Below are 72089 nucleotides of genomic sequence, written 5' to 3' on the forward strand. Positions count from 1 at the left end.
TTCACAGACCTTGAGAGTAATATTCTTCAAAGGGGAACCATCCACAGAAACCACAGCAATGGGGGATGATAAAGGTTCAGGTTTTAAATTGAGTCTTTCCACGAATCCCCCATCAATTACATTCAGAGTAGACCCGCAATCAACAAACACCCGAAATTCCATTAATTTTTTCTGAGCAATCGTGGAAGCAGCTAAAAATATACCCTTGGAATTTAAACAGGCAATACGGGCGTGACTGACCATTTTTTTTTCTTTCTTCATACGAAGCTCACAACCTTTAATCAAATGACCAGATTTTCCGCAATAGAAACACAAGCCTTCAGAAAATCGACGGTCTTTTTCTTGAGAGCGAGGTGCCACCGATCCAATCTCAATTGGTTCACCACTGTTAGTACACACATTCTCATAACCAGAAACTGACATAGCAGAGGATTTGCTCTCATTAACCCTTGCACGCAGTCTTCTATCCACCCGTATAGCTAATTGCATAGCCTGTTGCAAATCTTCAGGTGTAGGATAAGCAATTAGCAGGTCTTTAACCCTTTCACTGAGCCCAGCAAGAAATAGACTTTTCAGAGCAGAATCGTTCCACCCTGTTTGAGTAGACCAACGACGGAAATGAGTACAATATTTTTCCACATTACCTGATCCCTGTTTTAAACGTCTCAACTCAGTCTCAGCTGATGCGACACGGTCAGGATCATCATATAATAGTCCCAAAGCAGAAAAAAAACTATCCACTGATCTGAAGCATGTATCACTAGGTTGCAAAGAAAAGGCCCACTCCTGAGGCTCTTTGCGCAAAAGTGACATTATGAACCCTACGCGCTGGGATTCATCCCCAGAGGACTTAGGTCTCAAACGAAAATACAATAAGCAAGCATTTTTAAATGAAAAAAATTCTCGGTGTTCACCAAAAAATAAATCCGGCAAACATACCTTAGGCTCCAAGAAATGTGCTCCAGGACAGTTACTCACGTGCTGACGGAGCTCGGCCACCTCCAGAGAGAGTCCCTGCAGGCGATGAACCAAATCCTGAACCGACACCATGATGGAACAGAAAAATCTTTCCTTAGAGAATTTGCTGGCTGGACTTACTGTTATGTTCTACTACCAGAGCTAAGGAAAGAGAGGAGATCTGTCCCTACGATAGAACTCAGCTTAATCCCTACGATGTAACAGGGGACCTGATCCTGCGATCAGACCTGCTAAAGTCCTAAGCTAGTCTGTACGGAGACCTATAGATGTGGGGAAGGAATCCCTACAAGTACTAAGGACTGGGAGGAATATGGGACACCTCCTAACAGAAATAGTAGCAGACAGACGAACAAACAAAATATATAGAACATAGAGGTCAGTAGACCAAGCAAACTAACAGAGCAAGACACAGAGCACAGGCTAGCTAGAAAGTAGATATACAATGAAGTCCAGCAAAGCCAGAAGGGCGGAGCAGGCTTAAATAGGCCAACAAGGTCATGTGACCAGCAAAGGAAAAAAAAAACCTAAGAGCAAGGTTCTAACACACCCTGTGTGTTATCACACCCGTCGTCCTCAAAGCCAACCTCTTCCTGCCCTGACCGAAAAGTCAAGTTGTCGCTCCAATCAGGTATTTGAGTCTCATCATCGTCTTCATCATTGTCTTCACCAACAGGAGTGACAGTTTGGGAACGAGGGTCTACATTATGCTCAGAACCTTCTTCATCTGGTCCTGGATCCGACTTATAAAGATTCTGGGCATCAGTGCAGATCATTTCCTCGTCTGGATTAACAGAAGCTCTGGAGCAGACTTACGTTTCCCAGGCTATAGTATGAGTAAACAGCTCTGCAGACTCAACCATCTGTGTTACCCCATACTCAGACGGGCAGCTGGAGACTTGGGAGCTGTGAGGAAGCAAGTGCGATTGGGGTGACACCTCTGAGGACTGGAATATTTGTGATGTTGAAATTGAGGTGGAGGAGAGCCCACTTGAAGGAGCACTTGATATCCGCTGAAGCACCTGCTGTTTTTGTGCCTCATCTGGAATTTGTAGCGATGGGCGTGTCCGTAAGAAAGGGATCGTATCACATTGTCCACGAAAAGAAGTAGACATCTTAGCTTGGCTGGAAGATGGTCTTTCTTCTGCAGATGTTACCCCCCCCCCCACTGTGGGGGGGCTCGACCCACCAGCGGACAGGCACCAGTATTGGGAGAGGGGGGCTGGCCGTCAGGGTCCACCGTGGCTCTGGCACAAACCCGGCGACACGGAGGTGGCACGGGCAGGAACGAACTGGCCGTGTCGGCTTCTCACTTTTTGGATTTTAGAAGGGCATGACATGCCTATATCTGTGTCTCCCCCTCCTTTTACTCCTCCACCTCTTTTCTTTTCGCATGACTATATGTACTTGTCACTTTTCCATGTGTTAGTTATGTTTTCTGAGCAGTTTATCAGCTTTTGGACACCTTTGAAGGTGTTTTCTATGTGTTTCTATGTGTTTTTGTTTGCCTGCCATTGGTTTTAACGGTGTTCGAAGGTGTTCGACGAACAGTTCGGCGAACACACGGATGTTCGACGAACCGAACCGAACTCGAACACTACGGGGGTGGCTCAACACTAATTGTGACCTGCTGAGTGCTTTTCTACCTGTTTAGATTTATTGGGCTTTTTAAAACCTATTTTCTCACTACAGTTTTAGTTTCTTAGTTTACTACCTGTGTATTTAAGGGTTAACTACATTGCAAAAAATCCTGAGGTGTAGATTTACTCACAAGGGGTTAATTAAGGGGAAGGGGTCATAATTAAGGGTTTATAAGGGGCAGCTGGTTGGACATCAAGTCCTTTGGAAGTGCATTGAGGTGAAGGGTACATTGCTGGAAAAGGAAGAAAAAAAACAAAAACAAACTCTTTAAATCTCTTAGTTTGCGAGTGTGAACGAGCTGCGTGTGTCCGGAGCGTAAGTGCGAACGAAAGTAAGTGTGTGACTTGTTTTTCAGTGACTTTGGATTCAGGGAGTTTGGATTGCTGACTGTATTTCATTCTTTCTTTACTTTACTTTTTACTTAATTAATCCACCTGACCTACTTTTCTGATTCCCCCGTCCATACTTGATACTTAACTGATCCCCCGCCGATATCTAATTGATACACTTGCACATCCCTAATTGATCCCCGTCCATACACCTATATATAAATAATTGTGTTTTGTACTTGTATATATATACTGACTGTATCCCCATATTTAGAATGACGTCCATGTTGGCCGGAGCCGTGCAGTGTACATCTTGCGCAATGTATGCATTCCGTGAGCAACCGCTCGAGGATCCATACTGCTGCGAGAGATGTGAGCATATCGTGCACTTGGAAGCCCAAATTCTGGATCTAAGTGCTCAGATAGCGGTACTGAGGAGCATCGACAACATGGAACGGAGTTTGCTGCTCACCGAGCAGACACTCAGTGGGTCATTACTGGGGGTGGAGCATAGAGGGGAAGTACAGGCTGAACAGGCAGGGAGCTGGATAACAGTTAGGAGGGATAGAGGGAAGAAGTATAGGAAGGCTGGTTCAGAACCGGCATTATTGGAGCATGACAGATCCTCTGACCGCCGGGGGATTGTATGCTCCAGTAATGAGGGGGAGGGGGGAAGTGTAGGGCAGGCAAGACAGGTTCTGGTAGTGGGTGACTCTATTATTAGGGGGACAGACAGGGCAATCTGTCACAAAGACCGGGATCGCCGAACGGTGTGCTGCCTCCCTGGCGCTCGAGTCCGGCACATCGCGGATCGGGTTGACAGGTTACTGGGTGGGGCTGGCGAAGACCCAGCGGTCATGGTCCACATCGGCACCAATGACAAAGTGAGTGGTAGATGGAGGGTCCTTAAAAATGATTTCAGGGACCTAGGTAGGAAGCTTAGGGCAAGGACCTCCAAGGTAGTTTTCTCAGAAATACTACCAATCCCACGAGCCACACAGGAGCGCCAACGGGAAGTTAGGGAGGTGAATAAGTGGCTAAAGAGTTGGTGCAAGGCAGAAGGGTTTGGGTTCATGGAGAACTGGGCTGACTTCGCGGTCGGCTACAGGCTCTACCGTAGGGACGGGCTGCACCTCAATGGGGAGGGTGCAGCGGTGCTGGGGAAGAAGATGGCTAATAGGTCGGAGGAGTTTTTAAACTAGAGACGGGGGGGAAACCAAGGAAATAGGTGGGATGTGAGGCAAGCAAGGGGGAAGGGGAGAAGTGAATATAATGAGGGTGGAGAGGGGGGTGGGGATAGTACAGTTAGATCGTTAGAGAAGAATAGGATGCTAAATAACCCAAAAGTTTTATCTTGCATGCTGACCAACGCAAGAAGCCTGACCAATAAGGCGGATGAGCTGCAGGCGCTTATATCGGAGGAGAGGTATGACATCGTAGGTATAACAGAGACTTGGCTAGACGATAGCTACGACTGGGCGGTAAATTTATTAGATTATAGTTTATTTAGAAGGGACCGGAAACAGGGGAAAGGCGGAGGAGTCTGCTTATATGTAAAGTCATGTCTAAAACCCAGACTAAGGGAAGATATAGGAGAGGGAGAAGAGGGGGTCGAGTCCATAGAGAGGGAACTAAAAATAATAATAAAATATTACTGGGGGTCTGCTATAAGCCACCAAATATAACAGAGGAGAATGAGAATCTGCTATTAGGACAAATAGACAAAGTAGCAAAAAGTAATGAAGTGATTGTAATAGGGGATTTCAACTACCCGGATATTGACTGGGAAACAGAAACCTGTAGATCTCAGAAAGGTAAAAGGTCTTGACAAATATTAAGGATAATTATCTCTCCCAACTAGTGCAGGAACCAACGAGAAGGAAGGCCGTGTTGGACTTAATATTGACTAATAGGCCTGATAGAATAACTGAGGTACAGATAGGGGGGCACCTAGGTAATAGCGACCATAATATTATCGACTTCAAAATGCCCTTCAGTAGGGTTATCAATAAGGGAACAACAAAAACATTAAGCTTTAGGAGGGCGAAGTTTGATCAGCTGAAAGAAAGCCTTCAACTTATTGACTGGGACAAAGTTCTTAACCAAAGGAATACGAATAGTAAATGGGAAACCTTCAAAAGATTTCTGAATACTCAGTGCGAGAGATATATACCGTATGGGAATAAAAGGGCCAGAAATAAGAGGAAACCAATATGGTTGAACAAGAACGTAAAAGGGGCGTTAAATAGCAAAAAACAGGCATTCAAGAGATTAAAACAGGAAAACAATAAGGAAGCACTAATGTGTTACAAGGAAAAAACGAGAACCTGTAAAAAACAAATAAAAATAGCGAAGGAGGAAACAGAGAAGACGTATTGCTAGGGAAAGTAGATCAAATCCCAAACTGTTATTTACGTATATAAATAGTAAAAGGATTAAATCGGATAATATTGGACCGATAAAAAGTGAGGAAGGCAAAATCATAGAGAAAGATGAGGATAAAGCTAATCTATTAAATAATTTTTTTTTCGACAACTTTCACAAAGGAAATCGAACTAACAGGAGAAATGAGAAGTGACAAACTTAATCCTCCACTAAGTATGACAAATCTAACCCAAGCTGGGGTACAGAATCGCCTCAGTAACATTAAAATAAACAAATCACCAGGACCTGATGGCATACACCCACGGGTACTAAGGGAACTAAGTAATGTGATAGACAGACCTTTATATCTTATATTTAAGGACTCTGTTGAGACTGGGTCTGTGCCACTTGATTGACGACAGGCGAATGTAGTGCCAATATTCAAAAAGGGAGCGAAAAGTGACGCCGGAAACTATCGGCCGGTAAGTCTGACGTCCGTTGTGGGCAAAATTTTTGAAAGCTTCATTAAAGAGGCAATTACGGAGCATCTTGATGCTAATAATCTTTTAATCCCGAACCAACATGGATTCATGAGGAATCGCTCCTGCCAAACAAACCTGATTGACTTCTACGAGGAGGTTAGCTCTCGAGTAGATCAGGGGGAACCAGTGGATGTCGTGTATCTCGACTTCTCAAAAGCGTTCGATAGCGTGCCACATAATAGGTTGGTATACAAAATGAGAATGATGGGGCTGGGGGAAAATGTCTGCAAGTGGGTAGCTAACTGGCTAAAGGATAGAAGGCAGAGGGTGGTTATAAATGGAATATACTCAGATTGGGTAAGCGTCACTAGTGGGGTACCACAGGGGTCTGTACTAGGCCCAATGTTATTTAATATCTTTATTAACGACATAGTCAATGGGATAAATAGTAAAATATCAATATTTGCAGATGACACAAAGTTATGTAAAACAATTAATACAAAAGAGGACAGTGCAGACCTACAAAGGGATTTGGATAAGCTGGGTAGGTGGAGCATTAAATGGCACATGAGGTTTAACGAGGAGAAATGTAAGGTCATACATATAGGAAGGAAAAATGGAAGTCACCAGTACTCACTGAATGAGAAATCATTGGGGAATTCAGAGATGGAGAAGGACTTGGGCATCTTGATTGATAGCAAACTAAATTGGAGTGCCCAAAGTCAGGCCGCTGCTGTAAGGGCAAACAGGGTAATGGGATGTATCAGAAGAGGTATAGCTGCAAAGGATGAGAACATTGTTCTTCCACTGTACAAAGCACTGGTCAGACCACACTTGGAATACTGTGCTCAGTTATGGGCCCCAATATATAGAAAGGATATAAATGAGCTTGAAAAGGTACAAAGGAGGGCAACAAAATTAATAAAGGGAATGGAGGGACTACAATACCCAGAGAGGTTGGCAAAACTAGGACTATTCAGCTTGGAAAAGAGAAGGTTGAGGGGGGACATAATAAATGTGTACAAATATGTTAGGGGACAGTATAGAGATCTTGCCCGAGATTTGTTCAAAAGGAGGGATATTACGGTAACAAGAGGGCACTCACTAAGACTGGAAGAGAAAAGGTTTCAGCACCAGCATAGGAAGGGGTTCTTTACGGTAAGAGCAGTGAGAATATGGAATTCACTGAGTGAGGAGACGGTAATGTCGGATTCACTACACCAGTTCAAGCGGGGACTGGATGCATTTCTAGATACCAGGCAGATTTCAGCATATACTTAAAAATAAAATAAAATAGTAGGTTGATACAGGGATTTATTCTTACTGCTGGTTACAGAGTCGGGAGGGAATTTTTCCTCAGGTGAAGATTGGCCAAATCATTTGGGGTTTTTGCCCTCCTCTGGATCAACTTTAGCAATTACAGAACTAACAGGTCGAACTTGATGGACGCAAGTCTTTATTCGGTTTTACAAACTATGTTACTATATATGTTACAGGTCAAATGGGGCCACGGTCATTACTCTGGAGGGTTTGATGATAAGCAGAGGCTCCTCCTCTTGGTCAAAGGACAGGAATGAGCGGGATAGAGCATCGGCTTTAATGTTCTTGTCCGCAGGGCGGTAATGTAGAGTAAAGAACAGAGACAACCGTGCTTGACGTGGATTGAGTCTCTGGGCGTTTTGTAAATAGGCCAGGTTTTTGTGGTCTGTGTAAATGAAAACCAGGTGCAGAGCCCCTTCCAGCAGGTAGCGCCACTCCTCCAGTGCAAGTTTGATGGCAAACAACTCACGATCTCCTATGGAGTAGTTGCGCTCGGATGAGGAGAAGGGCTTGGAGAAGAAGCAGCAGGTTACCATTCTTCCGCACAGGGATTTCTGGGTGAGCACTGCTCCGGCTCCGGAGGAGGAAGCATCAACCTCCAGGAAGTACTGCTAGTTGCAATCCGGATGATGCAGCACAGGGGCGGAGGAGAAGGCTTGTTTTAGGGAGACGAAGGCCTCCTCCGCTTTAGAAGTCCATTCCTTGGGATTTGCTACCTTACGAGTGAGCGCGGAGATGGGAGCGGTCCGGAAGGAGAAATGAGGGATGAAGAGGCGGTAATAATTTGTGAAGCCCAGGAATCACTGATTCGCCTTCAACCCCTCCCGTCAGGGCCATTTTAAGATGGCAGAAACCTTCTCGGGATCCATCCGAAGACCAGTCTCGGAGACAATATATCCCAGGAACAGAAGGGAAGTCTGCTCGAAGAGATATTTCTCAAATTTTGCGTAGAGATGATTCTGCCGGAGCCTTAGCAGAACCTGACATACATTCCTCCTGTGTGTGAGCAGATGTGGAAAGAAGACCAAGATATCGTCCAGGTACACCACTACGCAAGAATACAAGAGATCTCGGAAGATGTCGTTAACCAGCTCTTGGAAGACGGCTGGAGCATTATAGAGACCAAAGAACATTATGCGGTATTCATAGTGACCGTCCCGGGTGTTGAATGCCACTTGTCTCCCTGGCGGATCCGGACCAAATTGTACGCCCCATGAAGATCGAGCTTTGTGAAGATCCTCGCGCCCTTAAGGCAGTCGAACAGCTCTGAGATGAGAGGCAGGGGGTACTTATTCTTGATGGTAATCTGGTTTAGGCCCCTGTAGTCGATACACGGTCGTAGTGAGCCACCTTTCTTCAAAACGAAGAAGAATCCTGCTCTGGCCGGGGAAGTAGATTTCTGAATGAATCCCCTAGCAAGATTCTCCTCAATGTACTCAGACATGGCCCGGGTCTCAGCCAGAGACAAAGGGTAGATACGCCCGCGGGGAGGAGATGCACTGGGTACCAGGTCGATTGGGCAATCATACGGCCTATGGGGTGGAAGAGTCTCAGCCTCCTTCTTGTCAAAGATGTCCACATAGGACCAGTAGGGTGCCGGCAGACCAGGTAGATTAGCGGGAGAAGACGGAGGTCGAGCTGGACGAACCAGAACCAGGCAGGTCTCATGGCAATCCTGCCCCCAACGGAGCACCTCACCAGAACGCCAATTCAGGACGGGTTCATGTCTCTATAGCCAGGGTAGACCTAGCAATAGGGAGTGAGAGTGTCCGGATAGCACATGAAAGGAGATCCTCTCCGAGTGCAGCATTCCCACCTGTAGGGTTACTGGCTCTGTGACGAGCAAGATGGTCTCCGGAAGGAGTCTCCCATCCACGGAAGCGACTGCCAATGGTTCGGCCAGAAGTTTGGTAGGAATCTGATACCGCTCAACAAGGGCCTGAGAAATGAGATTCCCAGTGGCTCCGGAATCCAGGTGGGCAGTCTCAAAGAAGTGGGTCTCACCACTGGAAATAGAAACGGATAGAGTCAAGGACAGAGAGGATTTACTCTTGCCTAGGACGACCTCTCCGAGCGGTCCTAGACACTGGAGTTTCCCGGCTTCACCGGACAGGAATGGATCAGATGCTCCTTACTGCCACAGTAGAAGCAACTCCCCTCGGCTCGGCGTGTCTCTTGGCGAGACTTGACCATCTTGGTCTGGTCAATTTGCATGTGTTCGGGTGAGCGTGACCGGGGATTTGCAGGTTGGGAGGCAGGTTTCTGGAATACAGGAGCGAGACAAGGAAATCTTCTCTCCCCGATAGTCTCCTTAACTCGCTCCAGGAAACGAATGTCAATCCGGGTAGCTAGTGATACCAGGTCGTCCAGGGTGGAAAGGATGTCACGACCGGCTAGCTCATCCTTGATCCGACAGGAAAGGCCCTCCCAGAAGGTGGACACCAGGGCCTCGTTGTATTAGGCAAGATCAGATGCGAGGGTACGGAACTGTATGGCATACTGGCCCACGGTGAGACTCCCCTGGCAGAGACGGAGAAGAGAGGAGGCAGTAGAAGTCTTTCGTCCGGGCTCATCGAAGACCTTCCGGAAGGCAGTGAGGAAAGTCGGAAGATCGGACACCAGGGGATCCCCTCTCTCCCATAGAGTATTCCAATGAGCTCGACCCGAGCATCGAGCACCCGAGCTATTTAGTGCTCGCTCATCACTACATAGCAGTATAGCTAAATTCATGATCTCTTATTAATGCCAGCTAAATTCTGGCTTTCACAGGAGTATCTTAATGACTGGTACAAGGGTCTTCAGCGGACTCCTGGCTGTCATGGCAACCCATCGGTGCCCCACACGCAATCACATCACGATGGGTGCAAGGAATTACGCACCCCCCCTACCGATGCATGTTAAATGCAGATTGACAGCGGCATTTAACATGTTAACAGCCGCGGGCTGACTCCGCTCCATCTACGCCTGTTAGAGGCACATGATAAATGAATAAATCAGCCATCGTCAGCCAGGAAAGATGTGGTTTCAGCTTGTGAGCCCGCATCAATGGCAGGCACACAGCATTTGATGTAACTGTATGTCATATGTCGTGAAGGGGTTAATATGTTGATTATTGATGAGCTAGCGTGCTCGCTACTGCTCGGAACTTGCCAAAGCATGTCACTGCTCGAGATGCTTGACGCTCTGAGAGTTTTTCCAAGATACTTGGGTAGGAACTTGGGACCCGCCCCACATGTTTTGCACACTTTAGACAGCCAATTAACATGCAGGGATTGCCTTCCTCTAACTGTAATGCCGTAGCCATGTTGGTTGTGGCACTACAGTGATTGGTTGACCACATAGCATCATCAGGTCGCTGACCAACACCACATCTATGAGGCCACTTCCTAAAACCATGGTCATCGGACGTGATCCCATATTACTCTGGTAATAATTGTGAAATTTTTTGAAGCAGGCCAAATATTACCCTCCATTTAAATTCAGTCAGCTGTGTTTTGTTGAACCTATTCACACTTGATGATTGACCAATATTATACTACAAGGCCACTGCCTAAAACAGTGGTGGTCAAACGTGATGCCATATTACTGCAGTAATAATACAGATAGTTTGTGGATTGGACCAAATATTACACTCCTTTTAAGATGGTAAAGGTGTGTGGCAAGGGACGGGGAAGTTTTTGTGATGGTGATGGTGCACGCAGAAGTTGAGGCCATGGGCAAGATGAAACTGTGCCTGCTGAGGGAGCACAACAAACACCCACAACATTTCAAACTACCTTCCTGTACCAATTACTAGGTGGCCATGAAGCACTACTCTTGAAGCCAAGCCAGAGCAGTGTGAAAAGGTTGTGGGTTGGATAGCAGATAATGGTTCCAGTCACTTTGACACCACCACCAACCTCTCTATCACATGGTCAAGTCTCAGTAGCCGTGAGTTTGCACCACTAATTCCTCATCCTGATCCTCCTTCCTCCCACCATGCTGAGTGCCCGGAGACAACTGATCCCACACTTGGACACTCCAAAGAGCTGTTCACCTTTGCATTTATAGATTCGGGTCTCTCCCCCTGCCAGCTTCAAGCGGGGCACGAGGAGATCGCATGTAGCGATGCCCAAATATTTGAGCAGCCACGGTCACATGAACGCAACGGTGGGAAACTGTTGCAAGAGGTGAATGATGATGATGAGACACAATTGCCACCAAGTTAGGAGGCCCAGTGTGTGTACATGGAAGATGAGGTGGTGGACAAGGAAGTCACTGACCCAACCTTGCAAGGTGACATGCAAAGTGAGGACAGCATCACAGATGGGGAGGGATGTGTAGCACCACAACAGGCAGGAACAAGCAGTGGGGTGGCCACAGATACAAGGCGGGCAAGTGTTGCCCGGAACACCAACACGAGGGAAGTTGCCAGTTCAACTATTAGGTCTTCCAGAGTCTGACTCTTTTTTAAAGACTGTCCAGATAACCCCAAAAAGGCCATTTGCACCCTCTGCCATGCCAGCATCAGCAGGGGCAGCAAAACTACCAGCCTGACTGCCACCAGCATGCTCAGGCACATGACAGCAAAACACCCAACTAGTTGGGCCAATTGCCAGGATCCAGAAAAAATGTTTGCGGGTGACACCACTGCCTTTTCTGCTGTTGTGTGTGCACGCCAATCCTCTGTCCATGGTGCAGGCAAAGATGCATCCCGCCCTGCACCTGTCATTGCACACTTGCAGCCATCACTGTCAGCGTCCAGGTCCTTGTCCCAGTGCAGCGTTCAGTTGTCCTTACGCCAGTCCTTTGAACACAAGCACAAATATGCAGCCAACGCCCCACAGTCCAAGCTACTAAACTCACACATTTCTCAAATTCTTGCACTTGAAATGTTGCCCCTTTGGCTCTTGGAGACAGAATCTTTCCACAACTTGATGGCACCAGCCATGCCTTGATACTCGGTCTCCAGCAGCCACTATTTTTCCTGGTGTGCTGTCCCCATAATACACAAGCACGTGTCCCAGAAAATTAGCCATGCTCAAAACAAAGCAGTTACTGGGAGGTCCATCTAACCACGGACACGGGAATATGTGCTTGAGGCCAGGGATGCTACATTTCACTGACGGCACAATGAATTAAAATAGTGGAAGCCGGGAACACGTCCTCCCGACGCCAAGGATTTCGGGCCCTGAGTCAATCAGTGTTGCTTCCACATTCTACAGCTCCTGCACCTCCTCCTCCTCCTCAGCCTCCATTTCCAAAATGACCACATCAGTCTGAACCTGGAAGCACTGCAGCACTGCCTTGGCCAATCTGCAACAGGCTGTGTTGAAGCTAATATGCTTAAGTGGCAAACCACACACCGCTGCAGAGTTGTTGACAGCTGTAAAAGAGCAGGCAGATCTGTGGCTGTCCCCACTGAACCTACAGCCAGGCATGGATGTATGTGACATTGGCCAGAACCTGGTGGTGACTCTGAAGCTATGCAAGCTAGCACACGTACCATGCCTGACCCATGTGCTCAACCTAGTGGTTCAGCGGTTTCTCAAAGTCTTCCCGGATCTGCCCGAGCTGCTTGTCAAAGTACGCTGCATATGTGTCCATTTTCAAAATTCACCTACAGCTTTCGTCACCCTTGCTGTGCTACAGCAGCATTTGCATCTTCCAGCTCTCCGACTGGTGTGCGATGTCACCACACGTTGGAACTCAACGTGGCATATGTTGGGAAGGATTTTTGAGCAGCAGAGGGCAGTTGTTCAGTACCAGCTTCAACATGCCTGTCGTTATTCAGGTCAGCCTCCACACATATGAGCTGATGAGAGGGCATGGATGTCAGACATCTGTGCCGTCCTCCAAAACTTTGAGGACTCCACCAAGATGGTGAGCGCCGATGATGCCATAATTAGCATCATAGTCCCGCTTCTCTGTCTACTGAAATGCTTGCTGCTCACAATTAAAGAGGTGGCATTGCAAGCACAGCATGATGAGATGGCACATGGAACCATACAGGGTGATGCCACACAGCCCATCCTCATCTCATCTTAATGCAGATTGGGTGATAATGAGGAGGAGGAGGAACAGGAGCTGTTTTCCTGTGCTATAGATGGTACTACCCAAACAACATTTTTACAGTCTGATCAGCGTGGATGGTCTGAGGAGAGGGAAAATGAGGAGGAGGAGATCATGGACAGTAGTCCTCTTGGTCAGGACAGAGAAGACTTGGCTGTTCACAGTCTGGCACACATTGCTGACTTTATGTTCATTTGCCTTTCCCGTGACCCTGGCGTGGACACAGTATTTACTGGTTGGTTACACTTATAGACCCACGCTACATGGAGAACTTTCTATCTCTCTTTCCCATGGTGCAGAGGTCTAAAAATTTTCCTGTACCAGAAGGCCTTTTTTCAAGAATTATTAAAAAAACTCCCATCTGAAAACGGTGGTAGCAGAGGTCACAGTTCGTTGGACAACCAAGAGTGCAGGCGAGAGAGACACAAATACAATGCAGCAAAGGAAGGAGAACACTGTCAAAGGTGTGAGACAGTTTTCTCAGACCCTCCCAGTTCCCAATCCCTGATGCGCTAGGTACTCTGACAAGGAATGAAACGTTTCTGAAGATGCTGAAGGAGTACCTTGCCGACCATACCAACGTCCTCAGTGATTCCTTTGTGCTATATACCTATTGGGTATCCAAGCTGGACACGTGGCATGAACTGGCTCTCTATGCCTTGGAGGTCCTGGCCTGCCCTGCAGCTAGCATTTTGTCAGAGCGAGTTTTTAGTGCCGCCGGGGGCATTATAACTGATAGGTGCATCTATCTGTCAACTGAAAATACTGACAGGCTGACTCTTATAAAAAATGAACAAGGATTGGATTGGGCCAGACTTCTCAACAGCACTGGATGATAGCAGCGGAACATAAAGTCAAATCCAGTGGCTTTTTTTGGCGGGAGGTCTATTCCCATGCATCTCTTCATACCCAGACATGGGTATACGCTTCCTGATTTTGATTATTCTCTGTTGTCCTTCTCCTTCTCCTCATCCTCCGCCACCATATTACCAGGGTGACCGTGAGGCGACACACACATAATATTTTTTAAGGATGTTTGATTATGATGCCCATAGAATTTTTGTTTAAAGGCCTACCTCTAACATTCTGTATGTTACACAGTATGATTATGTATACCCCCAGGGGTAAATGTTTTTCAGCCCATGCACTTAGTGCATGGGCATTAGCAGTATAGGAGACACACTCCTTAACAATGGTAACAAATTTTTTTAGTAAGGCCCTCGTCTATGTCTCTTCAAAGGGGTATTGGAGTGCGTCCAATTTTTTGGCAGCTCTTGCAGTCACTGCATGGGCATTACAACTATAGGAGACTCACTTCTTTATAATGGGAACATTTTCTTTACTGAGGCTCTCCTCTACATCTCTTCAAAGAGGTATTGGGGTGCGTTCAAATTTTTGGCAGCCTTTGCAGTTACTGAATACGCAATAACAGTATAGGAGACCCGCTCCTTTATAATGGGAACATTTTTTTTTACTGAGGCAGTCCTCTACGTCTCTTCAAAGTGGTATTGGGGTTCGTCCAAATTTTTGACAGCCCTTGCAGTCAATGAATACACAATAACAATATAGGAGACCCCCTCCTTTATAATGAGAACAGTTTTTTACTGAGGCCCTCCTCTACGTCTCTTCAAAGGGGTAGTAGGGTGCGTCCACATTTTTGGCTGCCCGTACAGTCACTGAATACGCAATAACAGTATAGTAGACCCGCTCCTCTATAATGGGACTTTTTTTTTTTACTGAGGCCTTCCTCTCCATCTCTTCAAAGGGTTATTAGGGTGCGTTCACATTTTGGGCAGACCTTGCAGTAATTGCATATACAATAACAGTATAGTAGACCCGCTCCTATATAATGGGACATTTTTTTTTTACTGAGGCCTTCCTCTCCGTCTCTTCAAAGGGGTATTAGGGTGCGTCCACATTTTGGGCAGACCTTGCAGTAATTGCATATGCAATAACAGTATAGGAGACCCGCTCCTTAATAATGGGAACATTTTTTTTTAATGAGGCCTTCCTCTATGTCTGTTCAAAGGTGCATTGGGGTTTTTCCAAATTTTTGGCAGCCCTTACAGTCACTGCATACGCAATAACAGTATAGGAGACCCGCTCCTTAATAATGGGAACAATTTTTTTAATGAAGCCCTCCTCTATGTCTGTTCAAAGGTGCATTGGGGTTTTTCCAAATTTTGGGCAGGCCTTGCAGTCACTGCTTATGCAATAACAGTATAGGAGACCCACTGCTTAATAATGAGAACATTTTTTTTAAATGAGGCCCTTCTCTATGTCTGTTCAAAAATGCATTAAAAACGCTACGTGTGAACATAGCCCAAGGTGTGGAGGAGCATTTTGGGGGGTGGCGGGATATTTATTTTGCCTTATAAGCAAGTCATTATCCTGGAAAGAATGCTCATTAACATTTTTCCAGTAAAATTCATTTTGGTTTTGTTTTTATATGTTTTATTGTGAGTCCATAAAAGTAGCGTAATACTCTGACAACATTGTTGACAGCAGTGACCTGGGAGTCAGAGATGCTTCCAGGGGTCTTCCCCATGCTGTTCCCATGTCATTTCAACACTGTTTGGATGTGCTTAATCATGTCTCACACATCACATGGGCAGATAAGATAGTAAAATGTTAGAATGACATTTACTGGTGAATATATATTTCACCGTTGAAAGCAATGCAAAAGTGCAATAACACATCAAAAACGCTACATGTGAACATAGCCTAAGGTGTGGAGGAGCATTTTTGTTTTTGATTATTTATTTTGCCTTATATACAAGTCATTACCCAGGAAAGAATGTTCCTTAACATTTTTTCCAGGAAAACCCATTTTGGTTTTGTTTTTGAATGTTTTGTTATGAGTACGTAGAAGTGGCGTAATACTCTGACAACATTTTTCACAGCAGTGACTTGGGAGTCAGAGATTCTTCCAGGGGTCTTCCCCATGCTGTTCCCATGTAATTTCAGCATTGTTGCTATCGATGTGGGCAATTTTTAGGCCCTCTGTTGACCTCTGGGTGGCCACTGGAAAAATGCTTGAGTTTCCCATTGACTTACATTGGGCTCGCTGCTCTGTTCGAGCACCCGAGCATGACGATTTGCTCAACCCGAACAACGAGCACCCGAGCATTTTAGTGCTCGCTCATCACTAGTAGCTATGCAAATTCTATCTACTGTATAGGCAAACAAAAAATCACCATTAACCCAAAATCATTTACTACTAGTGTTGAGCATTCCGATACTTAAATATCGGGTATCGGCCGATATTCGCGGTATCGGAATTCCGATACTTAATTCCGATACTTTTACAATATCGAATACCGTAATCGGAAGTTCCCATAATGCCTGCTCTCTGCAGTGTCTCTGAAGTATGACAAGCTGGATGGCAGCGCTCAGCTGAGATTCAGCCTGTCATCAGAATGCCATCCCAGCGTGGGAGAATTCTCCTGATCGTTTAAAAGCCGGCGGGCGGTAAAAAGCCGCCGGCTTTTAAACAATCACACAGCCCCATACTGCTTCCACGCAGCCTCCCACCCCGATCCTCCGCACCCCTCGCCACCTCCCATCCCGATCGTAAGTTAGGACCAGGCGGGGAGCGCAGCACCAAGGAGCGGGGAGCGAAGGACCCGGGCGGGGAAGCCGGCAGTGAAAAGACTTCACCGCCGGCTTTCCCGTTCTGTGCTGCACTTTCCCGCCGGTTATTTCAAATGAACAGCTGAGGTATCAGGTGATGCTGATCAGCTGTTCATTTGAAGTAGCCGATGTGCCCTCAGAGGGTTCACGTGAGTTCATGCTTGACTGCATTGCATGAACTCACATGAACTTTCCCACGGCCGCACAGGTCAGCCACACCTCCCAGACGATCAGCCCGTCATGATTGGTGTGTGCGCGGTGTCTGTGCGATGTCTGCGAGTGTGTGCGGTGTCTGTGCGATGTGTGCGGGTGTGTGCGTGCAGGCAGACATAGGCCGATGTGACACTACTACTCCCATCGGCCTATGTCTGTTCCCCGTTCACTCGTGCCAGCAGGATCAGCTCAATGGGAGCAGTAGTTCCCATCAGCCTGATCCTGCTATTTAAATTGCCCTACTGTGTCCCCAAAAAATTTTAAATACATGTCATTGGTGGCCAGTGGTTGCCTACAATAAATTAGTTCATACATTACCTGTCCCCGCCGATCGCCACCTAAAATAAAGTAAAAAATAAAAAACTACACCTATACTCACCTAGACACCTAATTCCCCGAAGCCATCGATCTCCTGTAATAAAATATAAAATATTAAACCACAACCTTATCCTTACCCCTCCGTAGTAGTCCACGAGTGTCCCACGAAGATCTCCAGTTTAGAGCAGCCACATAGAATGTGACCGCTCTGAATCGCTGCCGCCGCTAGAATGATGGGGCCGTAAAGCAGCCCCGTCATTGCATAAGCGGGTTCGCCGGAGTTCAGGCAGCGCTGCTCCGGTTAGCTCCTTTACGGCCCTGCTGTATCATGAGAAATTCCCACGGTACAGCAGTGCCGTAAAGGAGGTCTCCGGAGCTGCGCTGCCTGAATGCACTCCGGTGACCTCAGTCAGTGGCTCCCGCTGCCGGGAGCGGACGTGTTCCCGGCAGCGTGAGCTTACAGCAGCCATGCACAGCTGTTACCATCTCCAGATGTGACAGCTGTGCATGGGAGATCAGCGCAGGAACGTGGACAGGTAACTATTTTTTTTTAGTAAACTAAGAATTGAATAAAATTGTGTGTTTTATTTCAAATAAATTATTTTTTTCTGGGTGTAGTGTGTGTTTTTTCTTTTTAACACTTTGTAGGTTAGTAATGAGGGTGTCTTATAGTCGCCCATCATTACTAACCTGGGCTTCATGGCAGCTGGCGCTGACATGAAACCCAACCCTATTACCCCCTGCCACCGCACCAGGGCAGCGTGGAAGAGCGAGGCTAAGTGCCAGAGTTGGCGCATCATATGGATGCGCCATTTCTGGGGCGGCTGACGGCTGGTGTTTCTAGCCTGGGATGGGGCCAATATTCATGGCACCCTTCCTGGGCTATTAATATCAGCCCCCAGTTGTCTGCCTAGCCTTTGCTAGCTATTAAATACGGGGTACCTCACATCATTTTTTTGGGGGGTCCCCCATTTTAATAGCTAGTAAAGGCTAGGTATTCAGCTGGGGGCTGTTATTAGAAGTCTGGGAAGCTCCGTGGGTATTACCCACTTCCCAGGCTTCAAACATCTGCCCCAGCCGTCTGCTTAACCTCCGCTAGAGCCTAAAATTATGGGGGATCCCACGCCAATTTTTTTTTAAATAAATCCTTTATTTTAACACTAAATGACATTTGAGGAGTTAATAAAGATGCAGTCCCTAAATTATTATTTATTTTTAAATTAATTTTTCCCAAAAATTTTGACGTGGGCTTTGCCATATTTTTGTATGCCAGCCAGGTACGGCATCCAGTGTCTATGAACGTGCCATTTTCCGGGGTGGCTGCGGACTGCAATTTGCACCGGGGGGGGGCAGAAACCTTGGGTCTCCCTGCGCTGCAGATTCCATCCCCCAGCTGCCTAGTTGTACCTGGCTGGACACACAAATAGGGAGAAGCCCCACGTATTTTTTTTTTAATTATTTCATGAAATTCATGAAATAATAAAGAATAAAAGGGCTTCCCTATATTGTTGTGTCCGGCCAGGTACAAATAGGCAGCTGGTGGTTGGGGGCAGCCCGTTCCTGCCTGCTGTACCTGGCTGGACACAAATATAGTGCGAAGGCCCACGTCAATTTTTTTTTAATTATTTCAGGAAATTCATGAAATAATTAAAAAAAATTGATGTGGGGCTTCGAACTATATTTGTGTCCAGCCAGGTACAGCAGGCAGGAACAGGCTGCGCCCAACCACCAGCTGCCTATTTGTACCTGGCCGGACACAACAATACAGGGAAGCCCTTTTTTAAAAAAATTATTTCATGAAATAATTTAAAAAAAATTGATGTGGGGCTTCGCCCTATATTTGTGTCCAGCCAGGTACAGCAGGCAGGAACGGGCTGCGCCCAACCACCAGCTGCCTATTTGTACCTGGCCGGACACAACAATATAGGGAAGCCCTTTTTTAAAAAAATTATTTCATGAAATAATTTTAAAAAAATTGACGTGGGGCTTCGCACTATATTTGTGTCCAGCCAGGTACAGCAGGCAGGAACGGGCTGCCCCCAACTCCCAGCTGCCTATTTGTACCTGGTTGGACACAACAATATAGGGAAGCCCTTTTTTTCTTAATTATTTCATGAATTTCATGAAAAAATTTAAAAAAAAAATCTGTGGGGCTTCGCCCTATTTTTGGGTCCAGCCAGGTACAACTAGGCAGCTGGGGGCTGGAATCCGCAGCGCAGGGAGGCCCAAGCTTTCTGGGCCCCACCCGCTGCAAATTGCAGTCCGCAGCCACCCCGGAAAATGGCGCGTTCATAGAAGCGCCATCTTCTGGTGCTGTACCCAACTCATCCAGGGCCCTGGTGCGGTGGCTCACTGGGTAATAAAGGGGTTAAGGCCAGCTTGGCATTATCAGCTGGCCCTAAGCCCGAAATTCATGGGGTCACGCCAATATTAGACATGACCACCATGAATTTCTAGTAAAGTATTTAAAAAAAACGCAACACCCAGAATAAAGTCCTTTAATTGAAATAAACACACAATTCTTTATTGTTCTAAATTAAACTATAGTTACCATCACCCCCATTCCAGCTGAAGCCAACGATCTCCTGCAATAAAAGAAAAATAATAAAGCAACCTCATCCTTACCTTTCCATGGTTCCCAGGACAGCTTCAGCTCTGCTACATTTACATGACAGGCTGGTCCGCAGCAGAACGCTGCCATCCAGCCTGTCATCCCGCAGACACTGAGAAGCACAGGCATGCTTGAAGTCATGTCCAATGAAATCAGCTCACCTCATGCACGTCACTGACAGTGTGGGAAAATTCTCACGCTGAAGCGCTGAGTGCAGGAGAATTCTCCCACTCTGTCAGTGACGTGCATGAGGTGAGCTGAGTTCATTGGACATGAACTCAGCTCATCTGGATGCCGTCACAGAGAGACACTGAGGAGCGCAAGCATGCCTGCGCTTCTCAGTGTCTGCGGGATGACAGGCTGGATGGCAGCGTTCTGCTGCGGTCCAGCCTGTCATCTCGATGTAGCAGAGCTGAAGCTGTCCTGGGAACCATGGAAAGGTAAGGATGAGGTTGCTTTATTATTTTTCTTTTATTGCAGGAGATCGTTGGCTTCAGCTGGAATGGGCGTGATGGTAAGTAGAGTTTAATTTAGAACAATAAAGAATTGTGTGTTTATTTCAATTAAAGGACTATATTCTGGGTTTTTGTGTTTTGTTTTTTTAACTTTGACTATGGGGTTAGTAATGGGGGTGTCTTATAGATGCCTCTCCACTACTAACCTGGGCTTGATGTCAGCTGACATTATAAGCTGACATCAACCCCAGCCCTATTACCCCACTGCCACCGCTACAGGGCAGTGGGAAGAGCGAGGCTAAGTGCCAGAATTGGCGCATCCTATGGATGCGCCATTTCTGGGGCGGCTGACGGCTGGTGTTTCTAGCCTGGGAGGGGGCAATATTCATGGCACCCTTCCTGGGCTATTAATATCAGCCCCCAGCTGTCTGCCTAGCCTTTGCTAGCTATTAAATTAGGGGGGACCCCACGTCATTTTTTTGAGGGGGTCCCCCATTTTAATAGCTAGTAAAGGCTAGGTATTCAGCTGGGGGCTGATATTAGTAGCCTGAGAAGCTCCGTGGGTATTACCCCCTCCCCAGGCTTCAAACATCTGCCCCAGCCGGCTGCTTAACCTCCGCTAGAGACTAAAATTAAGGGGAACCCCACGCCAATTTTTTTTTAAATAAATCCTTTATTTTAACACTAAATGACAAGTACAGTAATCAACACTGTCACTGTACTTCATATATATTTGACTGACATGTTTCTATCTATCTAATCTATGTATGATTCTCTATTCCTTCTATTCTAAATTGTCAGGTACAGATGCTGAATTGCCGGCCGGCTTTTTTAGAGAGACAGTGCATGAAAACACTATTATATTTTTAAATAAATCCTTTACACTAAATGACAAGTACAGTAAGCAACACTGTCACTGTACTTCATATATATGTGACTGACATGTTTCTATCTATCTAATCTATGTGTGAAGCTCTATTCTTTCTGTTGTAAATTGTTGGGTACCGGTGTATGCCGCAGCTGAATTGCCGGCTTTTCGCGTAATACATTCTACATTATTCTTAGTTGTTTTACTTCATGTAGAATTAACCTACAAGGAAAGAAAGGGTTTATTTTCATTCCGATATTTCTGTCCCATTGACTTGCATTGGTTTCCGGTATCGGAATCGGCGATATCCGATACTTTTTGGGTATCGGTCCGATCCAATCCGATACGTTATTTCCTGATATCGGAAGGTATCGCTCAACACTATTTACTACACATCTACCTAAACATGCCTGTACTTTTATATAAAGTCCTCAGAAAAGCATAGTCTTTCTGCCCTTATGTCTCTCAAAAATGTCCATCTACTGTTATGCTATCTAAAAGTTAGACAGTCTTAGTAAATCTGCTCAGAGGTGTACGGTCAATAGCAGCAGTCCACATGGCCACTATGAAGCTTGTGAGCTGAGGGTTTTTTCAGCACCGGTTCACCTCTTTTCCCCATCACCACAGTTTTGGTGGTATCCGCAAACCCAGAACGTGAATACCATTAAGCAGAAGGGTGGATTAGGGAGCCGAAAACGCCGTGATCCACCACTCCGACTGTGCCTGCGAGTTTTAGTCTCCTTGCAATGAAAGCGATATGACATAACTATATCACACCTTTAGTGTGGAACTTAAATATTCCTACTTCACAGACTCCAGCAGCAAGCTAGCGAAATGGGCTAAGGAGAGCGGTGTATATTTTTAATGTCAGTAATTAAGTGGCCATCATGCTAAGTGAGGAGCTGTGGGAATCATCATATTGAGTAGGGAGATGTGGTGCCTTTATACTGAGTGGGGGGCTAGTGGGTGACCTGATACTGAGTATGCCATTATACTGAGTCAGGGACTCTTTAGGGCCATTATACTGTGTGAGAGGATGGTGAGAACCTCAATACTGAGTGGGGGTCCTCATAATGAGTGTTATGCTTTGGGGGTCTTCATTCTGGGTAGGGGGCTGTGGTGACCGTCTTAATGTGTGAAGGACTGTGGGGACCATATGTTGGGTGGTAGACTCTGAGGGCCATCATGCTGAGTGGGGAGTTGTGGGGTCCATCATACTGAGTGGGGAGTTGTGCGGGCCATTATACTGTGTGAGGGTCTGTGGGGGCTCCCATACTGAGTAGTGGCTCTGGGGTTCATATACTAAGAGGGGGGCTTTGGGTGCACTCATTCTGTATGGAAGGCTGTTGGTGCTCTCATTGTGTGTTTGGGGGCTTTATGGGCCCATATTCTGTTTGTGAGCCCTCATACTGAGTAGAGAGCTGTGGGGGCACTCATACTGAGTGGAAGTGTTAAACTACAAGCCATCATACTATGTGTGTGTGGGGGTGAATAGGGACACTATACTATGGTCGGTACTTTACAGGCATCATGCTATTGGGGTATATTACTGTGTTAGCGGCACTGTGGGGACATCATATTTTGCTGGAGGCACTGTGGAATTTTCATATTGTTAATATGAGTTGAAACTGTGGGGAATTCACTGTGGACATACCCTGTTGAGATACAGTGTGTATGGATGGGGGCATTTTTTATACGACTCAGCCAAATTTATATGTTTCTTTTGGGGGGGATGAAGGGTCTATTTAGATTTTTTACTGTTGGCCCCTGTGATTTCTATATACGTCACTGAATCTACCCTGTTCTCATTTTGTACAGAAACAAAAATAGTAGAAATATAATAATAACAAACTGGTCAAAAATCAAACTATAATTATAACAAAATAAACAGTAATGTAACTTAATAAAAGACTGGAGTTTTTATTTTTACACCAGATTACTCTGGTATAAAAAAAAGAAACAAAAAGCCTAATAAGCTCAATAACTTATTTCTTACTCTCAAGTATTAGAAGAATCAATTTTGAATTAATGGAAATGAGACAGACAATAGGTCAGGCAGGGATATTTCAAAAGAAATTATATGAGAATACTTTAATTGAACCAAACATTATCAGTCATCATATGGGATGTACTTAAATCAATTGTGTATTAATTTAGTCATAATTCAATGACATTTTAGTAGATGTTTAATTATGGATGCAGTGTAATTTGAATAATTGTGATATATGATCTCATTTCTTTTGTTTACACCTTTGTCGAGTTTGACTGTGGGATATAAAGTTATTTACAACATATTCCTTCTAAAATGACAGTATCTGTGTTTTTTTGCAGTACAAATGGGGATATATATGTCATGCTGCTGCTCTTATGTTTCATAATTAAATACACAGATCCTGAAAGATGGGATACAGAATTCTGTTCTGTCTTTATTACAAGAGATAATTGAATTTGCAGAGAACTGAATTTGGTAAATCATATGAGATTCTCCAGGAAATGCATAGTAACATGGGTGCAAACCAAAGCACATAATAAAAGTAAGAAGTCAAAACTGGAGTAGGAGATGGACTTCAGACTACCTAAATATCCCGGTATGTATGAGATTTATAGATTTCCCTCCTCATTTTTAAGCCATGATTTTGCTACCCCATATGAGAGCTGCATGATGTAAGGGCAGAGACTAGAGATGGGCGAACCCGTACAGTAAAGTTCGGGGTCTGTACCAAACACCTAGTGTTCAAGCACAGACCCTGAACACGGACTTCCTCTGCAAGTCCATGTTACTGTTCGGGTATGGCAGCCTGAACATCGGCTATTTCACAAAGTGTCATCTGGAAACACGGGCTCTGATTGGCAGTAAAATCGTTACCACCAGTCAGAGCCATGCGGGCTTACGCTGTCACATGACAGTATGAGCCCGCAGCTGTGACTGTGACCAGCGATAAAAAGATTACCGCTGGCCATAGGCGTCAGCTGATGAGGGTACTACTCCAATCAGCCCATTCCTGGTGTCGGTAATGAGAGTGAGAGCAGGCGCCACAGATAGGAGTATTCATCAGCTTCTGAGTTCATATACTGCTGCACTGAATTGAAGCAGGAGAAGAGAAAGATTTGATCCAGCTTCTTTTTCCGAGTTCAACAATACGTAAAATGGATAGTCTTTTTATTTAGATAATTAAAAATTTATATAAGGACATCAAAACTCAAATAACAGGCGGAAAGGAACTCTTCGCATTGTGAAGAGTAATGGGTGGGACCAGGCAAGAAAATAAAACATGACCAGATGCGTTTTGAATGTCAAGCATTCTTAGACTTTGGTTGCTAGACTTACCAAAGCCCCCCTCTTCTATATAGTCTCTGTTCTGGCTATCTAGGATTGCCAGTGTTATGTCTTTAATTGAAATCTACCACAGAAACACAAGCATTATTTCACAAAGGGGAGTAAACCACACCTCAGTGGGATATGCTATGGACCAATAATAGAGGGTGTCGCAATTCAAGCAAAAGCAAAAAGAGAAAAAAAAGCGACATACAGCCCATAACCTGCACTATATAGAAGTAAAAAAACTTTATTAAACATATAGTGAATAAGACTATTATTTCACATGAGAGATAAATAACACGGAAAAACATGTGCAAGAGTAGACAGGACATGCACACCACCCCGGACCCTGGCATATACATAAAAGATGACCAGGGCGCCCACCCAGCCAGCGGCTCTGCTCCTGTTCCCCTTATTTAAGGTAGTTATATAGACCACACATAACGCAGGTACCTGTCTACTATTCATATGTAACCTATGTACAAGTACATTTATGTGGTAGTATGGATTATTGTGAGCGTTTATCTGGTCATCTTTCACGTATATGCCAGGGTCCTGGGTGGTGTGCATGTCCTGTCTACTCTTGCACATGCTTTTCTGTGTCATTTATCTCTCATGTGAAATAATTGTCCTATTCATTGTATGTTTAATAAAGTTTTTTACTTTTATATAGTGCTGATTATGGGTTTTATGTCGCTTTTTTTCACTCTTTTTGCAGTGTTATGTCTTGTACAGCCTGCTGAGGTGTGGAGTGGAGGTACTGGTGTTCGTTAAAGGCATTTAAGGACAGTTGTTCTGTGACTGTTGCTTGGAGTTTTGGTTGGGTGCAGAGTTCCAACCTCTTCTAGTTTTGTTTACCGTCATAATCCCTTCGGCGTTTCCCGCTGTTGTCTGTGAGAGCATATTTTGTGTGTTTGGTATTTTCATTTGTCCCTGTAGATCCTTCATTGTTTGTCTGGTTTGTGTATATACATACACTATTCCTCCCCACTTTCCTGGGTGGGAGAGGGGACAGATAAGGGCTGATTCAGGAGTACAGCAAGGCATGTGGCCCCAGTATCTTTGCCACCTGAAGTAACCTGCGGAGCAGGGATAAATATGGCATCCCTGGTGTTAGGGACAGGGTAGTAGCCTCTGGTCCTAGGTTTTCAGAGAACAGCAACGTGACAGTATGAAGTCATTGATGCCCAGATGACTGAAAGAAAATGCCTTTTGTAAGAAAGACTGACATTTACAAAAGAAACTGGCATACTAAGGAAGATGCCTTTGTAAGATAGACAAAGAAATTTAAAATTGACATGAAAACTCTTGTCAAAGAGTTGGAGAACGAAAGGGTTTATACATAAACAGAGCAGTGAAATAAGCCTTTTGCCCCCAGGAAATACATTGTCAGTTCAAGGGAAATATTTTACATTTACACTAGACACCTTGTTATCACTGTAAAAGAAGTGTTACAACTGCAACAGGAATATATCTCCTAAAAAAGTATGAATATTGGAGCTTCTATAAACCATATAGGGATGGGATATACATTTTCATCGCTGGGGCAAGGTGAGGAAGAATATGCATATATTTTCATATCTGTGGCACCTGCCTATGAGCCATAAATCCACAGTAATCAGATAGCTAACAACAGCTATGCCATGCTTGGTCTCTAAGTAAAGATAAAATCCCGATAAAAAATATGGCATCAATCTCCAACTTCTGTGATCATCCAGAGTGGAGTTATCGCATAAGTTGGGGATTTCATAAAATCATGAATGGCTGAGACCAGCCCACAACTTGGCCAAGGTGAATTCATTACAGGGAATGTGTGTGGGTGGGACTCAGGGGCTGATAAAAGATCCATCCAAATTAAGATCTGTGTTCCTATAGAGCGATACATATCGTGTATGCAGGAACCCCATTCGCAAAACGGCCCATCGAAGTCCTCTCCTTCGGCTAAACTGAATCATCACTGCAATCTTTATAGTAAGCTCTTCTGTTAATCCCTTTTAATTTCTGTAACTGTATATGCTGTATTGCTTGGTCACCTTTGTAAAACCTTTGGTATATTTTTCATAAACACTGCTTCCCTTCGGATTAATATAAAATTTAATAGTTCTAATCCTTTTGTTCTGTTATCGCGCCTCGCCTCAAAGCCATAAGTTACCTATTCCAGGCGTCCAGTCAGCCCGTATTTTAAAAACCGTCAGGTGGTGGCAGCGAGTAGTGGGCTGTGTGGGGTTATCGTGGAGTTTGCAGTGATCGTATGGAGGTATATACGCATATTCCATGTGTTGGAATCCGGAGGTGTATATACCATATACTCACTGTTAATTTTCTGATAACTAACTAGTGGGAACAGCCTGCGACCTTCTCCGTTGATCGTCGGCCAATTGTGTAATTGTCCTGATGATATAGGTCAGCAGAGAACTGTTCGCTCCAAAGATCACAGAGGGTGGTTCTGCGTCACTCCCGGCCTGTGATCTCTGTGATAATTGGATCTAATCTCTGACATGGTTTATTATTTTTTATCTTTTACAAGGAACAAGGGCATCGAGGATTAGGTACTAAGGTGAGCATAATGCTTTATTATTTCTATTTCAATATTTATTTATTTCAATTTTTTTTTCTTATTGGAGCATAAATGCCGGCTGATGAATGCTCCCATCAGTGGCACCTGCTCTCGCTGTTATCAGCAGCAGGCGTAGGCTGATGGGAGTAGTTCAGATCCCCCATTCATATGAATGGAGTCTGGGTTAGAGTTCAGGTACTGTTCTGGTATCCAAACAGAACTTTTTATACTTTTTCTGCCGAACCTGCAGGACCTGAACATTCATAGATTAGCCCACCACTAGACCCTAATTCCAGTCATATATCACATACTAGACTGCTAGCTGTAGTTTTGATAAAATTCCTGTTTAATCTGCTGCAGATCTATCAGTTCTCTGAATGATGAGCTCTGTATAACCCCATCCACACCTCTGATTGGCAGCTTTCTGTGTACACTGTGCATAGGCAGAAGCCTTCCAATCAATGGTAAGAGTCATACAGAGATTATGAATATAGAGGACTACCTTGCATCAGGTTTACTAGTCTTCTAGTAATTATCTCCTGCTAATTAAACTGATTTTATCAAAGCTACACCAAGCTTGCCATTAAATTACACATTACTGAAATCAGAGTTTCTCTCTATAAATCATGTTGCTTTCATATTTGGTGGCAGAAGCTTGGTGACAGATTCCCTTTAAAATAAATCTAAAAATAGAAAGATAAAGAAAACATTTTTTACTACAAAAACGTATCATAAAAAATACAGCTTTGATATGCAAAAAATGACTTGTGTTTTAGTTTGCAATTTATTTCAGCATTTGATATAATTAGTAATAGAAACATTATAGGCCAAGAAAACACTAAGACAGATGTTGCCTTTGCTAGACCAGCTGAATTTTTCATGTAATGCTACATCTCTAGAGGAAAAAAAATGTCAATGATGTGCAAAACTTTACTCTCTGCCAAAATTCAACTTTTATTCAGTTATTGAAAGAGATAAATGAACGACATAAACAATAAAATATTCCTTTAGTGTTTCAAAGTGGTTATTGCAGCAGATTCATTTAAACTATATATGCATAAGCTTTGTGAGTTCAGCTTCCTCCAATATCTTCAAACTGTGATGAAAAGGAAAAAAAAACATTTTGTTGCTAGTCCTAAAAATATTTATGCTCAAATTATAGCAATAATTTTATTCTTTTTTTTTTTGTACAAGTTCATTCTTACTCTGATCTTTATTAAGAAGATAAAACATCTCAGAAACAGTGGCATAGCAGATCACAAAAATATAGAAGACTGGATAAGGAAACAGAGAATCTGCATTATGTGAAATAAAAGTCTTTTAGAAAGAATGTAATATACGGACAATATCAAGCAAAAATTAATGTAGATAAAAACAAAGCAGAAATATGACAGTCTACTATTATATTATAACCAGAAGGTACTATTTATCTTCAATATTATCTAATTTCCGTAGAAGACCTACAGGCTTTAAATGACTTCCACAAATAAATCTTTAAAACTGACAGATACACCTAGAAGAAATACATATACTGGTCAATGGTATCATATGAAATGAAATAATCGCAACAAGGTGGATGCAAACATATAGGAAGAAAGTAGGACTAGGTGCACACATGTGATCCTACAAAACATTGGATCGCACTTAGACCAATTTTATTCTATGGGACCGTGCACATGTCCGATTTTTTCCTTGGACAGAGACTGTCCAAAGAAAAAAATTGCTGCATGCCTGAGTTTAATCCGATTTGGATAGCACTTGGTAATGCAAGTCAATTTATAAAAATATGGGGGATCTTCTTTAAATGCAGCTTCTGTAGTTTTGTCCTTGTATGCTGTTGCATGGACTGGTCTAATTCCTTTGAATTATTTTGAACTATCTCTTATAAATTACTTTACACATGGTGAGTTGGATATTTGATATTCAGGAGTAAAGGAAAGCTATACAGCCATGCTGTCTTCACTGTCATTACATGGTCAAAATCTTCACAAAGACACACTTTACATCTGTGTTCAATAGGAAAATGTTGTCTATGATTCCAATTACAATCCATGTGATCACTGCAGAACTCGGTTATTAAATAAAATAAGCATTCTCATACGTAACCAGTACATAGATCCATACAGAAATCTGTCAACACTATATACACAAGAGAAAAAAGTAATGACTAGCCTCAAAAATTAACCATGATTTTAAATGTTGCCTTATTTTATTGACATGGAAGTATCACCTTAAGAACCAGCGGGCATGTCATGTAGTTTGTTTACTCAGATCATAAACTTAATAATCAATAAGCACACTATAGCTTAGACAATCTGTGTTCTTCAAGAAATAAATTATCTTGATATTTTAAGCTATTTACAGTAAGGTGTCACTTTTATATATTATTAAGACATGAAGAAGGCAAAGGATTTATTCTAGACTTAATTAATGTACGTAAAAAAATCTACCACCCCATACAACAAAGTAAGCAAAGTCTTTGGAATAGGTTATGTACTGTTCCCAATTGTACTATTAATGTGTCTAACCTCTTCAAAAGCATAACACCCTGGGAGAATGATAGGAAGCAAGTGTTACAGCGCTCTTTCAATATTTGATCTGCCAACTTAAATTACTCACCATGGTACCAATTAGTTCATGCTCATGATTTTCAGTTCAATAAGGTCTTTCTGTTGGGAAAAGCTTTCCCACAATTATCTCACCTTTGCCACCAAGAAGATAATTGACTAGAACATTTTAAAGCAGTTCATGATAGAAAAGGTGAAATGCACATTAAACAAAAACATTTTGCGCTCTTCTTGAAATTTGTTTGAACGAGTGTGCAATGTGCAGAATTTTTGGTTGATGTGCCTGTGGAGTTTGTAGCTCTATGCCTCCAAGGTGTAGCCCCTCTAGTGAGGGGTTCCAACTGCAGGTGATGAAATGTAGAGATGTTTACTGCTATGCTACACTGCACTTTTAGATTTACTGCTCCTAAGCTATTAAAGAAATAATAAATACAGAAATTGAATTAAAAATAACTCCGTTTAAAAATATCTCGTTAATTTACCCCCAATTTTCTCTTTTGTTCTAACCTCTCATGCTGTCTCATAGTAAAAATTAAATTTTGTTATACACCTGTCTCAGGTCCAAGGCCAGCTCTGCTCCCTTCTTTTTTTGGCCACAACAGATTTCTGTGCTCCAGTGTCACGGGTGTATCAGAGGTGACAGACAGTCGCCCTGCAGTTGGTTGCAGGAAATCTCTATGTTTGGCATTACAGACATCTTCTTAGAGGCTGTCTGTCTCTAGGACCCAGTGGCTACCTCCCTCTGGCTAATTAGCTGCCTGCCCTGAGTGTATAAATACCTTATGTGTGTGAGAGGGAGGAGCCGGCGATATTCGTTACTACTTGTGAGGCTTTAGCAATAGCAGTACTTCTTCCTCTCTGGAGCTTGAGGTCGTGTACGCATTTTGTTGGAGTCGTCTAAAGATGAGCAATCCCCCCTGTTTGTCTACCCTTGTTGTCTATAGAGTTTAGTGGAGATCGACAAGTGCTCATCTCCTCCCTTCCCTAGCTTTAGCCATATGTCAGGAAAAGTCAGGTCAAGGCAAGTGTGCGGTGATTTGTGAAGAGCCAATATAGGGACGATAGTTGAGACAGGGTGACACTAGACCAGACTAGGAGGTCTCCACTAAACTCTATAGACAACAAGGGTAGACAAACAGGAGAAGGATTGCTTAGCTTTAGACGACTCCAACCAAATATGCACATGGCCTCAAGTTCCAGAGAGGACGAAGTACTGCTCTTGCTAAAGCCTCACAAGTAGTAAAGAATATTGCCAGCATCTCCCTCTTAGACACACCGGGTATTTATACACTCAGGCCAGGGAGCTAATTAGCCAGAGGGAGATAACTGCTGGGTCCTAGAGACAGCCTCTATGAAGATGTCTGTAATGCCAAGCGTAGAGATCTCCTGTAGGGTGATTGTTTGTCACCTCTGATACACCCGTGACATCCACATTCAGTTTTGCATGTTATAGAACTCTCTAGTGACATCATCACTAGAGTTGTGTATATTTATTCGAGTGGAACTGAATATTACTTGAATTTTCCAAAAATCCATAGTCTCCAAAGTGTGTATTTTTTGTAATTCTCTCTGCATGAATTCAGCAAAATTTTGCTGGACCGTAGAAGGCCACCAAAGGATTAAAAAAATTAATATCTTATTCTCACCCCTCTGGATACCTCCACTGCTTGCTCTCCCTGTACAGTCCTTGACGCCTCCTCTTAACACCGCCACATGTTGAAACCCTTTGCCTCTTCTATCTGTAACTAGTCCTGGAATGCCCCTGTGTATGCCTGTAAAGAAGATGTTTGGGGTTCTAACCCACAATGGCTGAAAGAATAGGAGCTGAGGACCGTATGCGGAACAGTGAGCCATGAAAGTGAGTGGTGTGCAGAGTATTAGGTTTTTGTATTGTTTGTTTTTTTAATTTGTTTATTAACCCCTACAGTCTCTCCAGACCCTAGAACATAATAAGAGATATTCAATATGCGGAGAATTAATTTGTTGTGAATCAAGTTTCCCATCAAAATTCACACAAATTTGAATCATATCAGATCGGCTCATCAGTAATCAAGACGTAAGACCTTTTAACCCCTTTCTAACATATACCATTCTCTGGAAATGAGCCCACATCTTTGCCAGTAGATGACGGCTGCATTTTTAAGCCATGATCTGTCTCTAACTCTAATAGCTATGAGTGGAGTTGAATTCTGCTTGCAGCTGTTAACCTGTTAAATTTCACTGTCAATCTGTGATCATGGCATTTATAGCGTGCGGCCTGGGTGAGAGGAAACTGTTATAATCATCTATTGGTGCCCTCGAGAAGTGAGCACACGGTCCTGATAGGTTGCCATGATGGTCAGAGGTCTCCTTAACACCCCATGTTTGTCATGACAGTACTCCTATAAAAGCCAGTCTGTAGCTGGCATTCATAAGAAATCGTGATTTTTGCTATGCATAACAATACTGTGGTATTGCTGTATATGATCAGACAATTGCAGGTGGAAATCTCTTAGTGAGACTACAAAACAAAGAAAAAGTAATAAAATGTGTTTAAATATATGAAAAAAATAGAACAAGTAGAAAAGTTCACATCACTCCTTTTTTCCCCCAATAAAAATTAAGAAATAGAAAAAAAACAAACACATACAGTACAGACCAAAAGTTTAGACACACCTTCTCATTTAAAGATTTTTCTGTATTTTCATGACTATGAAAATTGTACATTCACACTGAAGGCATCAAAACTATGAATTAACACATGTGGAATTATATACTTAACAAAAAAGTGTGAAACAACTGAAAATATGTCTTATATTCTAGGTTCTTCAAAGTAGCCACCTTTTGCTTTGATGACTGCTTTGCACACTCTTGGCATTCTCTTGATGAGCTTCAAGAGGTAGTCACCGGAAATGGTCTTCCAACAATCTTGAAGGAGTTCCTAGAGATGCTTAGCACTTGTTGGCCCTTTTGCCTTCACTCTGCGGTCCAGCTCACCCCAAACCATCTCTATTGGGTTCAGGTCTGGTGACTGTGGATGACAGGTCATCTGGCTAAGCACCCCATCACGCTCCTTCTTGGTCCAATAGCCCTTACACAGCCTGGAGGTGTGTTTGGTGTTAGGCTCGCGCCCGGACTGACTGGCGTGAGCATGATTAGTGATCCCACTGTACCATGAACCGAGGAGTGCCTGGAGGGGCGTAACTAAGTATCAACCCGATCCGACCAAGGTCGCACAGCGGCTTAGTCAACTCCGTGGACCAAGGAGGAACTGAGCAGAGGGACCAGGTGTGACTCCAGGTCAGACCCCGGTCACAGTTGTTGAATCACACTGGGGAATGCAGGAACAGGCAGGTTAGACGGGCATACAGGGAGGTGGGTATTGGCAAGTATGGCTGGTATGCAGACAGGTGGGTACTGGCAAGTACGGATGGTATGCAGACAGGGAGATACTGGCAAGCACGGCTGGAGTGCAGACAGGAAGATTCTGGCAAGCACGGCTGGAGTGCAGACAAGGAGGTACTAGCAGGTTGGAGCGCAGGCTGGATAGGGTCCAGTACAGACTGAAAGACAGGTACAGAGCCGCAGATGCAGTAGACAAGCAGAGTAAAACGAAACCGCCAGAGCGGAGGTCAAGGCAGAGCAGAGAGGAACTGCTGGTGCGGTGAGCAAGCAGAGCGGAGTGAAAACCGCAGGTGCGGTGGGCAAGGCCGAGCAGAGCGTAACCGCCGGAGCGGTGGGTAAGTCAGAGCAGAGAGAAACCGCCGGAGCAGTGGGTAAGTTGGAGCAGAGAGAAACCGCCGGAGCGGTGGGCAAGACAGCGGAGCGAAACCGCAGGTGCGGTGAACAAGGCAGAGTAGAGCGGAACCGCCGGAGCGGTGGGCAAGTCAGAGCAGAGAGAAACCGCCGGAGCGGTGGGCAAGTCAGAGCAGAGAGAAGCCGCAGGAGCGGTGGGCAAGTCAGAGTGGAGCGATACCGCAGGAAAGGTGGACAAGGCAGAGCAGAACGGAACTGCAGGAGCGGTGGGTAAGTCAGAGAAGAGAGAAGCCGCCGGAGTGGTGGGCAAGACAGAGCGGAGCGAAACCACAGGTGCGGCGGACAAGGCAGAGCAGAACAGGGCTGAAGGTGCAGGCAGAGAGGACAGGGCTCTGTTCACATGGAACAGACTGGAAAAGACAGGAAGAAACCGAGGAAGGGAAAAGGGACAAGCAGAACCAGATACACACAAGGTACTTACTATGAAGTAGCGAGTGGACACAAAACTCAAAAACACAAGTACAGAGACAACGAATAGGAGTTAGGTGCAGGTTCAGATACTGCAGGAAAAGGGAAGGTATGGACATAGAGATAAACAGGTAACAGGCTAGGATACAGTTCAGACAAGAACTGCTACTGCAATGAGATACAAAAAGGAACCTGGGAATAGAGCCCCCAGAGTGGCAGAAACAGACTAGAAGTTACAGGTAACAGGCCTGGGAATACAGCCCCCAGAGTAGCGGAAACAGACTTTAAGTCAGAGATAACAGGTCTGGGAATGCTGCCCCCAGAGTGGCGGAAACAGACTAGACGTCAGAGATAACAGGACAGGGCCTGGCAATACAGTTGCAAAGATAAACTGGGTGAAGGTGTTGCTCAGGCACCTCCTACTGGGTTGAGGGGGTTTAAATATCCAGAGACTCACAGCAATAGGCTGGAGACGCATTAGGGGTGCGCCCAAAGCAGCTGTAAGAATCAGGAAGTGACCGGGCTGCCGCCCTAAGCAGTCAGTCAAGAGAAATGCACATAGCATGAACTGGAGCAGGGATTGCAGACTGGACTGACAGGTAAGATTGAGGTCTTGCATAGTGGAGGTGGTGCACTATGCAAGCACGCCGCCAGGGATGTAACATTTGGGGTCATTGTCCTGTTGAAAAATAAATTACGGTTCAACTAAACGCAAACCGGATGGAATAGCATGCCGCTGCAAGATGCTGTGGTAGCCATGCTGGTTCAGTATGCCTTCAATTTTGAATTAATCCACAACAGTGTCACCAGCAAAGCACCCCCACACCATCACTCCTCCTCCTCCATGCTTCACGGTGGGAACCAGGCATGTAGAGTCCATCCGTTCACGTTTTCTGCGTCGCACAAAGACACAGTAGTTGGAACCAAAGATCTCAAATTTGGACTCATCAGACCAAAGCACAGATTTCCACTGGTCTAATGTCCATTCCTTGTGTTCTTTAGCCCAAACAAGTCTCTTCTGCTTGTTGCCTGTCCTTAGCAGTGGTTTCCTAGCAGCTATTTTACCATGAAGGCAGCTGCACAAAGTCGCCTCTTAACAGTTGTTGTAGAGATGTATCTGCTGCTAGAACTCTGTGTGGCATTGACTTGGTCTCTAATCTGAGCTGCTGTTAACCTGCGATTTCAGAAGCTGGTGACTCGGATAAACATCCTCAGAAGCAGAGGTGACTTTTGGTCTTCCTTTCCTGGGGCGGTCATCATGTGATCCAGTTTCTTTGTAGCGCTTGATGGTTTTTGCAACTGCACTTGGGGACACTTTCAAAGTTTGCCCAATTTTTCGCACTGACTGACCTTCATTTCATAAAGTAATGATAGCCACTCATTTTTCTTTACTTAGCTGCTTTTTTCTTGCCATAATACAAATTCTAACAGTCTATTCAGTAGGATTTTCAGCTGTGTATCCAACTGACTTCTGCACAACACAACTGATGGTCCCAACCCCATTTATAAGGCAAGAGATCCCACTTATTAAACCTGACAGGGCACACCTGTGAAGTGAAAACCATTTCCAGTGACTACCTCTTGAAGTTCATCAAGAGAATGCCAAGAGTGTGAAACGCAGTCATCAAAGCAAAAGGTGGCTACTTTGAAGAACCTAGAATATAAGACATATTTTCGGTTGTTTCACACTTTTTTGTTAACTATATAATTCCATATGTGTTAATTCATAGTTTTGATGCCTTCAGCGTGAATGTACAATTTTGAAAGTCATAAAAATACAGAAAAGGCTTTAAATGAGAAGGTGTGTCCAAACTTTTGGTCTGTACTGTATGTGATATCTCCATGTTCATAAAAGTCCGATCTATGAAAAAATATTAAGTTAATTAAACCGATTGGTAAACACAGTAATGAAAAAAAAATCTAATTGCCAGAATTGCAGTTTTTTTGGATATTGCAACACTGCAAAAAAGACCTAATCAAAACATTATATCTACCCAAAAATTGTGACAATAAAAAAGTCAGCAGAGGATGCACAAACAAGCTCACAAATCTGTATTCAGTCAAGCCCAAAAACGTTATGGGTTAGAAAAAAGGTGACACAATTTTTTTTTCTATGAGTTTCCCATTTCTTTTCACTACTTAAATATAAAAACTATGCTTGTTTAGTATCACTGTAATCATGTTTACATGGAGATACATACTGTCAGGTCAGTTTTACCATAATGAGTTCTGTAAAACAGAAGCCAAAAACCAATGGTGGGATTGCGCTTTTTTGAAATTTTGCTGCATCTGCAAGGAGTTTGTATGTTCACTCCATGTCTGTGTGGTTTTCCTACAGATTCTCCAGTCTTCTTGCACACTTCAAAGACATACTGATAGGGAATCTAGATTGTGAGCCCCAATGGAAGCAATGATTATAAATGTATAATGAAGGGGATAAGAGCGACTCTAACACACATGTGTGTCTGAGTATTAAAAAGGCTTTCTATCATATAACCTTATGTTTTTGAGCTTGACTCTTTACATATTTCAGCTGACAATCATTTCAGCAAATCTGGTTGGCTTCTATTAGTTACATTAACTTCTGACCTTAGACCTGCACCTATTCATTTGCCTGTTGTAAACATAAAATCATCTCTGGACTTGTTCACATAACAAACACAACTGCATTTCTGTTATGATCTGCAACATAAACTAAGGAAAGATAGGGCAAAGCTGTCCCTACAGTAAGACTAAGTTGAATCCCTACGATGTAGCAGGCTGCCTGTTCCTTGTGAACAGACACGCCTTAGTCCTCGGCTAGTCTGAACGAAGACCTATAGAGTTAAGGGAGGGGTCCCTAAAAGAACTAAGGACTGGGACAAAAATGGGACACCTCCTAAACAGAAGTTGCTGCAGAGCTCAAAAGACAAACAGACAAAACGAACTAGAGGTCCAAGAGGACCAAGCGAACTAGACAGAGATAGGCACCGCAGCACCTGGCTAGAGAGACAGTCAAACAACAATGAAGTCCAGCAAAGCCAGAAGGGCAGAGCTGGAATAAATAGGCAGATGGTCACGTGACCGCAAAACATAATATAGCAAAAACTAACAGGAGGGTTCTAACAGTACCCCCTCTACTATGAGGATCCTCCGGATCCTCCAGGCCCAGGTCTATCAGGAAACCTCCTGTGGAAAGCTTTAACAAACGTAGGAGCAGAGACATCATCCGTCCTTACCCAGGAGTTGTCTTCGGGACCGAAACCCTTCCAGGAGACAAGATACTGTAATTTCCCTCTATGCCATCTAGAATTCAAAATACGAGAAATTTCATATTCGCCGTCTTCCACCACAGGAGGAACTGTGACAGTGGCATCCCTATTAGATACGTCAGCCTTTTTCAACAAGAAAACATGAAACACAGGATTAATCTTCCAGGAAGTAGGGACATCCAACCTAACAGCAGACTGATTAACAACCTGAAGCACTTTAAATGGACCTACAAACTTAGGACCCAGTTTTTTAGAGGGAATCCTCAACCACAGGTTCTTCGTGGACAACCAAACCATGTCACCCACAGTAAACAAAACCTCTTTACGTTTCCTGTCAAAATACTTCTTGGACTTCTTGTTAGCCTCTGGCAGGTTACAACGTACATTAGTCCAAACTCTCTCCAAATCACCGGAAAAATTCTCCTCCTCCGTCACCGCCGACCCCAATTTGGAGAACGAACAAAAAGACGGATGTCTCCCAGTACAACAAAAAAAAGGAGAACATCCAGCAGAGGAGGATGTATGATTGTTAAGAGCAAATTCTGCGAGAGGCAGAAACTCAGACCACACCTCTTGATTGTCCACCACAAAACAATGCAAAAACTGTTCTACATCCTGGTTCTTTCTTTCAGTCTGTCCATTCGACTCAGGATTATAACCAGACAAAAATGACAAATGAACTCCCAACCTGTCATAAAAAGCACACCAAAGGCGAGCCACAAACTGAGGTCCTCTATCAGAAACAATATCCGTGGGAACACCATGGAGCTTGACAATCTCCTTAACAAACGCCTTAGTGAGTGTATTGGCGCAGGGCAACTTAATGAATGAAACCAAATGACACATCTTACTAAAACAGTCCACGACCACCCAGATGACAGTAAAACCCTCGGACACAGAAAGATCAGTAATAAAATCCATAGTGAGATGCATCCAAGGTGCACTAGGAACCTCTAGAGGGCAAAGCAGCCCCGCAGCAGGAGTATGTGAAGCCTTTGACCTAGCGCAAACAGTACACTGATGCACCCACTTGATGACTTACCTCTGCCATCCAGGCCACCGAAAACGGCGACTGATAAGTCTCTTAGTCTCCGAAACTCCTGGATGACCTGCCAACCGAGACTCATGACAATCCACAAACAAATCTCTCCTAAAGGCTCTAGGCGTGAACAACCTCCCATGGGGAGTGTTAGATGGAGCATCATCTAGAGCATTCAGAATCCCATTCTCCAAACCAGAGTCCAAAGCCGCCACCACAACTCCTTTCTGCAAAATGCTCTCCTCCTCGACCGTAGGAGAGAAGTTGCGAGATAAAGCATCGGCTTCAACATTCTTAGTACCAGGGATATAGGTAACAGAAAAATGAAACCGAGAAAAAAAAAGTGCCCACCTAGCTTGACGGGCATTCAAACGCTTGGCAGCATCCAGAAAGATCAAATTCTTATGATCTGTGAAAACCTGAATAGGAGATCTAGCGCCTTCCAAAAAATGACGCCAGTGTTCAACGCAAGTTTAATAGCCAGCAATTCCCGATTTCCAACATCATAATTCAGTTTGGTTTCCGAAAAAAATTTTGAAAAAAAGGCACAAGGATGTACTCCACCCTTGTCCTCTTGAGACAAAACTGCTCCGACACCCACTGATGAAGCATCAACCTCGACCAAAAAAGTCTTGGTTTCATCAGGCTGCATAAGGATAGGGGCAGAACTGAACCTCTCTTTGAGAAACTCAAATGCTTCAATGGCCTCAGTAGTCCACTAGGCCGTATTCGCAGTTTTCCTGGTGAGATCAGTTAGAAGTTTAACAATTACAGAAAAATTCCTAATGAATTTCCTGTAATAATTGGCAAAACCCAAAAATCTCTGTACAGATTTAACACCAATAGGCCTAGGCCATTCCTGCACAGCCTGAACCTTCACAGGGTCCATCTCAAAGCCCTCCCTGGAGACAATGTAGCCCAAAAAACTAATTTTCTGCACAGCGAATTCACATTTCTTCAGCTTAGCAAAGAGAAAATTATCACTCAATAACTGCAAAACTTCACGTACACTCTGCCAATGAGATTCCGGATCTGGCGAATAAATCAAAATGTCATCCAAATACACAACCACATTCTTACCAATCAAAGGTCTCAGGATGTCATTAATAAGGTTCTGAAAAAATGCAGGTGCATTGGTAAGACCAAAAGGCATCACCAGATTCTCAAAATGACCTACCGTAGTGTTAAAAGCAGTTTTCCATTCATCACCCTCCTTCACACGTAACAAATTCTATGCCCCCCGGAGATCAATTTTGGAGAACCATTTGGCCCCCACTAACTGGTTAAACAAGTCAGGAATTAATGGCAATGGGTAGGAATTGCGTACGGTAATCTTATTAATTTCATGAAAATCCAGACATGGACGTAAACCGCCGTCCTTTTTACTAACAAAGAAGAATCCAACTGCCACAGGTGACTTAGATGGTCTAATGTGACCAGCAGCCAGGCTAGTCTGTATGTACTCCTCCATGGCCTCCCTTTCAGGGATAATCAGATTAAAAGAGGGACTTTTGGAAAGAGTAGCACCCGGAACAAACTCAATGGCGCAATCATAATCCCTATGAGGAGGTAAAACTTGCGACTCCTCCTCCGAATAAAACCTCCAAAAATCTTAAATAGGTACAGGTAATTCTCCCTTTTCCACAGCCGCAATGCGACCATTACAATATTTATCATAGCACTTCGGACTCCAAGACTTAATCACATTAGTAGACCAGTGCAATAAAGGATTGTGCAGTCTTAACCAAGTCAATCCTAGAACAACTGGAGAGGGCAAATTATCCAAAACAACCAAGTCCAAAATTTCTTGGTGATCTCCATTGATAGTGAGAGGAAATGCAGCAGTCTTGTGAGTAATACATTTCTAAGGAGTGTTATCAATTGCAACCACAGAAACAGGTGATGACAAAGGTTTGGATTTCAATGTAAGGTTTTCCAAAAACCCTTTATCAATCACATTAAGTGTTGAACCACAATCCACAAATACCTGAAATTCATTCAATTCTCAAATTGCAGAGTAGTACTCCCAGAAAGAAACACTCCTGCAGAGCGTAAACAAGCTATACGGGCGTAACTGACCTTTTTTTTCTCTTTACTTAAACGACGCTCACAATACTTAATTCAATGATCATCTTTACAACAATAAACACACAAACTTTCGGCGAATCTCCGATCTCTTTCCTGAGAGCGAAGTGACATTGCCATAACCTCCATTGGTTCTCCGCTGTCAGAGCAGATTTTCTGGAAACTAGGACCTGAAGTTACAGGAGTTTTTACATCATTACCGATGGACCTGTCCACACGAACAGATAACTGCATAGCTTCCTGCAGAGTCTCAGGTGCAGGGAATGCAATTAGCAAATCCTTAACCCTTTCACTCAGACCAGCAAGAAATAAACGTCTTAGTGCAGAATCATTCCATTTAACTTCTGAAGCCCATCTCCTGAAGTGTGTGCAATAATTTTCAATATCATCTGACCCCTGATTCAAATGTCTAAGTTCTGATTCAGCAGATGAGATTCGATCAGGATCGTCATATAATAGCTTCATAGCAGAAAAAAATTCTTCAACAGAACTTAAACACGGATCATTAGGCAGGAGAGTAAAGGCCCAACCCTGTGGCTCTTTGCGCAAAAGTGACATAATAAAACCAATGCGCTGTGATTCATTCCCAGAGGATCTTGGTATCAAACAAAATTATAACAAACAAGCATTTTTAAAGGAAAAAAAATCTTGCTGTTTACCTTAAAAAAAATCAGGCAGACCTACCTTGGGTTCAACAAAATGCACTCCAGGACAGCTACTCACATGTTGCTGAAGCTCGGCCACCGCCAGAGACAATCCCTGCAGGCGTTGAGCCAACTCCTGGTTGGAAACCATACTGATCCCTGAATTTCTTTCCTTTTAGTTTTTTTTTTTGGGCTGGACTTACTGTTATGATCTGCAACATAAACTAAGGAAAGATAGGGGAAAACTGTCCCTACAGTAAGACTAAGCTGAATCCCTACGATGTAGCGGTCTGCCTGTTCCTTTTGAACAGACCCGCCTTAGACCTCGGCTAGTCTGAATGAAGACCTATAGAGTTAAGGGAGGGGTCCCTAAAAGAACTAAGGACTGGGACAAAAATGGGACACCTTCTAAACAGAAGTAGATGCAGAGCACAAAAGACAAACAGACAAAACGAAATAGAGGTCCAAGAGGACCAAGCGAACTAGACAGAGATAGGCACCGAAGCACCTGGCTAGAGAGACAGTCAAACAACACTGAAGTCCAGCAAAGCCAGAAGGGCGGAGCTGGAATAAATAGGCAGATGGTCGCGTGACCGCAAAACATAAGATAGCAAAAACTAACAGGAGGGTTCGAACAATTTCAGAGTATAGTCTCTACAAAAAGATTGCCTGTTCTTCACTGCTGCCATAGGCTATCCATTTTTTTTTAGATTAACGCTTTGTCTGTGTAATAGTGAGGAAGGATGTAACCTTCCCTTGGCACTGAAATAGTTAAAGAAAATGTTCCCGTAGTTAGACCTCTTTGAACTATTGTTAGGCCAAGCTAAGGGGTTAGCTGCAGTGGTCCAGTCCGTAGAATAGAGGGGGAACTTGGTGCCATGGTCAGACATTGAGTGTGTCTTGAGCTTAGTTTAACATAATTCCTTGTGGGCTTCAGTACTTTTAATCAGCCACAAGATGCCACTGTTGGGCAGAGCTGTTAGTAAGAATGTGCTAGCAGGGTGATAGTGAGGAGTTAATGGAGTAAAAGGACAGCCCATAAAGGGTGGGCACACTAGGAAACCTGTGGTGAGTTTCCACAGTCAGTGAGAGTTTGGACAGTGAACCTTACAGACAGCCTAATTTGGTGGCTGCTAGGATAGATGGGAGCTTCGCACCCTCAGACAGTAGGATCACCAGTGTGAAGATCTCCCTACGCAAGAGTCCTGTTAGCTGGCCGGAGAAACTCAACGGAGGTATTGAGAACCTGGGGAACTTTCAGTCTGCAGGCAGCAGAGGAAGATAGGACTCCAGGCTAAGACGTGGGGGAGGTATAGGATCCGGATATACTGTCGCTTGTGAGGAAGATTCTCTTGAGCTAGAGATTAGAGTCACAGAGATGCTTCATTTAAAGAGCGAACCAGGGCTGAAGATGTTGCCAGCGTCTGTGAGGGAGATGATTACCTGTGGGGCCTTATCCATTATATCTGCCTGTAAATATTGTACACATTCCTCTTCCCCAAGTAAAGTCCCAGTTATGGTTAAGAACCTTGTTTCCTCTGAATTTATTGCTGCCCTGGTTCCAGAAGAGAAATGCCTGGAGACTGCCACGATCAGATGGTCTGAAGTAAGTGGAGAGCACCATGTACACAGGGTAGAGTGCCAGAGGGAGGAGGGGCTACAGCTCGCCCACGACTACCTCGCTGACGCACCTTACATCAGTTGTAAGCATGATGAATTTGCTCTGCAGTTGTTCACACGACTACAGCTTCAAGTTCTGGCAACACATCTTCTGATTCTGTGTGTCTCACTCCTGACACAGCCATGGTGGTTGTGGCATTAGAGTGATTGCCCAAATCGATGGGAACAGTGCTCACAGTGAAACATGAAAAGCCGGCAATTCAGCAGCGGCGTACACCGGTACCCGACAATTTAGAACTGAAAGAATAGAGCTTCACACACAGATTAGATAGATATAAACATGTCAGTCACATATATAAGAAGTACAGTGACAGTGTTGATTACTGTACTTGTCATTTAGTGTAAAGGATTTATAAAAAAAAATATTAGTGTTTTCATGCACCGTCTCTTTAAAAAAGCCGGCGGCAATTCAGCAGCGGTACCCGACAATTTAGAATGGAAGGAATAGAGCATCACACATAGATTAGATAGATAGAAACATGTCAGTCACATATATAAGAAGTACAGTGACAGTGTTGATTACTGTACTTGCCATTTAGTGTAAAGGATTTATTAAAAAAAATATTAGTGTTTTCATGCACCGTCTCTTTAAAAAAGCCGGCCGGCAATTCAGCAGCGGTACCCGACAATTTAGAATGGAAGGAATAGAGCATCACACATAGATTAGATAGATAGAAACATGTCAGTCACATATATATGAAGTACAGTGACAGTGTTAATTACTGTACTTGTCATTTAGTGTTAAAATAAAGGATTTATTTAAAAAAAAATTAGCGTGGGGTTCCCCATAATTTTAGGCTCTAGCGGAGGTTAAGCAGATGGCTGGGGCAGATGTTTGAAGCCTGGGAAGGGGGTAATACCCATGGAGCTTCCCAGGCTACTAATATCAGCCCCCAGCTGAATGCCTAGCCTTTACTAGCTATTAAAATGGGGGACCACCCAAAAAATTGACGTGGGGTCCCCCCTATTTTAATAGCTAGCAAAGGCTAGGCAGACAGCTGGGGGCTGATATTAATAGCCCAGGAAGGGTCCCATGAATGTTGGCCCCCTCCCAGGCTAGAAACACCAGCCGTCAGCCGCCCCAGAAATGGCACATCCATAGGATGCGCCAATTCTGGCACTTAGCCTCGCTCTTCCCACTGCCCTGTAGCGGTGGCAGTGGGATAATAGGGCTGGGGTTGATGTCAGCTTATTATGCCAGCTGACATCAAGCCCAGGTTAGTAATGGAGAGGCGTCTATAAGACACCCCCATTACTAACCCCATAGTCAAAGTTAAAAAAAAACACAAACACCCAGAATAAAGTCCTTTAATTGAAATAAAGACACAATTCTTTATTGTTCTAAATTAAACCATACTTACAGTCACGCCCATTCCAGCTGAAGCCAACGATCCCCTGCAATAAAAGAAAAATAATAAAGCAACATCATGAATTTCCTGAAATAATTTAAAAAAATTGAAGTGGGGCATCGCACTATATTTGTGTCCAGCCAGGTACAGCAGGCAGGAACGGGCTGCCCCCAACCACCAGCTGCCTATTTGTACCTGGCCGGACACAACAATATAGGGAAGGCCTTTTTTTCTTAATTATTTCATGAATTTCATGAAATAATAAAAAAAAATTGAAGTGGGGCTTCGCACTATATTTGTGTCCAGCCAGGTACAGCAGGCAGGAACGGGCTGCCCCCAACCACCAGCTGCCTATTTGTACCTGGCCGGACACAACAATAAAGGGAAGGCCTTTTTTTCTTAATTATTTCATGAATTTCATGAAATAATAAAAAAAAATTGAAGTGGGGCTTCGCACTATATTTGTGTCCAGCCAGGTACAGCAGGCAGGAACGGGCTGCCCCCAACCACCAGCTGCCTATTTGTACCTGGCCGGACACAACAATATAGGGAAGGCCTTTTTTTCTTAATTATTTCATGAAATAATTTAAAGAAAATTGACGTGGGGCTTCGCCCTGTTTTTGAGTCCAGCCAGGTACAACTAGGCAGCTGGGGGCTGGAATCTGCAGCGCAGGGAGGCCCAAGCTTTCTGGCCCCCCCCCGCTGCAAATTGCAGTCCGCAGCCACCCCGGAAAATGGCGCGTTCATAGATGCGCCATCTTCTGGCGCTGTACCCAACTCATCCAGGGCCCTGGTGCGGTGGCTCACTGGGTAATAAAGGGGTTAGGGCCAGCTTGGTATTATCAGCTGGCCCTAAGCCCAAAATTCATGGGGTCACGCCAGTATTAGACATGACCGCCATGAATTTCTAGTAAAGTATTTAAAAAAAACACAACACCCAGAATAAAGTCCTTTAATTGAAATAAACACACAATTCTTTATTGTTCTAAATTAAACCATACTTACCATCACACCCATTCCAGCTGAAGCCAACGATCTCCTGCAATAAAAGAAAAATAATAAACCAACCTCATCCTTACCTTTCCATGGTTCCCAGGACGGCTCCAGCTCTGCTACATCGAGATGACAGGCTGGACCGCAGCAGAACGCTGCCATCCAGCCTGTCATCCCGCAGACACTGAGAAGCGCAGGCATGCTTGTGCTCCTCAGTGTCTCGCTGTGACGGCATCCAGATGAGCCGAGGTCATGTCCAATGAACTCGGCGCACCTCATACACGTCACTGACAGCGTGGGAAAATTCTCACGCTGAAGTGCTGAGTGCAGGAGAATTCTCCCACGCTGTAAGTGACGTGCATGAGGTGAGCAGTGATCATTGGACATGAACTCACCTCATGCACGTCACTGACAGCGCTTCAGCGTGAGAATTCTCCCACGCTGTCAGTGACGTGCATGAGGTGCGCCGAGTTCATTGGACATGACCTTGGCTCATCTGGATGCCGTCACAGCGAGACACTGAGGAGCGCAAGCATGCCTGCGCTTCTCAGTGTCCGCGGGATGACAGGCTGGATGGCAGCTTTCTCCTGCGGTCCAGCCTGTCATCTCGATGTAGCAGAGCTGAAGCTGTCCTGGGAACCATCGAAAGGTAAGGATGATGTTGGTTTATTATTTTATTTTTATTACAGGAGATCGTTGGCTTCAGCTGGAATGGGCGTGATGGTAAGTATGGTTTAATTTAGAACAATAAAGAATTGTGTGTTTATTTAAATTAAAGGACTTTATTCTGGGTGTTTGTGTTTTTTTAACTTTTACTATGGGGTTAGTAATGGGGGTGTCTTATAGACGCCTCTCCATTACTAACCTGGGCTTGATGTCAGCAGGCATTATAAGCTGACATCAACCCCAACCCTATTACCGCACTGCCACCGCTACAGGGCAGTGGGAAGAGCGAGGCTAAGTGCCAGAATTGGCGCATCCTATGGATGCGCCATTTCTGGGGCGGCTGACGGCTGGTGTTTCTAGCCTGGGAGGGGGCCAATATTCATGGCACCCTTCCTGGGCTATTAATATCAGCCCCCAGCTGTCTGCCTAGCCTTTGCTAGCTATTAACATAGCAGGGACCCCACGTCATTTTTTTTGAGGGGTCCCCCATTTTAATAGCTAGTAAAGGCTAGGTATTCAGCTGGGGGCTGATATTAGTAGCCTGGGAAGCTCCGTGGGTATTACCCCCTTCCCAGGCTTCAAACATCTGCCCCAGCCGTCTGCTTAACCTCCGCTAGAGACTAAAATTAAGGGGAACCCCACGCCAATTTTTATTTTAATAAATCCTTTATTTTAACACTAAATGACAAGTACAGTAACCAACACTGTCGCTGTACTTATTATAAATGTGACTGACATGTTTCTATCTATCTAATCTATGTGTGAAGCTCTATTCTTTCTGTTCTAAATTGTCGGGTACAGATGCTGAATTGCCGGCCGGCTTTTTTAAAGAGACGGTGCATGAAAACACTAATATTTTTTTTACTAAATCCTTTACACTAAATGACAAGTGCAGTAACCAACACTGTCACTGTACTTCATATATATGTGACTGACATGTTTCTATCTATCTAATCTATGTGTGAAGCTCTATTCTTTCTGTTCTAAATTGTCGGGTACCGCTGCTGAATTGCCGGCCGGCTTTTTTAAAGAGACGGTGCAAGAAAACACTAATATTTTTTTTACTAAATCCTTTACACTAAATGACAAGTGCAGTAACCAACACTGTCACTGTGCTTCTTATATGTGTGAATGACATGTTTCTATCTATCTAATCTATGTGTGATGCTCTATTCCTTCTTGTCTAAATTGTCGGGTACCGGTGTATGCCGCTGCTGAATTTGCCGGCCGGCTTTTTTAAAGAGAGTGTCTTCTGAGCAGTTTGTCAGCTTTTGGACACCTGTGCAGGTGTTTTCTATGTGTTTCTATGTGTTTTTGTTTGCCTGCCATTGGTTTTAACGGTGTTCGACGGTGTTCTAAGGTGTTCGACGAACAGTTCGACGAACAGTTCCTCGAACATCCCGGTGTTCGACGAACCGAACCGAACGCGAACACTATGGGGGTAGCTCAACACTACTCAAAACCCTCCATAGATCCCTCAGCTTTGCAAAATATTACCAACAGTTCATTACAAATTACTGATGGCTTTTTCCATGGCCTTCTGAGAACATTAACTTTTGGAACTGGTTGAATTTCACTGTTCAAGCCTTTAAGGAACTTAAATATTGTTTTTCCACTGCCCAGTAAGCAGGTCTGACACAAAATTTCTCTGAATAAAGAAATTATCCCTGAGGATTGTTCTCCTAGAAATTCTCTCTTGCAGGAAGAAAATATTCTATTGATTACCGTAAAGCCTTAGGCAAATTCTTTTCTTCTATCCTATCACTCAGATGTTGAATAAACTGCTACATTCCGTTCTAATTTCTACTAGTGTCCAGTGGAAATAAGACATCAAAGGATTTGTAGCATCTTGTCCTCAGATCTTTTCCCATTGCATAGTGACAATAACTTATTGAGAATATGTCAGAATTTACAACTGAAGCATGTTCTGTAGATCAGGGACTAGCCCAGCCCCTGAAATGGACATCACTAATGACTTAATATCAGGGTCACTGCTGCAGCCTCTTTCCCCTGATGGCGGCTTGTTTTAGTATCCAAGTATACACTGAGGGTTCTCAAATAGGGATGGGTGAAACCAAACGGTAAAGTTCAGGGTCCGTACTGAACACCGAGTGTCTAGAGATGAGCGAACCTTTTGATGTTCGGGTTCGTCGACTTTGCCCGAACATCAAAAAAAAAGTTAGTGTTCGGGCACCTGATCCCGATCACGAACTCGAATGGGGTCCCGAACAACCGTGATTACTCAGGGGCTCTGATCTGCAGTAACATTGTTACCGCCGGTAAGAGCAGTGCGGTAAAGAAGAAAAAATAATAAACCACCTATCTGCAATAATCCAGGTAATACCGAGAGTCCCATGCAGATCTCTCTTATAGAACAGTCACATCCAGAGATGTGACTGTCCTATCCGGCAACCGGCGGTACACTGACAGGAGTGTAATCGCTCTCGCAGTGTATAGTGCTGAGTTGCTGGGAGAGAGGTCACTGAAGTTCAATCAGCTGATGAGCTCCGGTGATCTCACTTACTGCACTGTCTCTGCATGAGATAATTTTCACACAGTGGTGGTGTTTTAAGTGAGGTCACTGGAGCTCATCAGCTGATGAACTCAAGTGACCTCTCTGACTGCAGCTCAGCGCTATACACTGACATTGATATGGGGCTCCCCTATAATTAATAACCAGCAAAGGCTTGGCAGAAAGCTGCTGGTTGAAATTAATGGCCATGGATATTGCCCCCCTCCGAGGCTAAAAACATCAGCTCTCAGGCACCCCATAAGTGGTGCATCCATAAGATGCGCCAATTCTGGCACTTAGCCAGGCTTTCCCCACTTGCCTTGATGCGATGGCAAGTGGGGTATTAGGGTTGGGGTTCATATCAGTCTTGTATTGGCAGCTGACATGGAGCACAGATTAGTAATGGAGAGGCATCTTTAAGACGCCCCCATTACTGACCCCATTGTCTAATTGTAAGAATAAAAACCAAACACCCAGAGCAAAGTAATTTATTTTGAAATAATGACACAGCGTTTGTGCTCACTGTCAACAGTGACTGCAAGCGCCAGCTGATGGGAGATGTAGTCTCATCAGCTGGCCCCTGTGACCTCCAGTAAGCTTTTTACCTCGGGTCACAGTCACAGCTGGGGGTCACGCTGACATCTGACAGGGTGATCCCGCAGTGCTGTTACCGGCCGTATAGCTACTGCCGATCAAAGCCACTGTTTCCCACGCTATCACACAGATGAGAGCGTGGGAAACCAGGGATGTTCGGGTTCGGGCTCGGCCGACTTTCAATTTTACTCCTACATGAAAACCTTGAGTGCCATTGAAAGATGGGAGCCGGGATGTTACAATTTCTCTGAGCTGGCTGTCATTTTAGAGAACGGCCTAATCCCACAATGGTAGTAGCAAAAAATAGCTGCCTGGTAGACACCTGGGACTGCAGCATCAGTCTACCTGATGGCACCCACTTGACAATTGCACCCGGAGCAATGCCCGGACTGAATCTCCCTATGCATATCCCTGGCTGAAGTTAAGATGACACCGTAAACCTGTTACTAACATCTCTACTGAAGATAAGGTTTGGATTTTCATCATAAAAATCAATTCAAAGACTGGCTTCAACGTTTATTGTTCATCTTTTCCAAATGATTCAGCAAATTAATCTAGTCACTCTCCATCTGAAAGTAGCGTCTATGTTAAAAATTCCAAACACTTTTCAAACATCCATACTACGTCTTATGGTCCTCAATAGGTTCTCTCCTATTGTGAAGACAGCTCCTGTTTTTAATCTGATGCTGACATGGAGTATGAGATCAACCTAATTCTGGACTGTAACAATGTTCATACCATCCTCTTCTACTTAATAGACTGTACGGGATGCGGTCCTGAAGAGAGTTTCTGGGTCCCTAAAAAGGATATTAATGCTTCAATCTTACCAAAGATCCTCTTTTTCCTTGTTACTGACTCTTCTAGGTGGGGCCCATAAAGGGTGAATACTGTTACTCACCTGTCTCGGTTAGAGGACTGGGAACTTCCAACTTTCCATAAAGCCACCATCCATTATTGTGCTTCATGTTGGGTGTCACAAATTGTCCAGCAATCTCCAGTAACATCATCAGTCAAAGCCTTTTAAGGCTGACTCTAAAATTCACATACCGTATGCTTGAGTATTAAGTAAATGTTTTGTCCCTTTACCTCCTGCTTTGGAGTTTAACACCGTCTTTCTCTTAGCTTGTAATCATCTCAGCAAACTCCTGTTTAGTTTTACAATTTGCATTTACTGCCTGGCTTAGACTACACCTAATCTTTTATCTGCTGTTAGCGTAACAAAATCAACTCATGATTTGCTCATAGTACAAATACAAATGCTACTGCATCAAACTATATCATCTACATACTAGTTTGCCTGTTCATTATTGCTGACAGCAGCTCGCCATTTGTTGATAATTAACTCTTCATCTGCTGTAAGCATAACAAACTTTTCTCGGGAGTGGTTCACACTACTACAAAGAAATCAAGACAGAAAATTTAGCTGGAGAGAAATGAATTACCAACGACAATAAAATAAATCCTAAAACATTTTCTACATATAATAGTGCAAAAAATAAATAATCTGATGGCATTGGTCCCTTAACCCCTTCACGCCGCAGCCCTTTTCCATTTTTATGTTTTCATTTTTTGCTCCCCTTCTTTCCAGAGCCATAGCCCTTTTATTTTTAGGTCAATATGGCCATGTGAGGGCTTGTTTTTGCAGTACGAGTTGTTCTTTTGAATGTCACCATTGCTTTTATCATAACGTGTACTGGAAAACGGGAAAAAAATTCCAAGTGTCGTGAAATTGCAAACAAAGTGCAATTCCACAATTGTTTATTTTTTTTTTTTTTACCATGTTTACTAAATGCTAAAACAGACCTACCATTATTATTCTCCAGGTCATTACGAGTTCGGAGACACCAAACATGAATAGGTTCTTTTTTATTTGAGTGGTGAAAAAAAATCCGAAGTTTGTTTTTGCGCACAGAGTTGACGTTTTTATTGATGCCATTTTGGTTCAGATACGATCTTTTGATCGCCTGTTATTGCATTTAATTGCAATGTTGCTGCGACAAAAAAAGTAATTATGGCATTTAGATTTTTTTATTGTTATGCTGTTTACCGATCTGTTAAATTTTTTTTTTATATTGATAGATTGGGCGATTCTGAATGCGGCGATACCAAATATGTGTATATTTGATTTTTTTTCATTGTTTTATTTTGAATGGATTAAAAGGGGGGTGATTTAAACTTTTATATTTTTTTAATCATTTAAATATTTTTAAAAACAATTTTTTTCTACTTTTTACTTGCTTCAATAGTCTCCTTAGGAGACTTGAACCTGCGATTGTCTGATCACCTGTGCTCATCTGCTATGAACGCTGACCATTGACTGGCGCTCATAACAGATCGGCGGAGCCAACAACGCGGTTCCCGGAAGCGCGAGTTAAATGTCGCTGTCAGAGATTGACATCGGCATTTAACTAGTTAACAGCAGCGGGTGGCTCGCGATTTCACCCACGGCTGTTGCAGACACATGTCAGCTGTAAGAATCCCACGGAGCTTCCAAGGCTACTAATATCAGCCCCCAGTTGAATACCTAGCCTTTACTAGCTATTAAAATGGAGGACCCAAAAAAAAATGACGTGGGGTCCCTCCTATTTTAATAGCTAGCAAAGGCTAGGCAGACAGTTGGGGGCTGATATTAATAGCCCAGGAAGGGTGCCACGAATTTTGGCCCCCTCCCAGGCTAGAAACAGCAGCCGTCAGCTGCCCCAGAAAAGGCGCATCCATAGGATGTGCCAATTCTGGCACTAAGCCTCGCTTTTCCCACTGCCCTGTAGCGGTGGCAGTGGGGTAATAGGGCTGGGGTTGACGTCAGCTTATAATGCCAGCTGACATCAAGCCCAGGTTAGTAATGGAGAGACATCTATAAGACACCCCCATTACTAACCCCATAGTCAAAGTTAAAAAAAACACAAACACCCAGAATAAAGTCTTTAATTGAAATAAACACACAATTCTTTAATGTTCTAAATTAAACCATACTTACCATCACGCCCATTCCAGCTGAAGCCACCGATCTCCTGCAATAAAAGACAAATAATAAACCAACCTTATCCTTACCTTTCCATGGTTCCCAGGACGGCTCCAGCTCTTCTACACTCACATGACAGGCTGGATCGCAGCAGAAAGTTGCCATCAAGCTTGCCATGCCGCAGACAATGAGAAGCGCAGGCATGCTTGCGATCCTCAGTGTCTCGCTGTGACGGCATCCAGATGAGCCCAGTTCATGTCCAATGAACTCAGCTCACCTCATGCACGTCACTGACAGCGTGGGAGAATTCTTCTGCGCATGCGTTGAGCGCAGGAGAATTCTCCCACGCTGTCAGTGATGTGCATGAGGTGAGCTGAGTTCATTGGACATGAATTCTCTCACGTTCACCGCATGTGCAGGAGAATTCTCCCACGCTTAGAAGAAATATGGCATTCATCCATGGATAATGAGGGAGTTGAGCTTAGTAATTGACTGACCATTGTTTCTCAACTTCTTATTCTCTCAACAGGGTCAGAGCCACAAAATTGGAAGGTGGATGATTTAGTTCTGATTATTAAGAAATGTAAGAAGATGGACTACCACCCAGTAAATTTAACATTAGTGGTGTGCAAAATATTTTAGGCCATTTTAAAGGAAATCTGTCACTAGATTTATACTAGCTGTAACATCCCTAGAGGCATGTTGGCATGGCTTACCACCTCCCACCATGCAAGACCACCATCTTACCTATCAGTCCAGGCTGCACACTTTGCTCTAGTGCCTGCTGTGTGCATGTCTCTTGTCTGCTTAGGGCAGCGGCGCGGTTATTGCCTGTTTCTTATAGTTACTGTGTGCACAGTCCTAATGCGTCCCCAGCCTATTGCTGTGAGTCACTGGACACTTAAACCCCCTCCACCCAGTAGGAGGTGCCTGAGCAACACTTTCTTTCAGTGTGTTCTGTGCAACTAAGTTGCCAGGTCCTTTCCTGTATCTTGTCTGTTTCTGCCACCTTGGGGGCTGTATACCCAAGCCTGTTACCTATATCTGTGACTTCTAGTCTGTTCCGCCACCCTGGGGGCTGTTTACCCAGGCCCGTTACCTGTACCTGTGACTTCTAGTCTGTTTCCGCCACCCTGGGGGCTGAGGTCCCAGGCTCATTCCTGTATCTTGTTCCTGGTTCAGTTCCTGTCTGAACAGTGTCCGAGCCGGTTACTTGTTTGTCTCTATGTCCATATCTTCCCTTTTCCTGCAGTGTCTGAACCTGCACCTAACTCCAACTTGTTGTCTCTGTACTTCTGTTTGTGAGTTTAGTGTCCACTCGCTACTTCATTGTAAGTACCTTGTGTGTATTTGCTCTGCTCTGCTTATCTACCGCACTTGCGGGTTTTGCTCTTCTCTGCTTGTCTACCGCACCGGCAGGTTTTGCTCTGCTCTGCTTGTCTACCGCACCTGCGGGTTTTGCTCTGGTCTGCTTGTCTACTGCACCTGCGGGTTTTGCTCTGGTCTGCTTGTCTACCGCACCTGCGGGTTTTGCTCTGCTCTGCTTGTCTACTGCACCTGCGGGTTTTGCTCTGCTCTGCATGTTTACCGCACCTGCGGGTTTTCCTCTGCTCTGCTTGTCTACCGCACCTGCGGGTTTTGCTCTGCTCTGCTTGTCTACCGCACCTGCGGGTTTTGCTCTGCTTGTCTACCGCACCTGCGGGTTTTGCTCTGCTCTACTTGTCTACCGCACCTTCGGCTCTGTTCCTGAATCCCAGTCTGTACTGGTTCCTACCTGCCAGTACCCACCTGTCTGCATACCAGCCGTGCCTGCCAGTACCCACCTATATGCTTACCAGCTGTGCCTGCCAGTACCCACCTGTCTGCATACCATCCGTGCCTGCCAGTATCCACCTGTCTGTATGCCTGTTCCTGCATTCCCCGGTGTGGGTCAACAGCTGTGACCGGGGTCTGACCTGGAGTAGCACCTGGTCCCTCTGATCGGTTCCTCCCTGGTTCACGGAGTCGACTGAGCCCCCGTGCGACCTTGGTCGGACCGAGTTGATACTTAGTCACGCCCCTCCAGGCACTTCTCGGTTCATGGTCCAGTGGGATCACTAACCACGCTCACGCCAGTCAGTCCGGGCGTGTGTGTAACACTAGCTTATCTGAGAGCAGCCTAATGTAGGCAAAAAGAATCTGAATCCAATGAGGTATCACTTCACTGCTGCGTCTGAGTGTCCGCCTCCTGTGGGCATACACTCCTGAAAAAAATGCACGGCAGAGCGCACGTTCGCTCTGCGGTCACCATTGAGGTCTATGGTCCCCGTCACAGCATACATCCGGACCCCATTTTGAGGGACATATGCCCCGACGGGGACACAAAATGCAATGTGAAAGCACCCTATGATTAGCTGTTGTGACACAATAAGATCATTCAAATTTAGTAGTGAATCAGAGCTGAAAAGTTAACCCCGCTGACACCAGGCTCTGTATATACATTACCCATAGACAGTGAGCTGCCTGTCACAGGAGGGGGCGTTGCCAGACCAGGAGGCTCGGATTGCTGAGTCACAGCAATGATAAGCTACTGATGCTAAGACCATCATTGCAGGCAAATAAAACCAGGAGATTGACCAAAGAGGCATTGCTGAAATCTGTGTTTTAACCCCTGCAGAATGTTTTCTTCAGCTTACATAGCAAAAACCTGCTGACAGATTCCCTTTAAGAGAAGATCTGCAGAGAATAATATAATAAATGACAACCAGCATGGGTTCATGAAAGATAAGTCGTGTCTAACCAACCTGCTGGCTTCCTATGAGGAGATAAATGCAAATCTAAATGGTGGTAATGCTGATGTGATTTATCTGGACTTTGCAAAGGCATTTGATACTGTAAGTCACAACAGCCTTGTATTGAAGCTTCAGAAGCAGGGACTAAGGGAAACTATATGCAGATGGGTAAATAACTGGTTAAGGGACAAGAAATAAATGTAGAGTAGAGTAATGCACCATGGCTGGAGAAATCAGATTGCTACATATGCATTGAATGGAAATATGCAAGGGTCTACAAAACAGGAGAAGGACTTAGGTATTCTGGTTACAAGTAAGTTGAGCAACAGTACTCAAAATCAGGCAGCAGCTGCGAAAGAAATCAAATTTTTAGGATGTGTAAAAAGAAATAAAATCCTGTGTTCCCAATGTATTACTACTCCTCATAAAATCATTTGTAAGGCCTCGTTTTGAATATGAGATCCAGTTTTGGGCTCAATGTTTTAGAAAATATATTAAGAAGTTAGAGCTAGTGATGGGCGAGCACTAAAATGCTCGGGTGCTCAATGCTCGGGTGGAGCACATTGGAATACTCGGGTGCTCGAACCGAGCAATGAGTCCAATGTAAGCCTATGGGAAACTCGAGCATTTTTAAGGCGGCTCCCCCCGGCGGTCTGCAGAGGGCCTAAAAATTTCCTAAATCAATGGGAACAGTGCTCAAATGACATGGGAACAGCATGGGGTAGACACCTGGAAGCATTTCTGACTCCCAGGTCACTTCTGTTAACAATGTTGTCAGAGGTATTACGCCACTTTAACGAACTCACAATAAAACATACAAAAACAAAACCAAAATGGATTTTCCTGGGCAATACATTAAGGAACATCCTTTCCAGGATAATGATTTGTGTATAAAGCAAAATAAATAACCAAAAACAAAAATACCCCTCCACACATTGGGCTATGTTCACACTTAGCGTTTTTGATGCGTTTTTGCGCTTTTGCATTACTTTCAACCGTGACAAATGCATTCACCAGGAAATGTCATTTAAACATTTTACAACCTTATCTGGCCATGTGATGTGTGAGATATCATCAGACACATCGTGTTTCCTTTATGAAGGAGGGACTCTGAAAGTCACAAAGCCTATTTTTATAGAGCCATTACTATTCTTAAAGGGCCAGCAGTCAGCCCTCACTATTCTTAGAGAGCCATCATCCGGCTATGTTTTATTGTTCCCATTACTAAAGAGTGGGTGTCCTATACTGTTATTGCATATGCAGTGAGTGGCAGGGCTACCCAAAATTTGGACGCACCTCAATACCACTTTGAAAATTTGGAAGCATCCCATTACCCCTTTGAAGAGACTTGGAGGAGGGCCTCCTGAAAACAATGTTCCCATTATTAGGAAGTGGGTCTCCCATTGTGTTTGCCTTTGCAGTGAATGCAAGGGTTGCCAAAAATTTGGAGGCACTCCAATGCCCCTTGGAAGAGACGTAGAGGAGGGCCTCCTGAAAAAGAATGTTCCCATTATTAAGAAGTGGGTCTCCCACTGTGTTAGCCTATGCAGTGAATGCAAGGGCTGACAAAAATTGGGAGGCACTCCAATGCCCCTTTGAAGAGATGTGGAGGAGGGCCTCATAAAAAATGTTCAGAGCGGGTCTCCTATACTTGTAATGCTCATGGACTAAGTGTATGGGCTGACAAACATTTACCCCTGGGGGGTATGCATGAACATACTGTATACATTTTTTTTTTATGGGCATCATAAACACCCTTTAAAAAATGTTGTGGGTGTTGCATCATGGACCATAGTCACCCTGGTAATATGGTGGTGGAGGATGAAGATGAGGATGAGGAGAAGGAGAAGGACAAGAGCAAATAGCCAAAATCAGGCAGCGTATACCCATGTGTGGGTGTGAAGAGGAGCTTGGGAATACACCTCCCAAAAAATGACGCTGGATTTGAGTTTATGCTACGCTGCTCTCATTCGGTGGTGATGAGAAGTCTGGCCCAATCCAGCCCTTGTTCATTTTTAAAGAGTCAGCCTATCATCATTTTCAGTTGACAGGCGGATGCGCTTATCAGTTATAATTCCACCAGCGGCACTAAAAGCCCACTCTAATAAAACGCTGGCGGCAGGGCAGGCCAAGACCTCCAAAGCGTAGAGAGCCAGTTCATTCCACGTATCCACCTTGGAACCCAATAATTATAAGGAACAGAGGAATCATGGAGGATGTTAGTACGGTCGGCAAGGTACTCCCTTAGCATCTTCCCAAACTTTGCACTCCTTGTGAGAGTACCCCATGCCTCAGGGCGTGTGCGATGGGATGGGCTGAGAAAATTCTCTCAGAACTTTGACAGTGTTCCCCTGCCTCTGCTGGATTGATGTTGTGTCTCTCTCTCGCCTGTACTCCTTGGTTGTCCATGTCCAACGAACTGTGACCTCTGCCGCCAGCATTTTCTGATGGGAATTTTTTTAATAGTTCCGCAACAAAGGCCTTCTGGTACTGACCCATTTTTGTAGACCTGTCCGCCTCAGTAATAAGAGATATAAAGTTCTCCTTGTAGCATGGGTCTACAAGTGTCACCAGCCAGTAATGACTGTCACCCAAAATTTAGAGAACGCGAGGGTCATGGGAAAGGCAGCGTAACATAAACTCAGCCATGCGTGCAAGACTTCCGTGTCCTCACCAAGAGGACCACTGACCATGCTCTTCTCCTCCTCTCTGTCCTCTGGCAGTCCACGCTGAACAGACAGTATGACAGTTGTGCAGGTAGTACCATCTATAGCGCATGAAACTAGCTCCTGTTCTTCCTCCTCCTCCTCCTCTTCCTCATTGTCACCCAATCCACGTTGGGATGAAATGAGGCTGGGCTGTGTGTAATCACCCTGTATGGTTCCCTTCTCCATCTCATCATGGTCCGCCATCCTCTTTGATTGCCAATAGAGAGCATTTCAGAAGACAGAGAAGCGGGATGGTGACGCTAATTATGGCGTCATCGTCGCTCACCATCTTGGTGGAGTCCTCAATGTTTTGGAGGATGGTTCATATGTCTGACATTCACGTCCACTACTGAGTTCTTATGTGTTGAGTCTGAACTGAATACTGACGGCCTTGTTGATGCTGGTACTCAACAGCTGCCCTCTTCTGCTCACAAATCCTTCCCAACATCTGCAGTGTAGAGTTCCAACACGTGGGGACATCACATACTAATCTGTGAGCCAGAAGCTGCAAATGCTGCTGAAGCAGGGCAAGGGCGGCGGAAGTTGTAGGTGACTTTCTAAAATGGGCACACAAACAGCGTACTTTAACAAGCAGATCCGGCAGCTCAGGGTAGGATTTGAGAAACCGCTGAACCAGGAGGTTAAGCACATGGGCCAGGCATGGTACATGTGTGAGCTCGCCTCAGAGCCACCACCAGGTTCCGGCCATTGTCACACACGACCATGCCCGGCTGTAGGTTCAGTGGTGTGAGCCACAGATCTGCCTGCTCTTTCAGAGCTGTCCACAACTCTTCAGCATTGTGCGGTTTGTCACCTAAGCATATTAGCTTCAGCACAGCCTGTTGCCGCTTGGCCGAGGCAGTGCTGCAGTGCTTGCAGCTTGTGACTGATGTGGTCATTATGGAGATGGAGGCTGAAGAGGAGGAGGAGGCTGAGAAGGATGAGGTGCAGGAGCTGTAGAATTTGGGGGCAACCCTGCATGAACTAGGGCTCGCAATCCTTAGAGTCGGGAGGTCGTGTTCCGTCCCAAGGTCCGACTGGGTCCCGGCTTCCACTATGTTAACCCTGTGTGCCGTCAGCGAGATGTACCATCTTTGCCCAAAGCAGATCAGGTTGCGGAATGTGTAACGGGTCCGGGTGGTGGAAGCTCTGTGCTTCGGCGCAAGGAGGGACCAGAGGGGCGTAACAAAGTGCCTTCTCAGACCTACCCAGGTCACACAGCGGCTTTGTCGACTCCGTGAACCAGGGAGGGAGCGGGCAGGTGGACCAGGTGCCACTCTGGGACTAACCTTGTGTGAGATCAGGTGACTCCAATGGGTCAGAAGGCAAGAACTGACCGGTACAGTGAATGGGCACGGCAGGAAGGCTGACGGGTGGTCCGGGTAGATGAGCAGGCTGGTTCGTCAGATAGCCAGATGGGTGCTTCGTGTAGGCAAGCCGGCGGGCACGGCAGGTAACTGGCAAGTGCTCCGGGTAGGCTGGCTGGCGGGCACGGCAGGTAACTGGCAGGTTCTCCAGGTAGGCAAGCAGGCGGGCATGGCAGGTAACTGGCAGTTGCTCCAGGTAGGCAGGCTGGCGAGCACGGCAGGTTACTGGCAGGTGCTCCAGGTAGACTGGCTGGCTGGTGAACACGACAGGTAACAGGCAGGTGCTCCAGGAAGGCTGGTTGGCAGGCACGACAGGTAACTGGCTGGTAGGCGGGCTTACTGTAAAACAGATAGACTGTCGAGACCTGAGGGCTGAAGCAAGTGTTAGCACACGGAACAACAACCTTGCACAGGCACCTCCATTTTGGTGGAGGTGCCTTATATAGGAGAAGTCCTCCGTCCATTGGCAGGGGACTCTAAAGGGTGGCACGTGTGGCCCCTTTAAGAGGGAGGGAGCACACGCCCTAAGCACAGTGCCCGGGAAGCTGCTCGCGGTGCACACCACAGCAGCAAGGGAGCAGTAAGACGTCGGACCTGGACCGCGGCGGTGAGGGGAACAGCGTCTCTGCCCGGCAGGAGGCAGAGACGCCGATGCTACAGAATGCTTCTGTCTCCATGAGCCTAAAAGGCAACATTTCAAGCGCAGTCGTGAAATGTGGGATTTTAGTAGTGTGGCCTGTGGGGCGTTGGCTGTGTATTTGCACTTGCGTTCCAAGGACTGGGTTATGGAAAACTGAATGCTGCGCTGGGACAAGGACATGGACGTTCTTCCTGATGCTGCTACTTGAGAGTGTGCAACGACAGGTGCAGGGCAGGAGACATCTTCGCATGGGATTGGTTTGCATGCACAACAGTGGAAGAAGCAGTTGTGCCAACCGCAGACACTGTTCCTGGACCTTGGGGTTCGGCCCACAAAGTCAGGTGCTTTGCTGCCATGTGCTTGATCATGCTGGTGGTGGTAAGGCTGGTCGTTTTGCCACCCCTGCTGATCCTGGCCTGGCAGGTGGTGCAAATGGCCTTTTTGGGTTATCAGCAGAGTCTTTAAAAAACAACCAGACTCGGAAAGACTTAATAGTTGTACTGGCAACTACCTTCATGTTGGTGTTACGGGAAATGGTTGCCTCCCTTCTGTCTGCGGCAACCACACTCCTTCTTCCTGCCTGTTAGGGTGCTCTGCCTCCCTCCCCCTGGGTGCTGCTGTCCTCTCTCTGCATGTCCTCCTGCCAGGTTGGGTCAGTTACTATATCATCCACCATCTCGTCTTCCACTTCCACACCTGGTCCTCCTCCTGACTTTCAGGATATTGTGTCTCATCATCGTCCACCTCTTGAGACACTTTCCCACCGTTGCCTTCGTGTGACCGTGGCTGCTAAAATATATGGGCATTGCTACATACGATCTCCTCTTGCCCCGCTTCAAGTGTACCGGGCGAAAGGCCCGAATCTATAAATGCAAAAGTGAACAGATCTTCATAGTGTCCAAGTGTGGGATCAGTTGTCTCCAGGCACTCAGTATGGTGGGAGGAAGGAGGATCAGGGTGAGGAATATGCAGTCCAGACTCATGGCTACTGAGACTTGACCGTGTGGAAGACAGAGTGGTGGTGGTGGCAACGTGACTGGAAGCATTATCCGCTATCCAACCAACAACCTTTTGACACTGCTCTGGGTTCAATAGTGGTGTGCTGCGGTCCCCTAGGAATTGGGACAGGAAGGTCAGGCGAGAAGATGTGGGTTTTTGTTGTGGCACAATTTCAGTTTGCCCATGGCCACGGCCTCGGCCTCTGGGTGCACCATCACCATCACGTCCAGTTCCTGGTCCCTTGCCACGCGCCTCGCACATTTTAAATGGAGGACAATATCTTCCATGCTCACTACAAATGGCTAAATTTGGAGCAAAGTTATATGTAATTCGTGTGACGGACAAACCACAGTTTTAAATACCTGGCCTGTAGTTAACTATTTTGAACAGCAAACTGGTGTCAATTGCTTCACTGATGCACTGATAAAAATTTTTAATGGAGGCCAAAAATGGCAGTATTTCATGAAAACATATATGTGATCTGTGTGACGGAGAAAACAGTTTTAAATACCTGCCCTGTAGGTAACTATTTTGAACAGCAATATGGTGTCAATTGCTTCACAGTCACAATGAAACAAATTTTTAATGGAGGCCAGAAATGACAGTATTTTCTGAAAACGTATATGTGATGCGTGTGATGGACAAACCACAGTTTTAAATACCTGGCCTGTAGTTAACTATTTTGAACAGCAAACTGGTATCAATTGCTTCACTGACACACTGAAACAAATTTTTAATGGAGGCCAGAAATGGCAGTATTTTCAGCTCAATTATATGTGATCCGCGTGACGAACAAACCACAGTTTTAAATAGATGGATTTTTAGCACTGTAATATGGAAAGGACCTGGCTGTATTCTGCAGTGCCAACAAGCAAATGGCGCAGAACAACGGTGTTCTCTAGATTGCTTTTTAAGCAAATAATGAGGATTAAGATCCCCAAAAAATTATTCCTGGCCCTTGAGACCTGGGCCTATTTCTATAAATATCTAACAGCAGCAGCAGACAAAGCTGGAATGAAGCCTCTTGTGCTATATGCACTGCAGTCTGCTATATACACTGCCTGCCTGCCTATATACACTACCTGCCTGATATCTCTGCAAATGGATTAGTCCTCAGAAGGACTGTTTGTTGAGATGGATATGCGTCTCTAATATAGTTTGGTACACCTACACTAACTAGAAACAAGCAAATCTCTTCCTAGCTCAGCAGCACCTCTCCATACACTGTTTGATTCCGGAGTGACTGTGATGAGCATGGTGACGCCAGGTCTGATATAGACCTGATGACGTTGTGCGGCCAGCCAAAAACTGTAATGCCACAACCAACATGGCTGCGGCATTACAGTGAGTGGCAGGCAATCCCTCTATGTTCATTGGCTCTGTAAAGAGCGCCAAACATGCAGGGAGGAGACACGAGCTCCCGCTGAGCAACCCCAGAAATACTAGACGAGCGCCGAGCATCTCGAGCAGTGAGATGCTTGGGCAAGCACCAAGCAGTAGCGATCATGCTCGCTCATCACTAGTTAGAGCCAGCTTAAAGGGGGGCAATTCGATTTTTATATGGAATTGATTTCTATCCTATAATGAGACGTTAGAAAAGTTTTGCTTGTTTAGCTTGAAAAAGATGCCTAAAAAGTAATTTAATTTATATATAATCAAGCACATGATTTATGCCTTCCAAGGACCTTAAAAAGTACCAGACAACATTCATTAAGAATAACGGAAAGGCGATTCTGGCAGTTAAAGTAGAAAGGGTTCTTTATAGTTAGAGTTTTCAGGTGGAATGCACTACAGTGAAACATGGTGGTGGCAGTGTCCTTATGTGGGGCTGCATGAGTGCTGCTCGTGTCAGGGAGCTACATTACATTGATAGTATCATGAATTCACAGATTTACTGCACTATACTGAGAGAGAAGATGTTACCATCACTTGGTGCCCTTGGTAGACATGCACTTTTCAAACTTGACAATAATCCAAAGCTCACATCTGTTGCAATTCTGAGGAAGAACATGGAGAAAGTGATTCAGTAGCTAAGCACTGTATGTCATCTGATTTGAACCCAATCAAGCAACTATGAATTCTGAAGAGACAAGTTGGGATTAACTCTCCATCCAACATTAAAGCTCTAAAAGAGTGTAGAATGGAAAAAGATAGATGTTGTAATATGCAGATTTTCCTTGGAAATTCAATTTCTGGAGAAACTACTCGCCGCAAAACTGATGTCCCTTATTATGATCTGGAGTTCCCTCGGACACCACAGCATAAGAAAAATAATATTTAAAAAAGAAAAAAAATCCTAAAGCTACTTTCCTAATGTGAGCTTTTGGTACATTTTTGATATTGCAGATTTTCAGCACCATTTCTACACCTATTATATAAGTTAGGTTACTTGTGGTTTTTCATTGCGTTCTTGCATGTAGTTTTTTAACATGCATTTTTATCGCATTTTCGATGCTGCCTTTTTTGGCTCTTGTTGGTATGTCATGATTTAAATAAAGCTGCTTTGTTTTTCATATTTCCTGGAATTTGGTTTAACAAAACTTTATTGACATACTTAGGTGCAGACTACATGCATTTTTGATGCGTTTCTGTATCGGAAACGCACTTAAAACTCATGTACATTTTTTACCTGCAGGATTTCTGCACCCAATGCATGTTTATGGAAAAAATCTGCACAGAAAACACAGTGTACCTGCAAGCAAAATTGACTTGCTACAGATTTGAAACATGCACTGCAGGTCACTTTTCACTGCATTAAAAAGAGGCACACTGGGCATGATATTTCTATAAATCCCATCCACTTTGTTAGAACTGTAAGATGCTGCTTTTTTGACATAGCAAAAATAAGCAACTTCAAAAGCGTACCAAAAGCTCATCTGATTGTTCAACTCTATGGCACCTTTGCTGCTCACCATAACCCGTCCAGTTCTTGTCACATCTTCTGATTGCTCTGAAATCCCCGGGCCTCTCAAAGTGACCATGGACTTCTAGCTCTGTTGAAGCTTTGGAAAATTTATGCAAGCATGCAGAAGGTCACAACGTCATGACATCTCGACATGCACTTTGACCTTGTGCATGCATGTCCAGAACTGTTCCCGGACTTATCAAAGCCAGAAGTCCTGGCTCAGTGTTAGAGTACTGACAATATCAGTGTGAGTGGTGCTGTCCTGACGGATTACATTGCAGAGGGGAGAGGTCGGAGAAGTGAGCAGTAAGATAAGTATAAGGACTTCTTAATTTTTAAACATTTTGTTAGCCCTTTACAGTTGAAGAAAATGATGATCAGTGGCTGTAATTTTGCTGAATCCGTGCAGAAGCGAATTATAAAAAATCCACGATTTGGCTATTTTTGTGGAGTTCGAGTAGAATTCAATTCTACTCAAATTTATTCTCTTTTTTTTCTAATGAGATGAAAATGCTTTGTCATCTCTTCTAATGCTGCTTCCAAGTGGGCCGATAATTGGGGAACAAGCCATCAATCACCTTAAGAACAAGCAAAATGCTTGTATGTTGGATGCAATCATTTTTTTTAGCCAGCTTAAAAATCAGTTTTTTTAGCAGGACATAGCTTTTTATAAACAGGACATGTGCTTCTGAAAACAATGGTATTCTATACACACAGAAAGATTGTGTTAGCAATCGTTCGGTGTAAAATGAAGTACAGTCATCTGGAATAAATAGGCCAATTAGCATCTGCAGATTAGTTTGCATGTAGCCAATCTGCAGTCACTCAACATCCGCATTCGTCAAGCGTAATTTCAGCTTTAGACTTCTACATTGTGTTATTCCTCTTTTATTATTCCTGCAAGTGTATGATTAAATTCAGCAACTGGGCATCACCCTTCTCAGTGTAAATATTAAAACCCAGTAGAGTTTGGCACCGTGAGCCATAACTAGGACACTTCAAATATGCATAGAGACAAGGGTCATTCTTTCATCCAAGAGAATTGGGTTGATTATGCCAATCACACTCTGATTAAACTCTGATCAGAGTATGTTTATAGTGTGATTCGGTTCTCTTGGATGAGGAGAAGATGGAGAAAAAATTCTCCATCTTTTCCAATCTGTCAATTTGTGAAAATCTCACTGCAATCAGATGTCATTAGAGAGCACTGCGTTGTCTTCCATGGACTCTTTGACTTGCATAGCCAAATGCTGTCAGAATATTGGAACCAACGTGGGTATGCAGTGATTTTTTTCAAGCCAGTCCGAGGAAAAAAATCTCTGACATTTACAGAGCCCCATAGAATAACAATAGTCAGACTGCAGACCGAAAATATAGCCATGTGCATGAGCTTTGAGAGATATGCCCCATTAACAATGGGAAAGGTTACACCCAATAGATAGTTAGATTTTTTTTTATAGAGAGGAATAATAAGAATGGTACAATTAATTTGAAGAAAAGGTGCTCCAAACAGGGGGCAAAACAAGCAACTCTGAACTTCAGATGAAACAACCAATCAGTTTAGAAACATGTGGCTGAAACGTGATGTAAACTTAAAACCCCAAAAATCTAACAATTGTAACATAACAAATCAACTAGTGCTCTAAATTTGTAATTTTTGCTCTTGCTAGACTAGTAATGCTTCATAGAAGGTAAGTACTTCTACCCATTGTAGGCTAAATATCTCACAGCTGCAACGCTCCGAAAGTTAATGAAACTTAATTTGTATATATAAAATAAATTAAAAATAATTCACATGTCAGATTTAGGGCAAAAATAAAATAGACTGTTTTTCATCAGACAGCTGCATTAAATCTTTATCTATATGATAAAGAAGGTTTTCAAGCTTTCCAAGACTTGGGTGATTTTCTCTGGTTAGTAAGTCATATCCAAATATAATTATATTATCTTTTATATTTATGTACCTATAGCCTCCAAAAAAAAAACATGCATTTCAATTTAGTTAATATACTTTTATAACTGTCAATAAGAGTATTAAAAATACTTAGGGAGATTAGAAGTTGTTTGTTAATTAGAAATATATTTTTTATACACAGCCATTATCCTTTGGAGAGTTGGAGGGCTGGGGCTGTAAGAATTTTTGGTTTGTCAGAGCATACCTGTTTCGAACTAACAAACAAAGAGAACTTCTCCACCTTTCCGGTTTCTCTCATTCACTAATTACGTACTTATAAGACTTGCTACTTGATAATATTCACCTATTCCCGACGTAGGATATTATAGTACTTCCTACGTAAGATCATCATATATGGTATGGAAATAAGATTAGAGATGAGCAAACCTTTCAAGGTTCGGTTCGTCAAATAGTTCGTCGAATGTGTCCAAATCCCATTGAATTCAATGGGAGGCAAAAACCAAACCAATAGACAACACCTTCAGATGGGCCCAAATGCTGCTAAAACAGCTCAAATTAGGGACAGATACCAGGAAAAGTGGCATCAATTAACTCAGAGTACAAATAGTATAATTGTGCAACATGGATGCATGGGACAGGGCTTGGGACAAGGCTTGGACCAGCATATCTAGCTTGAACATTGATCAGTAATAGTTGGATGAGTGACAGATATAGGCCTGGTGCTCTGAGAGCCCTGACAAATTCAAGCAACACACATGAAGGAGACCAAATTTGAAGTCCAAACATTTCCAAAAATTAGGGGCAGACACCAGGAAAAGTGCCATCAATTGATCCACAGTACAAATTTTATAATGGCACAGCAGCAGTCAGTCATGGGCCATGCATGAGACAGGGTCAGGACCAGAATTTACAGCTTTGAACTTAAGTTCAAATTAAGAGGTGAGTGAGGGACCAGTGTAGGTCAGCTGTGCTGGGAGCCCTGATACCTTATACAACAGCTGAAACTGCTTTTCTACTCAGCCACACTCAGGTGGCACAAATATCAGCTTCGTCGAGTACTATTGTTAGAAAAAATTAAGGATAGTGAAAGGCGGCGGTGTTCACACCGTGCAGTAACTGAGGCAGTGACCAAAGCAAGACCACCATAAGAAGCTTTTATTCAGCAACTCACGGATAAAAAAAAGGTCCTCCGGTTCCCAGTCGGGTTAACATAAGTCCATGAACAATGGTTGCCAGGGGCAACGGCCGAGCCGGGCTGCTCAGAGCCTGACGGGTACAGAGCCTTCCCAGGCATGGGTTCAGCTACTCACAAGCCCGCCGAGCTATACTGCTATTGACTCGTCCCCTGGGCCGTGGGGCACTCGGATCCGGGCAATAGGGGGAACGATGGGAGTAGTAGTGGCAACCCGGTTCCGTGGCTCAGGGTGGTCAGGCCAGTGGTAGTCTGTTATATTGATTATGTCCGACTACGCCACCCGTGGATTTGCGGTTATTAGGAACCGCCGCTGCTTGCAGACCGCTGGGGCTGATGAGGCGTGCAGCTAGGGTAGTGTGACTCCCCACGGGAAGAATGCGGCCCCAGGGCAGTATAATGGATGGTGGGAGTGATGGTAGTGAGAATCCCAGTGCTGATAGTGCTGGAGGAGCAAGGAGCACACAGACAACAAGTTGCAGTCCAGGGTCTTTACTACAACAGGTAAAATGACCCATAAACAGTCCCGGCTAGGAGGGGACCTGGATGTCTGAGAGCAATGGGGAAATTGGCCCTGGTCAGGGTGAGGGTGTAGGCCTACCGTGCTTTCTGCGCTCCTTCTGGCTATCTCCTCCTCATAGGGTAACAGCCCACGTTTCCGAGCTTTCCGTGTATTCTCGCCTGTATGGCCTGCGACGTGGGTTCCTTTCTGCTCCCAGCCTTGTACGGCTTTACTGGTCCCTTCGGTTGTGGCAGGGCCTCCAGGCTTCTTAGGCCAAGGAATATACAGTCCCTTGTGGACTGGTTCTCTGCTGGGGGATGTGGAATCCTTCCAGCCTCAGACACCAAAGTCTGGTAAAGCTAAGTCTTTCTCTGCCAAGACAGGCTCTCTTCGGCTCTTGTCTCTGGCTTGTGGCTTTCTCCTACTGCCACACTTCCTCTTAGGTGCAATCAACTTTCTGTCCCTGCTCCACTCTGGGACACGTCTCAAAGCTGAGACAGGCAATCCAGTTCTCCCTAACCCTGTCCCCAGTACCAGCTTTTATAGGGGCAGCCTGCTCCCCCTACTGGCCTGAGACAGGAGGCATTGCATGCTAATGTTCCCCTGACCAGAGAACCTCCCCCTTGCTCTCAGACACAGCTTTATTACACTTGTGGCATCCAGGTAGGGTGACACATTCCCCCCTAGTGAAATTTAGTACTCCGGGACTAAACAATAAACAAAGACAATATGCATAACAATAAAACATTAATAGACAGACGGCGCACAAATTGAGTTCTTTAGGTCACAGTGTGGCCTGTGACCGGGTGTCCATATCACCAAAACAACGGGAGCCTTAACCAGGTGGGGGTCTGTCCTACCCCAAGTCCTTCACAGTCTTAGTTCATTCCTGGGTTAAGCTCCGAACGCAGTCCATACAAGGTCCCGGTTATAAACAGTCCATAACCTTCGAGTCCTTACGGTAGCTGCAAGAAACTGAAACACACTATCAATAAACATGCAGGTAACTTTGGCAAACATTTTAACATTTGGCAACAGGGTTATTTACAATTTTTAGTACATCCTATATTCTCCAGCGAGCGGGTATCTGTCCCTTTGTGCTCTTGGTTGACCTACGTAGCCCACTGTCTGGTGGTGGACCAACTTGGCTTTCCCCACTAGCGTTAGGGGTACAGCTACCAGCTGGGTGTACAGGTAGGGCAGGCAGCTGTCTGCGGGTTCTTTGGCTTACCGCAGGCATGGCAGGCTCACTGTCAGCAGAGGGTTGACTCTCCTGGGCTGCTGGAACAGGCTCTTCTGCCTCTGGAACCGCTTGCTCCTCTTCACCTTCCGGCTCTGGTGTTGGTTGTTGCTGTGCCGGTTGAAGGAAATGCAGGACGGGTACCACTATAGCATCATTTATGCGAGTTCAGGACTGAGGGAACTCTCCGAGAACGGTGCTGATCATTTTTTCCTTGTCCTCTGCGGGTTCAAGGTCACTCTGATCCTCTTTTGCACTACGGAGTTGTTCGGGGCACCTTTTGAGGTGGTCTCTGGAGACGACACTAGTGGTTTCTCCTCCGTCCTTGGTGATTACGCACACCTTTGGGTTGTCGTGGTCAGACTGCAGTACGGTGTAGGGTTCCCTTTCCCACTGGTCGTCCAACTTATGTAGCCTTCTTTTTCGTTTTAGGACTTGCTCACCAGGTTCTAGGGGACCAGCAGGGGCGTGTTGATTGAAGAGTCTTTCTTGCTTCTCTCTCACCTGGGCCAGGCTCTTCTCCACACTCTCCTGTACCTTCTTGTACTGCAGTTGCCTTTCCGTATCCCAGTCCGCATCCGGGGAGGTGTCCTCAGGTATTAGGACTCCCATCTCCAGGTCTACGGGCAGCTTACCCGGTCTGGCTCGCATCAGGTAAGCCGGGGTGCAGTTTGTAGCATTCACCGGGATATTGTTGTACATGTCTACCAGGTCCGGCAATTTTTCTGGCCACAGGCTGCGTTCCTCCATGGGCAACGTCTTCAGAAGATCAATGACTATATTGTTCATCTTCTCACACATCCCGTTGGTTTGGGGGTGGTAAGGCGTTGTCCGAATCTTCTTACAGCCATAGAGGTTGCAGAACTCCTGGAAGATTTCAGCCTCGAACGCTGGACCCTGGTCTGTCAGGACCTGTTCCGGATACCCGTGTGGACGGCAGAAGTATTGCTGGAAGGCACGGGCCGCTGTTTGGGCTGTCAAGTCCTTTACCGGGACCACCACTAGAAAACGGGAATAGTGGTCCACGATTGTCAGGGCATAGATGTATCCAGACCGGCTTGGAGCCAATTTGACATGGTCCAGAGCTTCCAGCTCAAGAGGCTGCGTGGTGACGATGGGCCTCAAGGGTGTCTTCTGGCTGGTGCGGTCCTTCCTCCTCAGGTGACAAGGGCCACAGTCTCTGCACCACTTTTCAACTGCTCCTCTCATGCCGACCCAAAAGAATCTTCCTCTTAGTAGGAACTCCAGTTTCTTCCAACCGAAGTGTCCCGCTCTGTCATGGTAAGCCCCCAGGACCATAGCTGCATCTCGCCTTGGGACCACGACTTGCCAGGTCAGCTCGTGAGTCCGGTGGTTAACAATCCTTCTGCACAACTTGCCTTCGTAGAGGAATAGCTTGCTCTTCTCTTTCCATAGTTGCTTGGCTTCCTCTGGGGCATCTGGATCTAGGCGGGCGTCTTCCCGGGTCAGCAGATCTTTCACCAGGCGGACAGCAGGGTCACTATCTTGGGTTTCGGCCCAGCTGTGGTGAGGTAGGGGATTCATCATCACAGTTGTTAGATCCTCCTCCTTCACGCGGTGAGAGTGTTGAGCGGCTCCATACCGGTGAAACGCGGGGAGTTCTACCTCCTCCAGCTCTTCTGGGTCTTCGTCACCTTCAGGTAAATGAGGCATTCTTGATAGGGCGTCCGCGTTGGCGTTGGTTTTGCCTGCCCGGTACTTGATCACGAAGTCATAGTTGGAGAGACGGGCCATCCACCGCTGTTCCAGAGCACCCAGTCTTGCATTGTCCAGGTGTGTCAACGGGTTGTTGTCCGTGTACACTGTGAACTTTGCGGAGGCCAGGTAATGCTTGAAGCGTTCCGTCACGGCCCACACCACCGCCAAGAATTCTATCTTGAAGGAGCTGTAATTCTCCGGGTTCCTCTCGGTGGGCCTGAGCTTCCGGCTGGCGTATGCGATCACCCGTTCTCTGCCCTGTTGGTTTTGGGACAATACTGCTCCCAGTCCCACATTACTGGCATCTGTGTGGAGAATGAAAGGCTGGCCGTAATCAGGGTAGGCCAGGATCTCATCCCCTTTGAGGGCCATCTTTAGCTGGCGGAAGGACTCCTCTTCCGGTTTATCCCACTTGAAGGGTGGCTTTTGACTTCTGGACTTGGACTGTCCGATCAGGAGGTCCTGCATAGGAGCTGCCATCTTGGTGAACCCGGGGATGAACCTTCGGTAGTAACCTACCAACCCGAGAAACTGTCTCACCTCTTTGATGTTCGAGGGGCTTGGCCAGCTCTTGATTGCCGTGACCTTGTCAGGGTCGGGGGCCACTCCTTCCGCACTTACCACGTGCCCTAGGTACTGGACCTTTGGTTTCAGCAGGTGGCACTTCGATGTTTTCACCTTCAGGCCATAGCCTGCCAGGGCTTCGAACACCTCAGCCAGGTGCTTGAGATGGTCCTCGTAGGTCTTCGAATAGACGATCACGTCGTCCAGGTAAAGGAGGACTGTCTCGAAGTTTCGGTGCCCTAGACAGCATTCCATCAGCCGCTGGAAGGTCCCTGGTGCGTTGCAGAGCCCGAAAGGCATACAGTTGAATTCGCTCAGTCCCATCGGGGTGGTGAAGGCGGTCTTCTCCTTGTCAGCCTCTGCCACAGGAACCTGCCAGTACCCGCTAGGAAGGTCCAAAGTAGAAAAGAAGTTAGCAGATTTTAGTGCGGCTAAAGACTCTTCTATTCTAGGCAGCGGATATGCGTCTTTGTGGGTGATACGGTTGATTTGTCTATAGTCCACGCACATTCTCATGGTGCCGTCTTTCTTTTTGACCAGAACCAAGGGGGCTGCCCAGGGGCTACAGCTGTCTCTAATGACCCCAGCTTCTTTCATCTCCCTTAGCATACCCTTGGCGTTCTGATAATGTGCAGGGGGTACAGGTCTGTGCCTCTCTTTTATTGGTGGGTGGCTCCCTGTGGGGATGTGGTGTTCTATTCCTTTTACTCTGCCGAAGTCTAGCGGGTGCTTACTAAAGACTCTCTCGTACTCCCGTACCACCCGGTAGACTCCTTGTTTTTGGTGCAGGGGAGTGGAGTCAGCACCCACGTGGAGTTTCTGGCACCAGTCCTCCTTTTGTTTCTGGGAGCCATTACCCTCCGCCTGTGGAGATGGAGGCAAGGGTTCCACGGCCCTGATAGCTTGGTGTTCGACGACAAACAGTTTGGCGAGTGTAGCGTACCTGGGTAAGTGTACTTCGCTCTCCCCAATGTTGAGGATGCGGACGGGCACCCTCCCATGACGGATATCAACCACCCCCCGGGCTGTCAAAATGGTGGGCCTGCTGTCTGAGTACACGGGTTCTACCATGGCTTGGTAGTCTCTACCTCTCAACCCGATTGCAGTCCGACACCAGATCATCATTTCACTTTTGGGAGGCATGGAAATGGGGAATGGATCACTGAGTCTTACGCTACCGATCTCACCACCAGACAGTTCTACCTGCTGCCGTCTCATCAGGGCTTTTATCTCCTTGTTGAGGACTCTCTGTTGGCTGGAACTAGCATTCACCGCCACCTGTTGTAGAATTACAATTACTTCTGAAAGACAATTTTCAATTATGTTAGTACCCACAGTTATTTTAGGGTGACTTTCATGACGGTCAATGTCCACAATAATCACTCCCTGTGCCGGCAGTTCAACTTTACCAATTTTAATGGTCATCTCCTTGAACCCCATCTGCGGCACGGGTAAGCCATTACTGGCGATGATGCTCAAGTTACTGTCTGGATACCGTGTGATATCAGCATCAGTCCAATACTGCTTAAAAAGTACATAAGGGATTGTGGTTACTTGCAACCCAGTATCCAGCAAGGCGCTCATGGGGATACCGTCCAGCACCACGGGTAAAACCGGGCGCCCCCCAACGTACTTATCGCGCCAATTATAAGGGCCTGGTGATCTTATGCCTGGGGGTCGGCCCTCTGCCCCAGGTTGGACCCGTTTAAATTACAGTACCTGGAAATGTGTCCGGGCTGGTTGCATCGACGTCAAATGGGCTGTCCATCCTCTGCGTAGCGGTCTGTGGGCCTCCCTCGGAACGACGGGATCCTCCTCTGTCGACGCCACGGGACATCCTCCGGACTTGAAGCCAGCTTGATGGGTGTTGACGGGTCCACTTGCAA

The sequence above is a fragment of the Phyllobates terribilis genome, unplaced genomic scaffold, assembly GCF_046119375.1.
Source record: "Phyllobates terribilis strain yellow unplaced genomic scaffold, ASM4611937v1 Scaffold_9__5_contigs__length_417890890, whole genome shotgun sequence".
Lineage (NCBI taxonomy): Eukaryota > Metazoa > Chordata > Amphibia > Anura > Dendrobatidae > Phyllobates > Phyllobates terribilis.